The following is a 72,089-nucleotide window of genomic DNA, read 5'->3' as shown; positions in this document are numbered from 1 at the left end:
AAGAACGGCCCCCTCTTCTCCTCCTTAAGCTGTGGGCGCTAGAATTCATTCTCTGGCCTGCTTTGGCCCTTTATGGGATTAACTAGCTTGGCGCAGAATCAATACTAAGCATGGGATCCTCTTGGTGCAGTTGTTTGTCATACCATTGGAGGACTGAGCATTAAACCACTAATCCATTGATCCACAAAGCTGCAAATGAATTCTTAAGTGAAGCCTTTTGAACCTTTAAACCACTCAAGAAATGTTTATAGAGAGGGATACATAATTGAACACGATGAGAAAGGCTTCAGGAAATTGGCCGGGTTTTCCTGGAGTCTTTGAGGTGGACTGATCAAAAGCTTTTTCAAATTATGAAGGAGAATGAATAAAGTGAAGGACTGAGAGCCGAGGAATACGGATTAAAAGCCAATAGATTTTTAAAATCCAGTTAAGGGGAAATGTTATTGATGTCGACAACATGAGTCAACTCAAGAGGCAGATATATGGTTTAGCTGTTAGGGTATATGGGCCCGGGAAGAAGTAATTGTTTGCACAGGCTACAGCGTCAATAACCAGTTAAGGCAGATTTCAAGCAAAAAAAATCAGGAGGTAGGCCAGCAAAATCATTTCCTCTCCTTGAGTTGTACTGGTCCATGAGACACCACCTAAAAGTGCAGGGGACATGGTTACTATAGCAACTGTCAAAATGGAATCGACAAACGGACAAAAGTAAAACCTGACAGTGTGATGAAAAAAAAACAGAAAGGGAGAAGGGCTAAATTCAATAGAACTACAAAAGAACTAGAATAGACTTGATGGGCCAAATGTCCTCATTCCCTGCTGCGTGACTAGATGCTTTGATGACGCTTCTAGTGCAAGAATGGGTTGAGAATGTATGTGCTGTGATTTTCTGTGGTTGCTATGTGGTTGCTATGTGGTACCAATGCATTTATAAAAGATTCATTTAGAACTAATCTATAATTATACTGGAAATTCCTAAGACATTTTTTAATGTATTTATGATTATCATAATCATTAAGTTGAACATGCAACTCCCACTTCTATCTACCATCACTTCCCTCGGGGTAAATATTTCAGAAAGGCAAGAGTTAATAGGGTTAACATTTGGAAAATAAGTCTCGAGAATTAATAATAAAAAATAAAGAGTTGGAAGGTAAATTGAACACATATTTTGCCACAGTCTTTGCTCTGGAGGATAATAGTAAAATCTCAGAAATATCTGTAAAAAAGAAAATGAAAGACAAGTAGGAATCCAAGAAAATTAGAAATAGTAGGGAAATGGGACTGAATATGTTTTTGATGCTCTGGGTTGCCTCATTCTCAGATCCTGTTGCTCTCATCCTAATGCTTCAAATGAATTTGATGCGTTGCTTTTAATTTACCAAAATTCCTTAGATTTGAGGAAAGTTGCATTTGTTTAAAAAATAGTCCATGCTCAAAATGGGAGGAACAAGACAAGAGGAAACTATAGGCCAGTAGCTTAATGTATGTCAAAGGGAAGATTTTAGAAGCTGTTGTTAAAGATATTAAAACAGGGCAGTTAGAAGATTTGAATGTAATCAGGCAGTGTCAACATGGTTTTGTGAAAGGGAAGTCATGTTTAAACAATTTAGTGCCTCTTCGAGGAAGTAGCAAGTACTATGGTTAAAGGGGAACCAATGGATGCACTGGATTTTCAGAAGGCATTTAATGAGGTGCAACATCATTGTGCTCATTGTGCAGTGAGCCTGAATGGCTAGGTACAGGAAACAGAGAGCAGAAATGGGATAACAAGGTGTAGAGCTGGATGAACACAGCAGGCAAAGCAGCATCAGAGGAGCAGGAAGGCTGACATTTCGGGCCTAAACCCTTCTTCAGAAATTCTTCTTTTCTACTATCTCAGAGAGCAGAAATGGCCATTTTCTGGTTGCTAAGATTTAGTGACAGGTGTGCTAGTGCCTCACAAGTTACCTAACCAATTTGGATGAAGGAACAGAAGACCTGGTTGCTAAATTTGCTGGACGATGGGCATAGTTAAGTGAAAGGGAAATGATCTGGCAAATGGAGTATGTGGTAAATTGTCCACCTCAGAAGGAAGAATGCAGTAAAAGGCATATAACCTGATGATAAGAGTTTGCAGAACTTTGAGATGCAGAGGAATTTGGGGTGTGCTTGTTATTGAATTGCAAAAGGCAGTGACAGGTAGAGCAGGTAATTAGAAAAGCTGATAGAATGTTACCGTTTGTTGTGAGGGGAATTGAGTCCAAAAGTAGGGAGGTTGTGTTTCACTTATATAGGACACTCGTGAAATCACCCTGGAATATTATGTACAGCATTGGCCTCCTTATGTAAGGAAGAACGTTAATGTGTCGCAGGCAGTGTAGTGAAGATTTACTGGACTAGAGCCAGAGTCATAGAGATGTACAGCTTGAAAACAGACCCTTCAGTCCAATTTGTCCATGCCAACCAGATATCCTAAATTAATCTAGTCCATTTGCCACATTTGGCCCACATCCCTCTAAACTCTTCCTAGTCATGTAACTACTCAGATACCTTTAAAAAGCCTCCACCAGCCTCCATGACTTCCTTTGGCAAGTCATTCCATATAAGCATCACCTTCTGTGTGAAATAGTTGCCCCTTTTAAATCTTTCTCCTCCCACCTTAAACCAAAGCATTTAGAATTGGATTCCCCCTACTCTGGGAAAAAAGACATTGGCTATTCACTCTATCGATTCCCCTCATGATTTTATAAACTTCAAAAGGTCAGCCCTCTGTGATACTCCAGGGAAAATAGCCCAGCCTATTCAACATCTCCCTATGGCTTAAAACCTGCAACTCTGGCAACATCCTTGTAAATCTTTTCCGTACCCTTTCACGTTTGACAACAGTTTTCCTATAGCAGTGGACCAGAATTAAACACTGTATTCCCAAAGTGACCTAACTAACTAACAACTAGAATGGGTGATCAACTTCTAAGAAGAGTCATATCCAATGTCAGATATACTAGGGACATTTAAGCGACTCCTGGACAGGCACATGGATGATAGTAAAATGTAAGGTATGCAGGGTAGTTTGATCTTAGAGTGGAATAATTGGTCGGCACAACATTGTGGGTCAAAGGGCCTGTACTGTGCAGTTTTGTTCTACGTCCTACGTTCTGTAAAAGGTTGGGCAAGCTGAGTAGGATGAGCTGAGTTGCTGCTGTAATGAGCTGGCGTGAAGTAAGTGGGCTGAATGGCCTTTTTCTGTCTTGTAACCATTCTATGATTGTCTGATTCAATGACACTGATGAAAGAAATCCCAGAATGGCAAAATGGTACTGGCCAGTGATAATTTCATTCAGATGTGCTGTTCCGCTTCTCCCGTGTGAGATTTTCACTTACAGCCTTCAACCCAATCCTTCCTTCCGTTCACGAATGTTGGAAGCATTGAGAAAAGACAGTCAGTACATTTTGGGAAGGAATTGAGAAAAGGAAGAGGCCATTTAATCCTTTGAGCCTATTCAGCAGTTCATTAAGATCATGGGCGATCTGTACTCCATGTTCATTTAAGCATCACACCCCTCTATTTTTTCATTCCCTACCTCCTTCTCCTGAGACACAATTGAACCATAGGCTGAAATTTTTATTTTGGAGTTCAATAGGTTGGAGGTGGACTCTCTTCCAACAGCTTGTGAAGCTACAGGCTAATTTTAAGTCAGCGAACATGACTTTCCCCTCCACTTGGCAGGAGTGCTGCCTCACTCAGAGGCTGGACCATCAGCTATCCGGTTCCAACAGCGCCACTGGGCGTGGTGCCCACCGCAGGAACTGCAGCAGTCTTTTAGGAGCAGCACTGGTGGGGGCTGGATCCTAGAGGGTAATGAATGTCTGCAATTGTCTATCCCAGAGAACTGTAGAGACTCAATCACTGAAAGCATTTAAAGACAAGATTGGAAGACTTTTGCAATATCAGGGACTCTATGGCAATGTTGAGCTGTCAAGAAAGAAGACTCAAGGCCTGGAGCAGATTATCCATTTGCTTGTTGAATGACAGGGCAGGTTTAAGGGGCAGAATGGCCTTTTCCTGCTCCTATTTCTTGCATTCTTCTGTTCGTATGTGGAATGCAAATGGGTTGGGCTAAATGGTTTGATTTAATGTTGAAACGTCTACATCTGCCTGTGCTTTGAGAAAAGGAATGTATTCTTTTGCAAATAATATTGTCAACTACAGCATTTTATAGAATCCTTGCTTTGCTGAACCCCTTCCTTGCTTATTTATGAATATTTTGCTGCTACAGGCAAAACATACTTTCCCGTAATGGCATCAAATCCTCTCTATTTCCTCACAATTTCCAGTATTTTAGGTCAAAGGAAAATATTTCCATGTTGTGTGGTACTTTACATTACAATTTACAAGCTCTACGTAATTCACTTTAATGACAGGTTGGCCAACTGAGCTATGTGGTGCATTAAAATATTACTTAATAAACACATTGGAACCTGCACTGTGGAGATACTGGATGTAAAATAGCCAATGCCTGGCATTAAGGTCCCTGCAAATTGCAACCTTACTGGATTTTCCATCCCTAATGTGCAGAGGGAAACCATCCACCACAACCCAACTCCCCTGTGCTCTCAGCTCTAATAGTTGGCATTGGAGTGAAAGAAGGAAAGCTGAAAAGGGTTAGACTCAAAACCACGAACAACTTCTTCGCTTTCTTGCAATGGATCCAAAAGGTCTGCTTTTAGCAAGTGGTAATGCGTGCACAATTCAAATATTCAATGTTCTGAGGTAATCCCAGAGGGAGGGAACAGTTCAACAACCTGTTAATTCGAATCAGAAAATATTATCCTTTTCCACACTCTAATTAGTAGTTGGATGTTGACAGCATATAATTTGAAGCCCACTAGTAACTTTTGTTTCCAATTATCTTTAATTCTTGCTGAAAGGCAGTGCCTCTTTGGTTAGTGCTGGTGTAAAAGCACTGGATACCATTACTGCCTCATTTGAGAGATGGTTCCCTGAGGCTGAACAGATATTGGCAGTGGGTGTACATCACTGCTAAGCTTTTTACTTTATTCATTTATAGGATATTACTGGCTGGGCCAGTATTCATTGCCAATTTCCCCTGGTTGCCCATTGCAAAGGTGGTGGTGAGCTGCCTTCTTGAGCTGCTGCAGTCCATTTGGATGAGGATGCATTCTTAAAGCTGTTAAGGAAGGAGTTTGAGGATTTTGACCCAAGTCAGGATGGTGAGTAGCTTGGAAGGGTATATGCAGGTGATGGTGTTCCCGTCTATCTGCTGCCCTTGTCCTTCCAGATGGCACAGGTTGTGAGTTTGGAAGGTGCTATCTGAGAAGCCTTGGTAAATTTCTGCAGTGCACCTTGAAATTGCACACACTGCCTCCACTGTGTTTCGATGACAGCAACAGTAGATGTCTGCAGATATGAGGCCAATTAAATAGATTGCTTTGATGTGGATGGTGTGCAGTTTCTTGAGCATTGTTGGAAATGTACCCATCCAGCAGATTATTAGTGTCTTCCATCACTCTTCTGACTTGTATAATCATTGAAACTATCATTGACTTCTCATTATCCTTTTATTAATTTTGGTTTGGAGCTGTGAATTGAAGATAACAATAAAAGCTGAAAGAACTTCAGATGCTGAAAATCAGGAACAAAAAAAGAACAGAAGTTGCTGGAAGCTTGGCAGGTCTGGCAGCATCTGCGAAGAAAAATATCACAGCTAACATTTTGGGTCTGAGGAAGGGTCACTGGACCTGCTGAGCTTTTCCAGCAACTTCTCTGTTTTGAGTTGAAGATGATCTTTGGATTGTGAGCAACTTGTGTTTAAAGAAAATAGAAGGGAGAACAAATGAGAATGCTGCCTTCACCAAGTACAGAGCAGGTATTTTAGAGAAGATCTGAGATAAAAGTGTTTATCACCCAGAGGGTAGCTACATAAATGAAATGTACTGCCTGAGATTGTGGTGGAGACAGGTACTCTCTCAAACTTTAAGAAGCATCTGGATGAACATGTAAAATGCTACGGCCTAGTAGGCTATCGGCAAAATGCAGGTAAATGGGATTAATGCAGTTTAGTGTTTGTTGGTCAGCATAGAAATGGTGGGCCAAAGGTCCTTTTCCCACACTGTATGGCCCTACGACTAAGCTGCTGTTTGTCGGGGAGGCCAAGCCTACAAGTTAATTGTAAGTTAGTTCTTGATCAAAAAGATTCCATTGATTATTTGACGCTGGGGGGAGAGCAAATGTTTAAATAGATAGTAGATGTTTGTCCATTAGCAAAGTCAGCATTTTACTTATCCTGCAACTATGTTTTCTTTTTAACTGTTAGTCTTCATATGAATGGGACTGAAACCAAAGATTAGTTGGTTTAAGTCATAGATGTCAATTAAATTACTTTGTTGGTTAATTTTGCTCTGCCAAAATGAACTGTATTGTTAATAAATTGTTGAGTCTTTTGCTTAAGCTGCAAACCAGTGTCTAGGAATGATTAGATGTGAGCTGGAAATGATTTGTGGACTTTGAGCTAGCTTGTGGTCAAAGGAAATGAAAAGACAAAACAGAGTCTGGGATTGTTTATCCAAAGATAATAAAATGTGAGGCTGGATGAACACAGCAGGCCCAGCAGCATCTCAGGAGCACAAAAGCTGACGTTTCGGGCCTAGACCCTTCATCAGAGAGGGGGATGGGGTGAGGGTTCTGGAATAAATAGGGAGAGAGGGGGAGGCTGACCGAAGATGGAGAGAAAAGAAGATAGGTGGGGAGGTAGGGAGGGGATAGGTCAGTCCAGGGAAGACAGACAGGTCAAGGAGGTGGGGTGAGGTTAGTAGGTAGGAGATGGAGGTGCAGCTTGGGGTGGGAGGAAGGGATGGGTGAGAGGAAGAACTGGTTAGGGAGGCAGAGACAGGTTGGACTGGTTTTGGGATGCAGTGGGTGGAGGGGAAGAGCTGGGCTGGTTGTGTGGTGCAGTGGGGGGAGGGGACGAACTGGGCTGGTTTTGGGATGCGGTGGGGGAAGGGGAGATTTTGAAGCTGGTGAAAGTCCACATTGATACCATTGGGCTGCAGGGTTCCCAAGCGGAATACGAGATGCTGTTCCTGCAACCTTCGGGTGGCACCATTGTGGCACTGCAGGAGGCCCATGATGGACATGTCATCTAAAGAAAGGGAGGGGGAGTGGATATGGTTTGCGACTGGGAGGTGCAGTTGTTTATTGCGAACCGAGCGGAGGTGTTCTGCAAAGCGTCCCCAAGCTCCCTCTGGGTTTCCCAATGTAGAGGAAGCCACACCGGGTACAGTGGATGCAGTATACCACATTGGCAGATGTGCAGGTAAACCTCTGCTTAATGTGGAATGTCATCTTGGGGCCTGGGATAGGGGTGAGGGAGGAAGTGTGGGGGCAAGTGTAGCATTTCCTGCGGTTGCAGGGGAAGGTGCCGGGTGTGGTGGGGTTGGAGGGCAGTGTGGAGCGAACAAGGGAGTCATGGAGAGAATGGTCTCTCCGGAGAGCAGACAGGGGTGGGGATGGAAAAATGTCTTGGGTGGTGGGGTCAGATTGTAGATGGCGGAAGTGTCGGAGGATGATGCGTTGTATCCGGAGGTTGGTGGGGTGGTGTGTGAGAGCAAGGGGGATCCTCTTTGGGCGGTTGTGGCGGGGACGGGGTGTGAGGGATGTGTTGCGGGAAATGCGGGAGACACGGTCAAGGGCGTTGTCGACCACTGTGGGGGGAAAGTTGCGGTCCTTGAAGAACTTGGACATCTGGGATGTGCGGGAGTGGAATGCCTCATCATGGGAGCAGATGCGGCGGAGGCGGAGGAATTGGGAATAGGGGATGGAATTTTTGCAGGAGGGTGGGTGGGAGGAGGTTTATTCTAGGTAGCTGTTGGAGTCGGTGGGCTTGAAATGGACATCAGTTACAAGCCGGTTGCCTGAGATGGAGACTGAGAGATCCAAGAAGGTGAGGGATGTGCTGGAGATGGCCCAGGTGAACTGAAGGTTGGGGTGGAAGGTGTTGGTGAAGTGGATGAACTGTTCGAGCTCCTGTGGGGAGCAAGAGGCGGCGCCGATACAGTCATCAATGTAACGGAGGAAGAGGTGGGGTTTGGGACCTGTGTAGGTGCGGAAGAGGGACAGTTCCACGTAACCTACAAAGAGGCAGGCATAGCTCGGACCTATGCGGGTGCCCATGGCCACCCCCTTAGTCTGTAGGAAGTGGTAGGAATCGAAAGAGAAGTTGTTGAGGGTGAGGACGAGCTCTGCTAGGCGGATGAGGGTGTCGGTGGAAGGGGATTGGTCGGGCCTGCGGGACAGGAAGAAGCGGAGGGCCTTGAGGCCATCTGCATGCGGAATGCAGGTGTATAGGGACTGGACGTCCATGGTTCAAAATCTCCCCTTCCCCCACCGCATCCCAAAACCAGCCCAGCTCTTCCCCTCCACCCACTGCATCCCAAAACCAGTCCAACCTGTCTCTGCCTCCCTAACCTGTTCTTCCTCTCACCCATCCCTTCCTCCCACCCCAAGCCGCACCTCCATCTCCTACCTACTAACCTCATCCCACCTCCTTGACCTGTCCGTCTTCCCTGGACTGACCTATCCCCTCCCTACCTCCCCACCTATACTCTTTCCACCTATCTTCTTTTCTCTCCATCTTCGGTCCGCCTCCCCCTCTCTCCCAATTTATTCCAGAACCCTCACCCCATCCCCCTCTCTGATGAAGGGTCTAGGCCCGAAACGTCAGCTTTTGTGCTCCTGAGATACTGCTGGGCCTGCTGTGTTCATCCAGCCTCACATTTTATTATCTTGGATTCTCCAGCATCTGCAGTTCCCAGTATCACTTGTTTATCCAAAGAGTCTGGTTTGGAACCATTGGTGTTGAGTCAGGGTCGTTCATTTGTGATGTCAGGCCTGGAGGCTAATTATTGGCTCTTTCTTAAATAAATGGATTTCAACAGACATGGTGACCCTGGGAAGAGCATTGTTTTTAAACAGATAGCAGATGTTGGCTATTAACAACATAAATGCCTGAAAATTGGTTCTGGCAAGTCTGGAAGAGACCCTATGTTCAAGCAGGTGTCAATTGTTCAATGGTAATTGAGACCTCAGGTAGAGTTGATCAGTTTATCAGGGCAGAACCACTACTGAAATATTTCTTTGAACTATGTTTTCTTAGAGATGGTCCTTAGCTACTGCTATAGAACATTCTTTTTCACCCAGAGGTGGTAGAAATACGGAATGTGCTTTCTGCAGTGGATATTATCAGAACATTTAGGAAGCATCTGGGCAAGCCCTTAAATGCCAGGACTGTGAGCAACTTGTGTTTAAAAAGAATGGAAGAGAGAACAAATGAAAATGCTGCCTTCAGCAGATGTGGAGCAAGTATTTTAGAGAAGGCCTGTTAGAAAAATGCTTATTGCCTAGAAGGTGGCAGGTATGTGGAACGTGCTGCCTGAGATAATGGTAGAGGCAGGTACTCCTACACATTTAAGAAGCTTCTGAACAAGTATATAAAATGCAAGGTAATAAAATGTGAGGCTGGATGAACACAGCAGGCCAAGCAGCATCTCAGGAGCACAAAAGCTGACGTTTCAGGCCTAGACCCTTCATCAGAGAGGGGGATGGGGAGAGGGAGCTGGAATAAATAGGGAGAGAGGGGGAGGCGGACCGAAGATGGTGAGTAAAGAAGATATGTGGAGAGAGTGTAGGTGGGGAGGTAGGGAGGGGATAGGTCGGCCCAGGGAAGACGGACAGGTGGGTTCCCACCTCCTTGACCTGTCCGTCTTCCCTGGACCGACCTATCCCCTCCCTACCTCCCCACCTACACTCTCTCCACCTATCTTCTTTACTCTCCATCTTCGGTCCACCTCCCCCTCTCTCCCTATTTATTCCAGTTCCCTCTCCCCATCCCCCTCTCTGATGAAGGGTCTAGGCCCGACACGTCAGCTTTTGTGCTCCTGAGATGCTGCTTGGCCTGCTGTGTTCATCCAGCCTCACATTTTATTATCTTGGAATTCTCCAGCATCTGCAGTTCCCATTATCTCTATAAAATGCAAGGGCCTAGTATGAAAAATGTGCAGATAAATGCGATTAATGTAGTTGGTATTTGTTAATTAGCATTGACATAGTGGACTGAGGGGCTTGGTTCTATGCCATACGACCCTATGGTTTTATGACTGTCAAGTCAAGGGCTGGTTATTCAGAAGTCTGGTCAGGAACCACTGGAATGATTATCTGAGGGTCTTTGGCAGTTTATTTCTACCATGCTGCGAATACACAGGGCGAAATGCCGAACTGGGTTGGCTTCTGACTCTACCTTGTAAGTAAACTTCTTCTCCAAGAGGAGAGTCCTCCAGACTGATTGAAGGGTCTGGTGCTGTGTTTGGATCTTGTTAAATAAGGCATCACAACCTCTCATTGCCAACTGTTGACCTATCTCCCATATTCCAGTGGGTGGGGAAGGCATCAGCAGCATTTCTTTCTCCTCCCCACTTAAGAGAATCATTGCATATCCAGGCTCAAACATGCAGAAAAATAAAATGAGCCTTCCTTACAACAGCCAGCGTTTTGTGACCGTAAAAACAGCAAGGGGGCTTGCTTAGTGAAAGAGATATGAAGATATGATGGCCTGAACATGTACAGAACCTTCACTTGTGAAGCTAAGATGTTCAAGGTTATGGGCCAAGTGCTGGAAAATGGGACTAGTATAATTTGGTGGTTGTTTTTGACCGGTGAAGATATGACGGGCCAAAGGGACTGTTCCTGTGCTGTAGGCCTCTAAGATTCTATTAGAAAATGGCTACATGTTGCTTTCATATGGTTTTGTGAAAGACTTCACCCTTGTGTCTCAGCAAAGTTTCTCACTTGACCCAAATTCACCATGACACTACGTCACTCTTCCTGACCAATACTAACCCAGTTCTACCACGTTCCACATACAGAAGTCATTGCCACTGCCAGAACAATACAAGATTCATATTTAAAAGGCCCATGGTCAATGCTGGCAGTCCAGAGGTGTTGAACAGTTTACTTACCACCCCATCCACCCCCTTCCCAGCACACACACGTGGCACATTACGGCAAATTGGTGTGCTACTTTGCTGCAGGTCCAACTGGATGGGGTGGTCCACAGGAGTGCCACCCTATTCCTCCAGTGTCAACAGAGTTGGTGTTACATTGAGTCATACAGCACAGAAACAGAACACCACAAACCCAGGTCCAAACTGTCCATACTGAACATAATCCCAAACCAAAAGTAGTCACATCTGTCTGCTCCTGGCCCATATCAATCCAAACCTTTCCTATTCATGTACATATCCAAATGACTTTTAAATGTTGTAATTGTACCCACATCCACCACTTCCTCAGGAAGTTCATTTTACACGCAAACCACCCTTTGTGTAAAAAAAATCTCTCATTTCTTTTTTAAATCTCTCTCCTCTTACTTTAAAATGTGCTCTCTAGTCTTGAAATCCCTCATCTCAGGAAAAAGACAACTACCATTAACTCTATATGTGCCTCTCATTATGTTATAAACTTCCATAGTAAAGGGCTTAAAACTTGAAAGCTTCTCAAGCAATCCTTTCAGCCTTTCGCTGTATGTTCAAATTTCTTTTGAAAGGTTATCTATCTCTTGGGGATTTCAATAACTTGTAGTACATTTATATGGAGCATTTCACAATCTTAGGATGTCCCAACAAGATTAGAAAGTAAACAATCATAAGGTTATGAAACAAAAGCCAAAACAAACATGGTACAACGTAGAAATCGACCAATCAGTCCATTGAACCAGTGCTGGCATTCTAAGAAGCAACTCAGTTTATCCAACTTTTGATTCCAATAGCTCTACAATTATTTCCCTTTTAAGTATTGATGTAGTTCTCTTTTAAATGCCACCATTTAAATTTACTTGCACCAACTGTTTAGACAATGCATTCCACATAATAATTCATTGTGTTTTCTCCTGTCGAGCCTAGTTCTTTCGCCAATTCCTGTAAATCTAGGCACTCCAGCTATTACTTCTGCTGCTGCTGGAAAAAAATTTTGCAATTGTTGTTTTTCATATAATACATGAGGTTCTCTTGACTCTTATAAATGTCCTACAAATGCTTCATTAAATATCGCCATTTGGAGCACAAACAAATAAAAACATCATTGCTCCAGGTCAAAGAAAGATCAGATGTTAGATGAACTATATAGCTGGGATTTCATTACATTACACTTCTGAACCCCTGTGTGAGGAGTTGAACTATTGCCAATTTGACTGCATTTGGATTCCCAGAGATGCGTATCATGCTGAAAGGTTAACATTCCACGAATCTTGCTGTGTATAGTGATAAAGTGGATGTTAGTAAAGTTAGTATGGTCTCAGTGGCAAGGAAGCACTGAAATTCAACTCTTAAATGTCAGTGATGACAAAAAGCTCCAGAGTCAAGTTAGAAATTAAATATGGGCATGTTTAGTGTTCCCATTGTAGAGGTGTAAATGGTCAGAGTGTGCCCCAGGTATTTGAAGAGAAGCCTAATTTGCAACATTCATATTTTCTTGTCTAGATAAATCAATAGAGAGAGGATTGTACAGATGACTGATGATGCGTGTGTGTCCATTCTCAATATTTGTTCCTGTCACACAAAACACTCCACCAAGAACTCTAGCCTTTGATATCCCCTTTGTCTACTTCCAACTCCTGTGATGACTCCTTGGGAATTACACCAAACATTAAGTTGGTAAGTATCAAGTCCCAGGTTGGTAAGCATTAAGTACCAAGCATCAGTAAATTCATGAGAGGCAAAGATAAGTTAGAAAGTCAACAGTTTAAAATGAGAGGGCATAGGTGTAAGTTGACAGGAGACAGATACTAAGGGGTCCAAAGGGGCAATTTTTTTAACAAAGAGTGTAGAGAGTGTCTGGAATGGGCAGCCAGAGGTCATGGTGGAGACAAGTACAATTTTGCCATTTAAGAAACATTTGTACAGGTACATTTCAGGCCAAGCAGCATCAGAGGAACAGGAAAGCTGGTATTTCGGGTCAAGGCTCTTCTCCATTTTTGGAAGAAGGGTCCAGACCCGAAACATCAGCGTTCCTTCTCCCTTGAAGCTGTTGTGTTCCTCTAGCTCCACACTGTGTTATCTCTGTCTCCTGCATCGGCAATTCTTACTATCTCTGTACAGGTACATTGTTGGGATAGGTAAGGAGGAATATGGATCAAATGCAGGCAATGGGAATAGGTTAATTGTGAAAAGTGGGCAGCATGGACAAGTTGGGCCAAATGGCTTGTTTCCACGCTGTAAAACTCAATGACTCTATGACTAATTTGGCCAAGTATGGGATGTGTTTTCCATCATGAATTATTTCACCATCAATTCCATTTGCAAGACTGTTTTTTGTGTTGGAGCCAAGAAATTCTCCAGACTAAAACAACAACAGTTATGTAGTACCTTTTACATAGTATTACATCCTAAATTTGTTTTGAACAGTGTTGAAAGAACATGCCTGATGTTGAAGCCTCATCATTTTCTCAGGCAAGATTCCTTGAACCTGAGGTTGGAGGCAGTTTGTCCTGACCTGGGAAGCTCAGTTACTGAATTCCTCCCTACAATCTGTCTTATGGTGATAGTACCTGCTCATCACCTTGGCACATATTATTCCATGTGCTCCTCTACTCTATTTTCATGGCACCTGTGACTCCCACAGTTCCCTGATGGCAACATGAAAAGCTGCATTCATCACCAAGACCAAGCAACTGTCGAAGTTTTACTTGGAACCCAGCATGACAAGAAGTGTTCTGTTTATAACTGCCCTTTTAGACAATGTAATTATGTGAATCCCCTACCCCTCCCCATCCATCTTTCTAACATACTTCATCAACTCAGTGCATCACATTGACCAGCCCTGCACCATCACGGAGATGAATAAATGCGAGGAGGAAGTTATTTTCCAAATTATTGCTCGGTTTCGTTGTATCTGTTATAGAATGAGAGCAACAGTGTAGGTTGAATTCTCACACCAGCCGATGTTACCATGGAGGCTTCCCAACAAAAGAATAAAAGGAACAAAAAAGAAGTATAGCTTAGGAATAGGCCCTTCAGCCCTCCAAGCCTGTGCCGATCATCGTGCCCTGACTAAACTAAAAAGCAAACCTACTGCTCTTATTCATTCCGTATCCCTCTATTCCCTCCCTATTGATGTAACCATCCAGAGGCCTCACCAATGTGCCCACTTTCACCACCTCCTCTGGCATATTGCTCCAAGCTCCTGCCACCCTCTGTGTGCAAAACTTCCCTTGCACATCTCCCTTAAAATTTCCCCCTTTCACCTTGAACCTGTGCCCACTTGTAGTTAAAACTTCAACCCTGGAAAAAAAACCTCTGACTATCCACCATATTGATGTCTGTCATTATTTTGTAGACCTCTGTCAGGTCTCCTCTCAGCTGCTGTCTTTCCAGTGAAACCAATCCTAGCCTTTTTAACCTTTCCTCATAGTCAATGCCCTCAAAACTGGGCAACCTCCTTCTCTGCACTCTCTCCAAAGCTTCCACATCCTTCTGGTAATGTGGCGACCAAAACTGCACACGAGACTCCAAATGCAGCCTAACAAGGCTTTTATATCGCTGCAGCATGTTTTGTACTCCATGCCCCGGCCAATGAAGGCAGGCATGCATATGCTTTCTTCATCACTTCAGCCCCCTGCATTGCCCACTTTTAGGGAACTGTGGACCTGCACACTCAAATCCATCTCTATGTTAATGTTCCTAAGGTTTCTGTTAATTACAGTATAATTCACACCTAAAGTTGATCCTTCAAATGCATCACCTAGCATTTATCTGGATTAAACTCCATCAACCATTACTGTGCCCAAATCACCAATCAATCTGTATCCTGTGTACCCTTTCATAATCATCAGCACTATCAGCAACTCCACCAACCTTTGTGTCATCTGCAAATTTACTAATCAGACCACCCACATTTTCCTCCAGATCATTTATATATACCACAAACAATAGAGAACCTAAGACTGACCCCTGTGGAGCACCACTAGTTACTTACAGCACTACCTCCTGCCTTATATGGCCAAGCCAGTTTTGTATCCATCTAGCCAGCCCACCCTGAATCCCATGTGATGTTAGTTTTTTTTACTAATCTGCCATGTGGGACTTAATTAAATGCCTTACTAAAAGCCCACTTAAACTACATCCACATCCCTTCCCTCATCAATTATCTTTGTCATCTCTTCAAACAATTCAATCAGGTCAGTGAGAGATAACCTTCCCATAGGAAACCATCTGCCTGTCACTAACTGGTCCATTTTCTTCCAAATGTGTATGTATGTTGTCCCTCAGTATCTTCTCCAAAAGCTTCCCCACCACAGGCGTCAGACTCACCAGGCTATAGTTTCCTGAATTATCCTTCCTTCCTTTCTTAAACAAGGGAATAATATTAGCTAGTATCCAGCTCTTTGGAACCAGACCTGTGGTCAAAGAGAGGAGACAATGGCCTAGTGGTATTATCACTAGACTGTTAATCCAGACACCCAGATAATGTTCTGGGGACCCAGGTTCAAATTCCACCATGGCAGATGGTGGAATTAGAATTCAATAAATATCCAGAACTAAGAGTCTAATGATGACTGAGAATCCATTATTGATTCAGAAAACCCCATCTGGTTCACTCATGTCCTTTAGGGAAGAAAACTGCCATTCTGACCTACATGTGACTCCAGACCCACAGACATATGGTTGACCCTTCACTACCCTCTGGACAATTAGGGATGGGTAATAAATGCTGCCTCATCAGTGATGCCCTCATCCTGTGAATGAATAAAGAAAAAAAATGTGGAAATATCTGCTAATGCCTTAAATATTTATACCCTGCCTCTCACACCAATCTGGGGTAGCTCTCATCTGACCCTAGGGACTTGTCTACCTTAATGCAACTTAGGATAAAAAAAATTCCTCCTTTAATATATTGGCATTCTTTGTAGTATTCACACACTCATCCCTGACCTCAACATCAGTCATGTCCTTCTCCCTGTTGAATACCGACACAAAGCACTCAATAAGGATCTCTCCCACTTCCTGTGGCTCCTTCACAACTTTCCCTTCACCTGAGGTATGGTGACCCTCACATTAAACAACTGGCATTCCACGCAGCCACCACCCTTTGGGGTGAAAATGTTTTCCCTCAAATTCTCTCTTAACCTCCCCTGCTCTCTCATTCAAGCACTGGTTAGCTGTTGATGGTATAACCACATGCCTCAGGAGGAGGGCACGATTAGACAGGTGGAACCTCAGGGAAACCTCAGGTGATTCAGGAATTGAGTTCATGCTGTTGATGTCACCCTACATTACAAACCAGCCATCCAGCTGACTGAGCTAACCAACTCACCCGAGCTGGATGTATGCTGTGATGAAAACAGCTTTTGTCGTAGCCAATTTTTACTATGTATTTTAGCAATCTGTATGTATTATGACATTCATGGAACAGGTAGTTACTATGGCTGACTCTTTCAAACTTTTCCTAAGTCAATACTCAGGAGCTGGGAAAAGAAGCACCATCCCAAAAAAAGGCTGTCTCTGGCTCTCAGCTGTTAGTTTTCATGAGGAGTCCAGGGGAAAAAGAAGTGCAGTTGGTGTTAGGGCTCATGTAGATCACAGTCTGCTCTGGAGGCTTTAACGAAGTTGTACGCTATTGATAGTTCAATGAAGCTGAGAGTGAAGGAAGCCGAAAAGCATATTTTACTTCATGATAATACATTGTGAAGCTGGAGGAGCACAGCAGGCCAGGCAACATCAGGGGAGCAGGAAAGAAGGGGCCCAACCCGAAACATCAGCTTACCTGCTCCTCTGATGCTGCCTGGCCGGCTGTGTTCCTCCTGCTCCACACTGTGTTATCTCTGACTCCAGCATGGGCAATTCTTGCTATCTCTTTTACTTCAAGGAAGATTCAAGTTTGGAAATATCCAGGCAGCAGCAGCCTGCTGAAGCTAGCAGTCCGTGAAAATCTGAAGGTATGGGGATTGAAGGATGGGTCAGCAAGTTTGCAGACGACACAAAGGTCGGAGGTGTCGTTGACAGTGTAGAGGGCTGTTGTAGGCTGCAGCGGGACATTGACAGGATGCAGAGATGGGCTGAGAGGTGGCAGATGGAGTTCAACCTGGATAAATGCGAGGTGATGCATTTTGGAAGGTCGAATTTGAAAGCTGAGTACAGGATTAAGGATAGGATTCTTGGCAGCGTGGAGGAACAGAGGGACCTTGGTGTGCAGATACATAGATCCCTTAAAATGGCCACCCAAGTGGACAGGGTTGTTAAGAAAGCATATGGTGTTTTGGCTTTCATTAACAGGGGGATTGAGTTTAAGAGTCGTGAGATCTTGTTGCAGCTCTATAAAACTTTGGTTAGACCGCACTTGGAATACTGCGTCCAGTTCTGGGCACCCTATTATAGGAAAGATGTGGATGCTTTGGAGAGGGTTCAGAGGAGGTTTACCAGGATGCTGCCTGGACTGGAGGGCTTATCTTATGAAGAGAGGTTGACTGAGCTCGGTCTCTTTTCATTGGAGAAAAGGAGGAGGAGAGGGGACCTAATTGAGGTATACAAGATAATGAGAGGCATAGATAGAGTTGATAGCCAGAGACTATTTCCCAGGGCAGAAATGGCTAGCACGAGGGGTCATAGTTTTAAGCTGTTTGGAGGAAAGTATAGAGGGGATGTCAGAGGCAGGTTCTTTACGCAGAGAGTTGTGGGAGCATGGAATGCGTTGCCAGCAGCAGTTGTGGAAGCAAGGTCATTGGGGTCATTTAAGAGACTGCTGGACATGTATATGGTCACAGAAATTTGAGGGTGCATACATGAGGATCAATGGTCGGCACAACATTGTGGGCTGAAGGGCCTGTTCTGTGCTGTACTGTTCTATGTTCTATGTTCAACTGCAGGTGCAAATTTTCGAGAATCAAGCAAGGGAGCTCCAGAGTTTTTCCAGGTGCTCAGTAGCCTTTTACAAGTGGTCCTGACATCAGGAATACAAACCCATCCCTGGATATCTTGGCAAGTTATTCTGAGTACAGTCAGTGGTACAATGGGGCCAGACCCAGGTGAGATGAATGCCACAGGTGTACAGTGGGTAGTCAATATTGTGAATCGCTACAATATAGCATGAGTTCTCATTAAGCCTTGTGGAGCTAAATCCTTCATGAAACTCAACAAAACTGACACAGGCAGAAAAAACTTTCAACTCAGCCAAGTGCCAGTGTTTATCTCAGTTGATTCTGGAATTTTGAATGTCAGTTTTGTATATTATAAAAGTGTAGGTTGTATTACTGTGCTAACTTGGTATAGTAAACTTTATTGTTATTTGTTCAAAGCTGAGGAATCTTGTGGCTTTATTATCCTCATACCTGGATCTCACAATTTGTCTACTTTTAAAAAAGGTTACTGTTCTCAATCCAGACTGTAACATAAATGTGGTTTGGTTTGAGATCATAATAACCCACTATCACTGCCATCAGTGGACTAGTACAGTGCTAAAATGACATGCTGCTTCTCTGCTGCTACAGTGTGACAATCCTACATTTCACATGTCATGCAACACCCTGCACCCTGTCTGAGCATGACTGCCAACTCATATTAGTTTGTCCTGTGCACTGACCCAGTTGGACACTTTCCAATTCAAATTATATGTCATCCTCGCAGTGAAAATTTCTGTCCTATCTCTCTGACATGGATTTATAATCCACCTCCCAAAGGTGATAGACTAACATCCTTTTAATAGATTCTGCAGACTTGCAAACTGGTTTAATCCTTTGCAATTCTAGCTCAGCTCTATGTCATTATTGACAATCACTCGTAACAAATGCGATTGTCCATCTTGGAGATTCCTTGTCACTGATCATGAGTTCTTTGTGTTCTTGCATGTCTGAAGACTGCAAACTAGCACTACCCATCTACCTACTGTTGTGAAAAAATCAGAAGCTAACAGTAATGAGCTGCTCTGTCACTTACCTGTGTGTTCATGCCTGCATATTACGTTTTTGTTTCCTTCATTTTTTCCTGTCCCCACTTTCTACCCAGCATCATTTACAGGCATTCTCCAGGTAGCGAACAGGCTCTTTCCTGGAGTCAATTCACTGTTGAATTTTATACGTCAGAAAACAATACAGGACAACAGCACATAGCTGTTCAGTAAGTACAGAAGATCACATGTTAGGATTTTAAAATTATAACCATGTACGGGATAGCGCCCAGAAGTGGGCACATTCAGAATTTGGCTATTCATAAATCAAGAGCTTTGTATACATTTTGTTTGTAATCCTCACTGAGTTTGTCCTGAACTTAACTTCAAAACTGTAAGGACACATGTGACCAAATTAATGCCCTTGCACGAAGCGTGGAGCTCTTGGACATACATGGCTCTATGTTGTTAAACCCTGCACAACCTGCAGCTCAATTAAAATACTTTTGACCATAGTTCAACTTGCATTATCCTTACTATTGAGCCTACTGACTTACAGTCCGGCAGTCCGGCAATAACTCAAATTTAAAATTCTTTGTTTAAGAATTTAATAGGGGCCTCACCCTCTCTAGTTTTGGACTCACCTCAAGCCCTGAAATTCTGACATTGCTACTACCCTCCAATTCTGTCCAGTTGTGTATCTCAAATTGTCATCAGTACCTTCAGATCTGCAAGGAGAGGTAAGCTGTTGAATTCCCTCTTTAAATTTCTCTGGCTCCCTGCTTTATTCTCCTCTTTTAAGATACTACTTTCAACTTATGCCTTTGCCCAACCTATCAGTGTCAAAAGTTTGTTCAATAACTCTCTATCAAGTGTCTTGGGAGACCATGTCAAAGATGCCATACAAAGAAGTAAGTTGTAATTGTTGAATATCATTGTCTAGTTGAAATACTGAGGTCACACTAACAGCATGCTTGTAATGTTGTGGAAGTGTCAGTGTTGGATTTGGGGTTGATAATGTCAAAAATCACAAGACACCAGGATATAGTCCAACAGGTTTATTTGAAATCACAAGCACTCAGAGCACCTGAAGAAAGGGCAGCACTATGAAAGCTTGTGATTTCAATTAAACTTGTTGGACTATGACCTGGTGTCTTGTGATTTTTGACTTTGCATACATGTACATCATATTCCTCACACTTTCAAATGTATATTGCATTTATTTCATTCATTGACTAGTGTTGCTCAGTGTTGAATCTTTAGCATAGCTTAGGTTGTCAGCATCCACCTCCCCAGTTCAGTTTACTTGACACATTTCCCATGGTATTCATTTTACCCACAGTGATCTCTAATTCAGTGCCAACTATGACAATTATGCTTTCTTTAAACTATCCAGCCTCAGCACAAATGCCAATCAGTTCTATAGCATTAATGTGCTGTAGGTCTGCCTCATCAATGTAGATTTAATTTCCCTTTCATCCCCTGTTTGTTCACCTACAACTTTGACCCTACCTGCTATGCAGCAGAGCCAATTATAGTGCCACTGATCTGGCTGCTGTTGCTTCTGCTTCCCCCCAAGAGGCCATGTCCCCAACAATATCCAACACCATATACCTATTTGAGAGGGGAATAGCCACTGAAGACTCTTGCACTGTCTGCCTGCTCCACCTGGTGATCACCCATCTGTCTCCCTGAATCATTGTTGTGGCCACATCCTGAAAGGTGGAGATTTTCTGTTGATGCCAAGGAGCACTGAGGACTGCCATTCCTCCTTCACACTGAGCTCAGGCAAAATGCAATCATGGATTTAACAATGGTACCAATGCTTACTGTCTCATCGAATAGAGTTGAATTTGTGGCAGTGAGGGGGAGGTCAGCAGCAGTAGTTCCATTGGCTTTCGGCCTGTACCACCCTACTGTTATGGATGGCAGTTGCATCTTCTTCATCCCTCTTCCTGTCTTCATTAGCTCTTGCTACTCTTGAGATAGAGACGGCTTGTAAAACCTCCAGCATATTTCTTACCCATGTAAAATTTTACTGCATCAAAATTTGGCTTTTTAGCCGTTAGGGGCTTCTAGACTTTCTACTATTGAAGCAGAAGGTTAGCATCATAATGCCACAAAAACAAAGGTAAAACAGCACATGATTGACATTTCAACAGTCATACCACACTAGCACTGAATTCAAGGAACATCTGTAGCACCAAGCACAACTAAACACATCAGAAAAGGTTGGATGGAAGACCGAAGAGCAATTCTTTACATGAACAAAACCAGATACAACAGAATTTTCCAGTAAGTGTTTCAGGAATAATTTATCTTACAGGAGACACCTGAGACATTTAACCAACCCAGACCATGGGGGTTGTGCTCCAGACACAGAGTCACAGGCCATAGAGTCATATAGTTTGGAAACAGACCCGTTGGTCCGATAAGCCCACGCCAACCATGATCCCAAACTAAATTAGTTCCACATGCCTGCGCTCAGCCCATTTTTCTTCCAAACCTTTCCTATTCATGAACTTATCCAAAAGTCTTTTAAGTGTTCTTACTGTACCTGTATCTACCAATTCTTCCGGCAGTTCATTCCATACATGAACCACTGTCTGTGTAAAATAGCTATCCCTCATGTCCTTTTTAAATTTTCTGCTTTCAAATATATGTCTCTTCGTCTTGAACTCCCCCACCCCAGTGAAAAGACTCTTGGCACTCATCTTATCTTTGCCCCACATGATTTTAGAAAACTCTATGAGGTCACCCCTCAACCTCCAATGCTTTCGTGAAAAAAAAACAGTCTTTCCAGTCTATTTTTATATCTCAAACCCACCATCCCCAGCAACATACTGGTAAATCTTTTCTGAACCCACTCCAGTTTAATAATATCCTTCCTACTACAGGGCAAACAGAACAGCACACTGTAGTCCAGAAGCGGCCTTATGAATGGCCTGTATACCCACAGCATGGCACGCCAACTCCCTTACACAATGGTCAGTGCAATGAAGGCAAGTGTGCTAAACGCCTTCTTAACCACTCTGTCTACCTATGAAGCAAATTTCAAAGAATTAAGTACCTGAACCCCTAGGTCTTTCTGTTCTACAGCACTATCTAGGGCCTTAACATTAATTATATAAGTCCTGCTCTTGTTTGTATGCAAAATGCAATACCTCACATTTATTCAAATTTAACTCCAGGGGCCAGAATGCAATCTATGGAACAGATGGTAGTCCGCCTCACTGGAGATCTGCCATCACATTAGTTTCAGGAATTTTACGTCTTTGAAGAAGAAAAGATCACTTGCAAATGATCTTTGGGGATTTTACATTCCTATGTAGGTATTCTAGGCATGCAGATCCCAGAGTGGCTGTTCTAATCATTTTGTCAGAAATTAACTCACGTATTCGATGTGAATAGTACGCAAGCTTACAGCTTTCAGGCATTTTCATTGAGATTTACTTCATTGTCTCCCACATCATTGATAGAAATTCACAGAAACAATGGACGAGATTGGTCAAAGTGGATTCAGTAGTAACCTTCAAAAAGGAATAAGATTTGTACTTAAAAAGGAGATATTTTAGGACAATGAGTAAATTGGGGCAGTAGGAATAATTGTTAAAAAGACCAGACGAGACGTGATAGGACAAATGGGCTACTGTTACACTATGGAAAAACATGAGTAATTTTAATATCATTTTGGTGATAATTGTTAAATCAGACTATTAGGATAGTTCATTCAGAAAACCAATACCTAAAACTACTAAAATATTGCCATAGTTGAAGTGCCATCATTCTTTGTTTTGGTCTAATAAATCTCTTTTGTTTCCTTTCATCTCAGAATAATCATAGATAAATAGATAAATTGAGTTTTTGCCCGTTTCTGAGTCTGATGCAATAATTGGGTTGTTGGTATTTAACCTTCATCCTCAGTCAGTAAGAGGGGATGGTGCCAATCCAGAATGGTGCCAGTCCATGCGTGAAATCCCTCGGTGAAATGTGAATTGTTAACACTTTCAGCACACTATTTCAAAGAACAAAGAACAAAGAAACCTACAGCACAGGAACAGGCCCTTCGGCCCTCCAAGCCTGCGCCGATCAAGATCCTCTGTCTAACCTGTCATCTATTTTCTAACGGTCTGTGTCCATTTGCTCCCTGCCCATCCATGTACCCGTCCAAATATATCTTAAAAGACGCTAAAGTGTCTGCGTCTACCACCTCCGCTGGCAACGCGTTCCAGGCACCCACCATCCTCTGTGTAAAGAACTTGCCACGTATATCTCCCTTAAACTTTCCTCCTCTCACTTTGAACTCATGACTCCTAGTAATTGAGTCCCCCACTCTGGGAAAAAGCTTCTTGCTATCCACCCTGTCTATACCCCTCATGATTTTGTTGACCTTTTCCTTCAATGTTAATGATCCAGATGACGTAACTAAATGCATTATCTCAAAGTTTGCAGATGACACAAAGCTGGATAGAAAGGTGAACTGTGAGGAGGATGCAGAGATGTTGCTGTATGATTTACACAGGCTGACTGAGTGGGAAAGCGCATGGCAATGTAGTAAGTGTGGATAAATATGTTGTTATCTACTTTGGTAGCAAAAATAAGAAGGCAGGTTTTTATTTGAATGGCTGTAAATTGAGAAAGATGAATGTTCAACTAGACATGAGTGTCCTCATGCACCAGTCATGGAAAGTAAGCACACAGGTGCAGCAGGTATAAAGGAGGAAAATTATATATTGTTATTCATAGTGAAATGATTCAAATACAGGAACAAGGACGTCTTATTGGAATTGCGCAGGGCATTAGTGAGACTCCACCTGGAATATTGTGTGCGGTTTTGGCCTCCTTTTCTGAAGAAGGACGTTCCTGCTGTAGTGGATATGTAGCAAAGATTTACCAAATTAATTCTTGAGATGGGTGGGCTGATGTATGAGAAGGGATTGAGTTAGTTACAATTTACTGCTATGATCTTTAACTCGTCATTGTCTACAGGAATAGTGCCAGATAACGGGAGGATAGCAAATGTGGTTCCCCTGTTCAAGAAGGGGAGTAGAGACAACCCTGGTAATTATAGACCAGTGAGTCTTATCTCAGTTGTTGGTAAAGTGTTGGAAAAGGTTATGAGGGATAGGATTTATAATCATCTAGAAAAGAATAAATTGATTAGGGATAGTCAGCACGGTTTTGTGAAAGGAAGGTCGTGCCTCACAAACCTTATTGAGTTCTTTGAGAAGGTCACCAAACAGGTAAATGAGAGTGAACTGGTTGATGTGGTGTATATGGATTTCAGCAAGGCATTCAATAAGGTTCCCCACAATAGGCTATTGTACAAAATGTGGAGGAATGGAATTGTGGGAGATATAGCAGTTTGGATCGGAAATTGGCTTGCTGAAAGAAGACAGAGGGTGGTAGTTGATGGGAAATGTTCATCCTGGAGACCAGTTACTAGTGATCTACCGCAAGGGTCGGTGTTGGGTCCACTGCTGTTTGTCATTTTTATTAATGACCTGGATGAGGCGTAGAAGGATGGGTTAGTAAATTTGCAGACGACACTATGGTCGGTGGAGTTGTGGATAGTGACAAAGGATGCTGTAGGTTGCAGAGAGTCATAGATAAGCTGCAGAGCTGGGCTGAGAGGTGGTAAATGAAGTTTAATGCAGACAAGTGTGAGGTGATGCACTTTGGTAGGAGTAACCAGAAGGCAAACTACTGGGCTAATGGTAAGATTCTTGGTAGTGTAGATGAGCAGAGAGATCTCGGTGTCCATGTACACAGATCCTTGAAAGTTGCCACCCAGGTTGACAGGGCTGTTAAGAAGGCATACAGTGTTTTAGCTTTTATTAACAGAGGGATCGAGTTCCGGAACCAAGACGTTATGGTGAAGCTGTACAAAACTCTGGTGCGGCCGCACTTGGAGTATTGTGCACAGTGCTGGTCACTGCATTATAAGAAGGATGTGGAAGCTTTGGATAGGGTGCAGAGGGGATTTACTAGGATGTTGCCTGGTATGGAGGGAAGGTCTTACGAGGAAAGGCTGAGGGACTTGAAGCTGTTTTCATTAGAGAGAAGAAGGTTGAGAGGTGACTTAATTGAAACATATAAAATAATCAGAGGGTTAGATAGGGTGGATAGGGAGAGCCTTTTTCCTCGGATGGTGACGGCGAGCACGAGGGGGCATAGCTTTAAATTGAGGGGTGAAAGATATAGGACAGATGTCTGAGGTAGTTTCTTTACTCAGAGAGTAGTAAGGGAATGGAATGCTTTGCCTGCAACAGTAGTAGATTCGCCAACTTTAGGTACATTTAAGTCGTCATTGGAGAAGCATATGGACGTACATGGAATAGTGTAGGTTAGATGGGCTTGAGATCGGTATGACAGGTCAGCACGACATCGAGGGCCGAAGGGCCTTTACTGTGCTGTAATGTTCTATGATCTATGTTCTATGTTCTATGTACTGGAGTTTAGAAGAAGGGGAATGGGGATCTCATAGAAACGTATAAAATTCGAATAGGACCAGGCAAAACAAGTGCAGGAAGGATGTTCTTTGTGGTGGAGAGAGCACAAAACTAGTGTTTTTACTTTAAAGATAAGGGAGAAATCTTGTAAGATTGAAGTGAGGAGCAATTTCTTCATCCAAAGAGTGGTGAGCCTATGAAATTCACCACCAGAGACTGGTTGAGGCCAGAACATTATGTAGTTTCAAGAAGGATGTAGATATGTTTTTTATGGCTGAAGGGGTCAAGAGGAATGGGGGAGGGTGGAATTAGGATATTGAGTTCAATGATCAGCCATGATCACAATGAATGGCAGAGCAGGCTTAAATGGTTGAATGGCTTTTTTTTGCACCTATCTTATTTATTTCTACGTCACGCACGGAGTGGCAAACCTCAGATTACTGGTGGCCAAGGTCTGACTTATAAGCCGTACAAGGCTTATGAGGAATCACTAGTTAGTCTTTTTGTAAACTTTGTTGAGTCTGATGTCCCTTAGCAACAGGCAGCTGGAGTTCATCATCTGCCGAGCTGGAACTCATCACCTGAGCCTTTTTATAAAGCGGATCCAATGCCATGGTTATGTTCATGCCCGGGTTTGGTTGGACAGGGAGCATGCAGTGTCCCTCAATGCTCTTGATATCTTTACAGAAAGGTGTGCACCATCAGGGATACAGAGCTTCAATTCCTCCTTCAACTCCCTTTCCCACTTTCCCGATCCCTCCCTTAATTTTGATGATTTGCGTTGCCTGCACTGGGCTTTGTATGTAAACATCCAATTGGCTACGCTGGTGTTTTACAGGTGACAGTAAATAATAAAAGAAAAGTCATGGTGGGAATAAAATGTTTGGTTATGTGTGATAGCACTTCTGGATACAAAATAAAGAATAAAAAGAAAAAAAAAGCAAACAATTAAATAAAAAGAAAAAAAAGGAAATTAAAATAAGTATAAATGCAGAGGGATAGGTCTGCGGAACAGTTTTGTAACAGGCCTATGTAAGCCACAAGCTCAACAATAAATGATGTTCCTTTTCAGACAGGCTTCCTGAATGATACAGTCTGCTTTTAATGACTGCCTATTTACTGTGGGCCTGAGAAAGAGTTTTGGAAAATAATACCACTTACTAAATGGGTTAGTGCCAGACTCACCAGTCACCCACTGAGTGGGCTTTCTAAAAATCCATTCATGAGATGCGAGCATTACAGGCTATGTCAGTATTTATTACCAGTCCCCAACTGTTCAGACAGCCATTAAGAGTCAATCACATTGCTGTGAATCATCTGTACACCAGACCAGGTAAGTACAGTCGATTTCCATCTCTGAAGAACATTGGTGAACCAGATATGTGATGTCTGTTTTTAATAACCTCCTAATTGCGTTGACATTATCATTGTGCTCCCCACCACAATACCGTATGAGTATGAGCACTCTCACAGAGGAAAAACGGCTAGTTCTAAAATAAAAGGAAACCCCTCTTTATACTCTTCATCAAATTCTGCTTTGAAAGACTGTGCAGGCAGCTTATTTTACATTTTCACTTTGTTTGCAGGTTTCTTCCAAGCAATGTGCAATCGGCACTTTCCCTCGAACCAAATAGTTTGCTAGACTTTTTCAGAGAGTGATTAAGAATGTAGCACATCACTATCACATCGCTTCCAATGCATTTACACCCTTTCTTAGGTAAAGAAACCATGGCTGCTGACAGTGTTTGAGGTATGATCTCAACAATGCCCTAAATAACTAAAGTCTCTGGATTTCTGGCCTCAGTTCTGAGGAAGGGTCACCGCGCCCAAAACATTAACTGTGATTTTCTCTTCACAGATGCTGCCAGACCTGCTGAGTTTTTCCAGCAACTTGTATTTTTGTTTCTGCTGATTTACTGCATCCGCAGTTCTTTTGGCTTTTCGCTGGATTTCTAGTTCAGCCCCACGATGCCACGATTTCTCCCTAAACTTTTAGATTTAATTGATGCAGTTTTTATTTCCAGGATATACTCTCTTGTTCGTTCACCCACATAATTTAAACCCAGCTTGGAGGAAAGTGCATGTTGTTTGGTTGTTAGTTAAAGGCGATATATCTGAAGCAGCTTAATTTATGCTCTTTTCAGTTATACAAGATCAATACAGCAATGAAGATACTTGTGACAAAGGAGCAATTTTACGAATCTAATCAGAAGTTGAAGAATGCTACTTGGCCTAAATGAGCTCATCATTCTACAATGTCAATAGAAACACACCATCGTGCTGGTTCATAAATGAATTATGTGTTTAAGCCTTAAACAGACTTCATAGAAAACTATTGTGCACGGGGAATGTGATGTGTTTAAGTTGTAGCTTAATATAGATAACAAAATCACAAAGTTCTATATTAATAAAAGGACAAATTGAGATAAAAGAGCAATAACTCTGACTTTGAATCATACAGTACACAGAGGCCTTTCAATCTATTGAAATTGTACCACTAAAACTATGCTAAATCTACACTAGACTGACTTAGAACCATAGAATGCCTACAGTGTGGAAGCAGGCCATTTGGCTCATTAAGTCCATGCCCACCCTCCAAAATGTATCCCACTCAGACCCACTCCTTACTCTATATTTCCCATGGCTGTCCCCCTAAACTGTGCATTCTTAGGCACTATGGGCAACCTAGCGTGGCTAATCCACCCAACCTGCACGCCTTTGGACGGGGGGTCGAAACCAGAGCACCTGGAGGAAACCCACACAGACATGACGAGAATGTACACATGGGTAGTTACCCAAGGATAGAATTGAACCAGGGCCCCTTGCACGGCCAGGCAGCAGAGCTAGTCGCTGTACCACAAATGCATAAAGAACCCATTGCTTTGCATCTTATGGCCTTTCAAGTGCTCATCCAAATACAGTTTAAAAGTTATGAGGTATCCTGGTTCTACGACCCTCCTAGGCAATGTATTCCACACCCCACCACCCTGTTTGTTTAAAAATGTTTTCCTCAAATTCTGTTTCAAATCCCTGCCTTCCACCTAGAAAATGTGCTCCTATTATGGAGCTTCTAACTATGCTTCTTTCTACCCACCCTGCCCATGCCCCTTCTAATCTTATACACTATATGATCAGAGGTATAAATAGAGTGGACAGCCAGAGACTTTTTCTGAGGGTGGAGGTAGCTGTTTATGGAATACAAAGTTGGTGTGTAATAGCAGACTATGTGATAACAAAGTGTGGGGTTGGAGTAAGGACATGCGAGAGCTCAAGCCAGTAAGTTATTGAACACAACATTGTGTCCAGAGGGCTGCAGGGTCCCCAAGCAGAAAATGAGGTGTTGTTCTTCCAGCTTGCATTGAGCTTTGCTGGAACATTGCAGCAAGCCTGAGACTGAGATGTTGGTCAGGAGACAGGGTGGTGCGTTAAAGTGATAGGCAAGTGGAAGATCAGGCTCTTTTTTTGTGGGCATAGTGTAGGTTTTCTGCAAAGCAGTCACCCAATATATGCTACATTCACCCAGTATAGAGGAGACTACATTGTTAAATTCAGATTTATTCAGTTCAGACTTGCCAGCCAGATCGTCCACTATCTCTACCTTCACAGTGAGGATACAGCACAGAGGTGTGGTTTTGAATGGCCTGTTAATCAGTGAACAATTTGAGGCTCTTAATTAGTCAATAACAATTAATTTGCACCTGAGGAACTTGTCCCACCATGAACAAAGATTTACTAAAACTAGGAGAGGCCTATGCCAGGTATCCAGCAGGGCAAATATGCCCTAAAGGCTGATGAGGTGGGGGGGTCACTCTTTAATTGATCTATTGAAGGGTCCCTTTGCGAGGTTTGACCCATGCCTGGTTCTCACCTTTCTCCACTTCCTACCTTGGACTCTCAGACCTCAGCTCTCCTCCATCACGCTCACTGCCTCATCCTCACTACATTCTTCCAATGAGGTCACTATATGTATCCTGATTCAGGCTCAAAGCTGTACACCTCTGTGGTAAAGTCCCAGGTGGCTGCTGTGCCTAAATGGACTTGGCTCTGAGGTAGGATTTCCCATTCCTGAGAGGTGAACATGCCACCTTCAATCACATGGAGTATCGGATGAACACCCCCCCCCCAACCACCATGGCCTCCACAGCAGCAGGCAACACCTCCCCCTGTTGGAGTCTGTCCCGGATCCATGGGGAAGTCAGCATCTCATAACATTGGGCCCATTATTTCTTATGTTGACTAGGACAGAATTTATTATTCACCCATAATTGCCCTGTAGAACGTGGTGGTGAGCCAGCTTCTGAAATCATTGCAGTCCATGTAACTTAGGAACACCTACGATGCTATTGGAAAGGGAATTCCAAGATATTAACTAGCGACAATGAATGAACATCAATACATTTCCAGATCAGGATGATGTGTGGCTTGGTGGGGCACTTTCAGGTAGTGTTCCCATGTGCCCGCAGCTCTTCCCCTTCTAGATGATAGAGGTTGCATGATCAGAAAGAGCAGTTGAAGAAGGCTTGATAAGTTGCTACTTGATAGTCATCCTATGAGCCATGACTCTGAAGCTGAATGACTGAGGGAGCTGGGAAAGAGTGGTGAATAATGAGATTTGGAGGAAACATTAAAATAAATGCTGGAGATTGAAATAACAAAAAAACAGAGAAATTCCTGGAGAAACTCAGCAGTTTTGGAAACATTTGTGGAGAGAGAAACAGAGTGAATGTCTTGAGTCCAACGACACTCTGATTTCTACAAAAATGTCTGCATTTGCTGCAAGGAAACATGAGTGAAAAGGGTGTTGAGAGGAATGAGAAAATAGAGAAGCTTTTCAGTAATTGTCAGAAATAATGATGAAATGAGCAATGGTGAGATTGAAAGAGTGGTCATGAGCACGCTTGCCAAGATTTGTGTGAAGGATGAGATTAAACAAGGGTTGGAAGATGGAGGGAACTGAAATGAGAAGACTATTGAGGGTTTCTGTGTGAAATGAAATTGAGGGTAAGTTGTCCTTTGGTGATCATTTCAAGAATACACAGATTGAGATCTCAATAAGAGTTAGTTGAAAGAGGGTGAGGTGCTCAAATAAAAGATACATGAAAAGTAATAGGATATATCAAATTGTGCTATATATATACAGGCCTAATGTGTACACAATTGCAGCAAGATCCCTTTACTCTTGTATTGAAATTCTCCTGCAATAAGTGCCAACATACCATTTGTAGATATGCCTGGGTGAGGATTTATCCTATAACCCAAACTACCAGAAACAGGGTAACACTTTTAGGAGATAATAGGACCTGCCGATGCTGGAGAATCTGAGATAACACGGTGTGAAGCTGGATGAACACACCAGGCCAAGCAGCTTTAGAGGAGCAAGTAAGTTGACATTTTGGGTCAAGACCCTTCTTCAGAAATGGGGGACGGGAAGGGGATTCTGAAATAAATAGGGAGTGAGGGGGAAGCGGATAAAAGGTGGATAAAGAAGAAGATAGGGTGAGACAAGACAGACAGGTCAAAGAGACAGGGTTAGAACCAGTGAACGTGAATGTAGGTGGGGAAGTAGGGAGGGGATAGGTCGGTCCAGGGAGGACGGACAGGTCAAGGAGGCAGGATGAGGTTAGTGGGTAGGAGATGGGGGTGGGGCTTGAGGTGGGAGGAATGGTTAGGGAGGCGGGGACTGCTTTGTGGAACACCTAAGCTCAGTTCATAACAAACAACTACATCTCCCAGTCACGAACCATTTCAACTGCCCCCCACCCCCAACTCCTCGGATGACATGTCCATCTGGGCCTCCTGCATTGCCACGATGACACCACCCAAAAGATGCAGGAACAGCAACTCATATTTCCCTTGGGAACCCCGCAGCCCAAGGGTATCAATGTGGGCTTCACAAGCTTCAAAATCTCCCCTCCCCCGACCACATCCCAAAACCAGCCCAGCTAGACCATGCCTCCCTAACCATTCCTCCCACCTCAAGCCCCACACCCATCCCCTACCCACTAACCTCATCCCTCCCCCGTGACCTGTCCGTCCTCTCTGGACTGACCTATCCCCTCCCTAACTCCTCACCTTCACTGGCTCTAAAGCCGCTGCTTTGACCTGTCTGCCTCCTCTCACCCTATCTTCTCCTTTATCCAACACTTTTAAGATGGGGGTTTGCACAATACAGCTGCCACATTCCTCTCTCAGCCACAGAGATTTCAATACTAATAGTCTATCAAGTGCTTTGGGCATCTTTAGGATGAGAAAGTTTCTATATGACTGCAAGAGAAGATATAAAATGTGAGAAAATTGAAGCAGAAAGTAATATCAATTGGAGTGTATAAGTGTGTAGTCTATACAAGGCAAGCTTCTGTCAGGATCCTTTTAAATTGGAAGGACCATTGTTGATGACAGAAAGATTTGTGAAAGAGGTAAGGAGAAGGCAGAAGAGTTTAAGTTTTGATTCAACACAATACTTCATGGGCTGAAATTTTTTTTTAAATTCAATGGGCGACCTCGGGGAGCCTATACCTCACTGAGCAGCGCAACTGTTGCAGAGTTGTTATGTATTAAATCATGTCTTTTGAAATATTCATAATCTATATTAAAAACTACAGTATCAGATTTCACCTCAAATATTTCTACCTTTCAACATTGGACTGAGTGAAGTTTCTTCATTTTTAATCAGATGTGGGCGCCAAGGGCAAGGCCTGGATTGGCTGCCCATCCCTGTTGGCCTTGTGGCTCATTCAGGCCAATTCAGCGAGCAGTTAAAAGTTAACTCCACTGCTTTAGGTCTGGTCCCACATGTAGGTCTGACTCATAAAGATGACAGGAAGGACTTAGTGAGCCAGATAGGTTTCTACAGCAACAATCGATGATAGTTTCATCGCACCATTAGAGAGGCAAGGTATGTAGAAGTTTCATCATCTGCCAGAGTGGGATTTGACCCTACTCCCCAGCAGCATTGACCTGACAAAATTGAAGGATGCACTAAAACTTGGGGTAACTGTCACCAAGACACAAAGGGGAAAGACCACTGTCTAAGGTCTTTGCCAAAGTTTAACAAGGTTCTGTTTAGTTATCAGACTGTCTTAATGTATGTAAGCAGTGTCCTGTAGAGTAAGAATTGCTTTTAGCTTTTGCAACTGCAGGGAATGTCAAATTTATTTCTTGGTATGTAAAGAATGTACAGAACTGCTTTTGTGCCTGTGAATATAGATTAATAGTTATTTTTATGAATAAGGTATATGATTACAATAAGAAAAAAACTTAATCTCCTTAGTCCTTGAAGAGGTGCATTTTCTGAACTTATTCTTCGCAAGTGTTAGTACTAGCATTTATAGCATCCTCGTGATATGGGGTTACACCAGCATAAGTTGGTGTACATTTGATCTGTTTGAAAGTCTTTCTTAGGGACTGACCAGCCAGAAAGGATGTGCTATAAATGTAAGTCCAGCCGAGAGACTTGCACCCTCTGAATGATGATGTGAAAAACATTACAAGTTTGAAGATAGGTAGACTAGAATTTTCTAACCACTCTGACCCACCAATTCCCAACGTATGTGGGTTGGTTGGGTTGTCAACTTTAGTTTAGGCATATTGCTGCGAAGGTATAATTGTGTGACCTCTCCCACCCCCAGCTACTGTCACCACATCTCCTCCCCCCATACCCCACCACTGGCTAACTGATTGTCCACAGCAAATTGCAGAACAGACTCTATTACTTAACACCAAAAAAACTTCAGAAGCTCGAAATCAGAAACAAAAACAGAAATTGTTGGAAAAACACAGCAGGTCTGACAGCATCTGTGGAGAGAAATCTGAGTTAAAATTTCAGGTCCAATGATCCTTCTTCAGAAGTCAGAAGTTATTCAGACTTCCTTACCTGACTGGATGATTTATGGCTGATTATTGCAAGCCTTGTTACTTAGGTACATAGGTACCTTCATGATGGGATGCATATATAGCCAGAAGGTCACATAGGGGTCATATATGACAACAAGGCTGTGCACAGACTGTGCCTGGGAAAGGGTTGGCTTTGTTTACTAGTAAGTAGAGTTTGGAGCAGGGACAGGAAAAAATGTTTTTCCAATATTCAATTGGAAGAAATTTCTGCTCAGAGGATCCACTGCATTTTGAAATATTACTCAACTGGTAAACCACTTTGAACTGTGACAAGATGCTACATTAAGAAAATATTGAAAAGCAGTTATCATGACCTATAATGCCCAAAATGGAACGAAAGCTTCTCCTGTAACCTTTAAATGACAATAACTAATATCCACACAAGGTCTCACAGATAGTAATGTGATAATTTGCTCTAGAGTAAATATTGCCAGGACACTGGAGAGAACTGTCATGTTCTTCTTTAAATAATGTCACAGGATCTTCTTTGTATTCACCTGAGGGAACAAATAGATCGTCACTATACTAACCTGCCCAAAAGACAGCGCATTCACCAATGTAGTGCTCCTAATAATACACAGTTAGAGTCACTGATTCATACAGCATAGAGACAGTCCCTTTGGCATACCATGTCTATGCCAACCAACAAACACCAAGACACAGTAGGCCCCTTCACCTGCACTTGGTTCATGGCCTACTGTGCTTTGGCACTTTAAGTGGTCAACCAGATGCTTGTAACATGTTGCGAGAATACTAGCCTGTACCACCCTTTAAAACAGCACATGCTCCCTATTTCTACCACTGTCTGAGTGAAAAACGAATTTCTCAGATGTCTTCTAAATTACTTACTCCTCACCTTAAAATTATTTGCTCTGGCCTTAGATGTATCTGCCATGCGCGTGGGGTCAGTTTCTTCAGTTTTCTGGCTGACTGATTTGCAATGCAGATCAATGCCAACAGCATGGTTTCAATTCCTGCACCAGCTGAAGAACTGACTGTCTGAACCTCTGTCCTCACCAGGGGTGTGGTCTCCCCCAGCTTAAACCTCCACCATTCGCACTCTCTCTCTCTCTCTCTCTCTCTGTCACTCTCCCCCATGCTCTCTCTCCCTCTTCCTCTCTATCTTTCTCTCTCTGTCTAATGAGAGAATAGCCCTATTGTATGGTTGGACTATGGTTCCTTAAATAGGCAAAGGGTGACATTTTGGATATATCATGCAAATATCTCTCTTTACGTCAACTCTCAAGGATGCTGCGGTGATGAAGTTCTGAGTGCTAAAGTGATCATATTTCACCATCAAAACTGCCTCAGGTAGATGTTAGAACATGTCGGTAAACTTTCTCTAGAACATTATACACAATTGCCCTGCTATCAGTTCCAGGTCTATTACTTTCCATTTGATAGTTTTAATGAGTGTAAACAGAAAATCTTTATAACTCAGAGAACAAAGCTTTCATTTTTCTTGTGTTAAATCTGAATCTTATTTTGACATGTTAATGTGATTCTGTGGAATTATCAGAACATTACCCTCAAACAAGAACACAAAACCATGAAGTGTAAGTTATAAAATAGCTTGAATAGTTAGTAATATTTAAAAAAAACTAAACTAAATTTCACACATCCCATTTTAACTTTTGTCGCACGCCGTACCTCCAGTTTGAATTTAGAGAGTAATAGTTTCACGTGGTTCTATTTTAGGACAAGTACAAACCACTATTGCACCAAATGTATTCAGTCAGGCTTTCGTCTAATTCTTAGGCTGTGGGCATTGCTGGTTGGGCCAGGACTATTACACATCACCAATTTTCCAGAGTAGAGTTAAGAGTCAACCACACTGCTGTTAGTCTGGAGTCACATGTAGACCAGACCTTCCCTAAAGGACAAGTTCAGAAGTCACATGAAACCAGATTACAGTCCAACACATCACCTGAAAAAGGAGCAGTGCTGAGAAAGCTTGTGCTTTCAAATAAACCTGTTGGACTATAACCTGGTGCCAGGTGACTGCTGACCGTTTCTGCCCCTGTCCAACACCAGCACCTCCGCATCATGAACTCCCTAAAGTACATCAGTGAACCAGTTTTCTCCCCTGATAATTAATGGACTCTTAATTCTAGACTTTTAAAAATTGAATTCAAATTTCACCATCAGATCAATTCCCATCTGTGCCCCAGATCATTGCCTGGGTCTCTAGACTACTATGCTAGCAAATAATACTAATCTACCATCAACTTCACTTATTTGAATTACTTCAACGCATTCCAACTCTACTGAATGAAAAAAGTGGCATTTGTATCATGACTTCAGAATGACATTACACAAGCTGAAGTTTTATTCTAATTAATTTTGACAGTTTAAGTGATCATTTGATGGAAGTTTTCAAGGCATTATGACAAACTAAGCCAAGACCATTCAGGAGAGAAAGGAAATGTTACTTTATGCAAATGATGCTTGAAGTTTGCAATCCTGTTCTGTGAATGAATGTTGACCTTTGATCGATTGATTCCATAGAATCCAATTGAGAGTCTTAAAAACTGAGATCAATAGAATTTATTTACCTGAAAGTGTTAAGGGATGTGGGGCAATTAGGTTATAGATCAGCTTGATGCCATTACAGAATAGGCTTCAATGGCCAAATTAGCAACTACTAGTCTTATATTTCCTCCAATGGCCCAAAATATGTTATGTTTAGTTTGAGTCATATTTTGGATGTAGTACAGAATTAAACCATTTATCTTGTCATGTACTTGCCAGTTCTTTGCAAGAGAGGTTCACCTATTCCCATTTCACCAAGCTTTCCCTATGTTCTGCAGATTCTTTTCTCTTTCAATGCCTCTCCAATCCCCTTATATTCCTTGTGCAAAATCGTAAGTATTACGTTCCAGATCTGAACTAATTATTTTATAACAAAGCTTTCCTCACATTGACATTGGTTCTGTTGTCAAACAGCATAGATCGGTGTCCTCTGGTCCTCATTTCTCCTTTAGAGTGGTGAGATTTCAACCTCACACCCAAAAGCCCCCTCTTGGCTTTAACTACTTCTGCTAAATCTCACAATCACAAAACAGAACAATCTGAGTTCCTCGAATCTATCCATAGAACTGAAAGCCCTTATCCTTGGAGTCATTTTCACCCATCTTTTCTGAAGCTGTTACATCCTTCCAGAGCCAGTTGCCCAGTTTTTGATACAATACACTAGTTGAGACTGAACCAGCGATTAACAAAAGTTCATCACCAGTGCCACATTCTGAAAACAGCATCTCCTACGGTAAGCACACTGTCAGCCCCTGCACAGGGGTGCCATCCCTCCACAGAGATGAAAAGCTGAGATGTGAGTGTTGTGAAATTCTGAACAGTTGGCATGAATTTTCCCTGAATGCCATGTCCATGGGACACGTGGATCTGCAATTACTTAGTTCATGTGATTAATTTTGAAGAAAAAACCTCTTTTATTGTAGCTGCATGGATTGGAAAGCTTAAAGGGAAGCTTAAAGGCAACTTGTGTCTTAAATGTCGGTTCTGTATCAGTTGCAGGCTTGCTCACTGATTATGTTACATTGTAGGTAACTTCAAAGGGCTGAGGGGAAGGGATAGGAAATCCCAGTTAAACAGTGTGGCAGAGAAAGGGTGAAATTTCCTTTGCAAGATTGTTTGTTCTCTTTGGCACTGGTGTATTGTATAAACTTTACCTTATAACTATACTCTTTGTAGACTGCTTTATTTCTTACACAAGATATTATTGGAATGCTAATATTTCAACAGACCTCAATCTCAAGACTGATGTGAAACTATTCTGAACTGTTACACATTAAAGGCATCAAAAAAATTTCCTTTCCCTTCTTTGCTCCCCCTTTTTTCTGTTTTTTTTTCCTGCTTTGTCTTTCTTAAAGGAAAATTATTCCTGCAGAGAACACAGAACATTGACTTAGCCAGTGAGATTGTCATCTTATGAATGAATAAAAGAAAAGAAACATGATGATCCTATCTAAATCTATTGCCCATAAATAATTGCCCTTAGAAATGTGTACGTGATGTAGGTAGACTCAAAGTACTCCAATCTTTCTGTCACTATGACACAACTGAGTGGCCTGCTGGGCCACTTTAGAGGTCAATTAAGAGATAACCACATCTTTTAAAAAATCATTCACAGCATGAAGGAATCACTGATTGGCCAGCATTTATTTCCCAGAGGGCTGCTAAGAGACAACCACAGAAAGCAGTTTCTTTCCCTAGAGGGTATTAGTGAACCAGATGGATTTTCCCAACAATTGACAATGGATTCAGGGTGAACATTAGACGCATAATGCCAGACTTTTTAAAAAAATGCAAATTCCACCACCTGCCATTGTCGGGATTTGAGCCCAACTTCCCAGAACATTTTCTGGGTCTCTTGCATTAATAGTCCAGCGCTGATACCACTCGGCCATCATCTCCCAATTTCTGTGAGTCTGCTGCAACATCAGTGGGTGAGAACAGCAAATCTCTCTCACTATTTGAGACTGGGGAATGATCCTTTACAAAGATTCTATTGTTTCACAGCAATGACTACTGAAGTTAACTTTTCATCCTATTGTTATTAATCAGATTGAAATATCATCAGCTTCTATGGTGGGACTGAAACTTATGTCTCCAAAGTATTAGTTCAGGTTTCAATAATCCAGTAAGAATGCCATTATGCCACTGCAGCATGCTATTGGATATCCTGAGGTCATGAAAGGTATTATTTAAATATATTATATTATTACTTAACTACAACAGGCTTCATATTCAAACTTGATTCTGTTTTACGTGATAGATACAGGAGGAAACATCTCACTAAATGGAGTTTAGGAACAAGATATTCATGCTATTCCATAAATGCTAGCCTATAGGGTATATAGGCCAACTACAACTTTTCTGCAGTAGTGCAAACATTCCAGGTTTTGGAAATTAGAAACATGATGAAACTTGTCATATATATTGATGCACAAATATCAATTTCACAGTTTGGATTATGAACGGAAATTATTTTTAACAATCTAGGTCAGACTGTCCTTTTAGAACAGTGGCTTAATCCAGTATGCATCAGAAAGGAGCGAACACCTTGACTGTTCATGGAAGATTGATTGCGCTGCACTGGTACAGAACAGGAAATGTGAGCATTGAAGGTCATTCACGTTTTTGTGTTCCACGATAATAAAGGTTTGTTTTTGTTCAAAAAATCCAGAGATTCAAGGTTTGGGGAATCTCAGAGGAGACTGGGGTCAAAACAATGTGTACTTTGTTTCCTAAAAGGGGATGTATTCAGGAAAATCACAATAGTAAAGCTTAGATTGTGCATCTTCTGGACCAGAAGTGTTTGATTAGAAATCTCCAGGTTATTAAAAATCTAACAAAGTCTAAGCTCTTGGATTTGAGAACATTCACCAATGAAGATTTCACAGTTCACAGGAAAGAACTGGGTACAATCAGCTATCTCAGCCTTAAAGATTTGACACAGTGATAAGTTCTCTGGGTGTAAATCACTGTAAAAGAGATCAATAGTGGGAAATTAACATTTATGAATCTTTGACCTTTTGAAGTGACGGGGGTGGAATAGATGGTGAAGTTGTACTGTGAGAAATAATCTAAGCTCATATTATGTAAAGTCCATATAGATGGTGAGAATAAAAGAGCAAGGGAAAGAAGGCAATTCATGGGAGTCACGTATAATATTCAAGCAATCGCCAACCTTTAGGAAAAGCTATAAATCAACAAATAATAGAAGCAGTTAAAAAGAATACAGCAATAATTCTGAGTGGCTTCAATTTTTATGTTGATTGGGTCAATCAAATTGGAAAGGGTATCTACGGCGACAAATTCATGAAATGCATTAGGGATAGTTTTGTAGAGCAAAATGGCATAGAACTAGTGAGGGAACAGGCTATCTTGGATTTGGCAATGGGTAATGAGGCGGGTTTAATAAATCCCCTTAGATTAAAAGGTCACCAAGGAAAAAGTGATCATAACGTGACAAAATTTAATATTCCATTCAAGAAAGGGAAACCTGGGGTCAGAAAAAATTGTGTTTAACTTAAGTAATGGTAATTATGATGAAATGAGAATAAAGTTAGTTCAAATGAACTGGGAAGATAGATTAGCAGGAATGACAGTAAGTAAGTAGTGGCAAACAGTTAAGATGTAATTCATGACTCTCAGCAAAAATACACACCAGTAAGAAGGAAAGATTTTACGAGATGGATAAACCGACCACGTCTAACCAAGAAAGTTAAAGAAGGTATCCTGTTGAAAGGACCCAAAGAAGGAAGCCAAGCCTGTGATTCCCTGAATAAGTGCAAAATCCAGCAAAGGGAGACTAAAAAAGATAACAAAGACAGAGAAAATAAATTACAAGTGCAAATCAGCAAGTAATATCAAAACTGACAGTGAGGGCTTTTTTTTTCCCTTTTATTTAGTAGTGGGATGAGGGCATCATTGACAAGGCAGCATTTATTGCCCATCGCTAATTGACAAAGGGCAGTTAAGAGTCAGCCGCATTGCTGTGGGTCTGGAGTCACATGTAGGCCAGACCAGTTAAGAAATGCAGTTTCCTTCCTAAAAGGATATTAGTGAACCCAGATGGGTTTTTCCTGACAATTGGAAATGGATTCATGGCTATCATTAGATTGTTAATTTCAGATATTTTATATCTGAAACAACCAGGCCAACACCTCCCCTTTCTTTAAATATATGAAAAGGATGCGAGACGTCAAAGTGAGGAAAGGCAGAGAAAGGTCATAGGCGCCTTCCTTCATCACCTCCACACTTCCCACCAACCCCTCCAACACACCCGCTCCCTCTCCCTGCAACTACAGGAGGTGCTACCTATACCTCCCATCTCACCTCCATCCAAAGCACGAAATAACCTTTTCAAATACAGCAGAGATTCACCTGCACTCCATCTAACCTCATCTACAGTATCAGTTGGTCCCAATGTAGTGTACTATATACTGGGGAGACCAAACACAGACTCAGAGACTGGCTTACAGAGTATCTGCACTCTGCATGCATCAACCAACCCGACATTGCATGGCCATCCACCTTAACTCCCCTCCCACTCCCCTGGTTACATGTTCATCCTTGGCCTCCTCCACTATCAGAGTGAGGCCAAACATAAACTGAAAGAACAACACTTGATATTTTGTCTTGCAAGCTTACTGGCCCGAATATTGACTTCACCAGTTTCAAAATCTTTCCTCCCCCAACCTGTCCATTTTCCAACTTGCCTATCCACCCCGCCCTTCCCACTGACCAATCACAATAACTCCTACCTGCAACCACCTATCCCGATCTCATCTACCCTCTGTTTATTTCTGGGCACCCCTCCCATTCCCCATTCCTGATAAAGGCTTTCAGCCCGAAACATTGACTTCCCTGTTCCTCGGATGCTCTCTGACATGCTGTGCTTTTCCAGATCCATATTTATTGCTCCTTAGAAAATTAATCTGGGAGACTTTTATGGGGAACAGGGAAATGGCAGAGGAGTTAAACAGATATTTTACATCAGCCTTTTTAGTGGAAGATGATTCGCACATCCTATTTATACTTAAGAATACAGTGAAGGAATGAAATACCATAACTAAGACTAGAGAAGTGGCATTGGACAAACTAATGGCCTAAACAGAGATAAGTGCCCTGGCCCTGAAAGCTTGCATCCTAGGTTCTTACAAGAGGGTATCTACAGGGACAATGAACACCTTTTCCAAAATCCTTGGATTCTGGAGAAGTTTTAGAGGGTTAGAAAACTGTTAAAGTGACACCTCTAATCAAAAAAGGATGGGCAAAAAAGTTGAAAACTATTGAAAAGTATTGAATCTTAAGACCATAAGATATATGAGCAAAATTCAGCCACGCGGCCCTTACAGAACACCTGGAAAATCATAACCTAATCAAGCAGACTCAGTATGGCTTCATGAAAGGGAAATCATGTCTGACTAATTTAATCCAGTTTTTCAAGGAAGTCTCAACTAGAATGGATAGGAGGGAGCCAGTACATGTGTTGTATTTGGACTTCCTGCAGTTGTTTGATAAGGTGCCTCACAAGAGCTTAAGTCATCAGATAAGAGCCCAAAGTGTTGGAGGTTGTATACTGGTATGGATATTGAATTGGCTAATGGGCAACAAAAAGGGAATGGGGATAAGGGGTTCTTTTTCACGTTAGTCACCCATGGCCATTGGGGTTCCACAGGGTTCAGTGCTGGGATTATGACTTGCTTACCACATATAGTAATGACTCAGAGGAAGGAAGTGAATGTTCTGTGGCTAAATTTGCAGATGACACAAAATTGGTGGAAAGACAGGTTGTTTACAAAGAGATATTAATGGCTTAAAGAAGTGGGAAAACTGCTTGGAAATTACATATAATGTAGGAAAATGTGAAATTGTTCATTTTGGAAGGGAGAACAAAAAATGGAATATCGTTTAAACGGAGAAAAACTGCAGAAAACTGTAATACAGAGGGAACCAAATGAACTGTGGATGCTGTACATCAGGAACAAAAACAAAAATTGCTGGCAAAGCTCAGCATCTCTGGCAGCATCTGTGAAGAAAAAATCTGAATTAACATTCTGAGGAAATTCTGAAGAAGGATCACCAGATTCGAACGTTAACTCTGTTTTTTCTTCACATATGCTGCCAAACCTGCCAAACTTTTTAAGAAACTTCTGTCTTTGTTCCTGTAATATGAAAGGACTTGCAGACTGGTACGTGGAACACAGAAAGCTAGCACACTGATGCAGCAGGTAAACAAGAAGGCTAATGGACTGTTGGCCCTTATTTCAAGAAGAATAACAATAAGGAAGTCTTACTGCAACTGTACAAGGTAGTTGGAGACCACATCAGGAGTACTGTGAGCAGATTTAGTCCCCTTATTCAAGGAAAGATACAGTTTCATTGGAGACAGTTTAGATAAGATTCACTAAGATGATTCCTTATATGGCAACATTGTCTTAGAGTCTTGGGATTCTACTCACTAGTTTTTAGAAGAATGAGAAGTGATCTCATTGAAGTGTATAGTATTCTTAAGACGTTTGACAGAGTAAATGTTGAGAGGATGTTTCCGTTCATGGGACAGCCTCGGACCAGATGGACCCTCAGATTAAAGGTGGGCCAATTTAAGACTGAGGTCAGTAGGAATTTCTTCTCTCAGAGAGCTATAAATCGTTGGAGCTCCTTGCCACAGAGAGCTGTGGGAGCAGAGTCCTTGTACATGTTTAAGGCTGAGACAGATAGATTACTGATCAGTAAGCCAATCAATGGTTATGGGGAAAATGCAGATGTACATATGAGGAATGTCAGATCATTAATGACCCTATTGAATGGCAGAGCGGGCTCAAGGGACCAAATGTTATGGTCTTATAAAAGGTTGTGTTACATCTCCGTAGTTTGCATGTGAAGCTCCCTTATAAAGTAGAGGCAGTGTTTGGGGTGACTGTGAAGTGAGGGTGTAGTTTAAGGAGCAGTCAGCTCATAATGGTGAAATGACAAGATGTAGGCCTGGATGAACACGGTCGGCCAAGCATCATCAGAGGAGCAGGAAAGTTGACATTTTGGGTCAGGACCCTTCTTCAGGAAATACACATCTCTTCCTGAAGAAGGGCCCAGCCCCAAAACATCAGCTTTCCTGCTCTTTTGATGCTGCATTGCTTGCTGTGTTCATCCATCTCTACACCTTGTAATCTCAGATTCTCCAGCATCGGTAGTTCCTACTATCTGAGCTCAGAATGGTGACGTTTTCAGCATGCAACAGACCTTCATGAATGTTGACACTGAGGTACTGCAAAGTGTTGGTGTATTTTAGGGAGCAGTCATCTCATAGTGTTGAGATAACAAGGTGTAGACCTGGATGAACACAGCAGGCCAAGCATCATCAGAGGAGCAGGAAAGTTGACATTTTGGGTCTGGACCCTTCTTCAGAAAATACACATCTCTTTCTGAAGAAGGGCTCAGCCCCAAAACATCAGTTTTCCTGCTCTTTTGATGCTGCATTGCTTGCTGTGTTCATCCATCTCTACACCTTGTAATCTCAGATTCTCCAGCATCAGTAGTTCCTACTATCCCAGCTCATAATGGTGATGTTTTCAGCATGCAGCAGACCTTCATGAATGTTGACACTGAGTTACTGCAGAATTGCAATGAGGAGAAAGAGCCCTGAATGCCCTGGTGGGATTGGTCTCCTCCCTCTTATACTTATATAGCACAGTATGGTTCTCTCTGGAAACGTATCAAAATTTCAATGAATTATCTTTCTTGCAGTGAACGTTGCTTTGCAGGTTTTATAGTCAATTGGGGGTAAATGCAAGTGTGTATCTATTTATTTATATGTGGTTTATTGTGAAGAGGGAATGCTAACCAGAAACTCCTTACAGCTCTTTTTAATACCCACCAGAATGAGTAGGTATTAGCTCAGTTTATAATTTTAAGTCACCTCCAAAAGACAGCACTGGAAAAGAACAGTTGGCGCTGTTGCCTCACAGTGCCAGGGACTAAGGTTCAACTTCACCCTCGGGCGACTATCTGTGTGGAGTTTGTACATTCTCCTTGTGCCTGCATGAATTTTCTACAGGTGCTCCAGTTTCCTCCCACAGTCCAAAGATGTACAAGTTGTGTAGATCGGCCATGCTAAATTACTCGTATTGTCCAGGGATGAGCAGGCTGGGAAATGCTGTGTTAAAACGATAGGGTAGTGGGCATGGATCTGGGTGGATGCTTTTTGAAGAGTCAGTGTGGACACAATGGGCTGAATTGGCCCTTTTCCACACTGCAGGGATGCTATGAAAACAATGGTTGCATCAGCTACTTGGGCTGTGTGTAGCATTTGCAACAAAGAAATGAACACTTTGCACCATTAGTGATTGGTTCAGCAATAGCATTCTTGCACACTTCTTCATCTAACCCAATGAACATATCCTATTTTCCTTGGCTCGCACATGCATTGACCTAGCTTATACCTATGTTAATTGTTGCAGCTCATCCTTACTCCCAAAGGATGTAAACTGTCTGTGCTATGAATACCTGGTGTATTTTCCTTCCCACTGCAGTATTGGTGTTCGAAGCGTTTTATTTTCCTGTATTTGGGGGCCTGCTGATGTGTCCTTCAATCAGAGGATGCTGATATGAGCACTTTAAGTGTTCCACAGGACAGAGGACCATCAGCCAAGCGTCGAAGAAACCTCAAGAGTCTAGACTGAGGAAAAATGGCTCTCGATAGTAATTTATTTTGTATGTTCGGAAAAAATAAAAAGATTAGGAGAAAAGACCACAAGGCTTTCCTGAATTTGTAGAGCAACAATCAAGTTGCCATGTTGCCATGGCAATCTTACCACAAAGGATTAGCCTGAGGCAGCTGCTTTGGGTTACTGTCTCCATCAACTCAAGGCAACTGCCAGTTCACTAACACAGCTTTACTGGGTATAAAATGTTCCAGAAGCATCCACAATATTGTTTTTCATAAATTGTGAAATTTTAATATTTAAGTCTTTGCAAGTTGATGAGCGCCCATGTAATCTTGCATGACGCCATGGAAACATTGTTTATATCTTAAGAACCCTCAAAGGTTATTTCAAATAGTGTCCAATTTAAATAGGATGGCTCTTCCTTCAGTATTTACTGTTGATTCAAATATGCTAAAACTTTTCCTTGGCTGAGGTTTTCAGGAAATTGCACCTGTAAGTCTTTCTTTTCAGATTGAATCTACTCAAATTATTGCCACAACAAAGTAATACCCCATCACTCAAGTATAACATTGATAACAAAGAAAGGTTGAGAGATCTGACAGAGGTATTCAAACTCACAAAAAGTCTGGACAGCATAGATAAGGAGAAACTTCTTCCACTGACAGAAGGATTATGAACCAGAGGAAACTATTTGGAGACAATTAGCAAACAACACAATGGTGACATATGGAATACACTTTACGTAGAGCGTCGTTAGGATCAGGAATGGTTGAGATTCAACCGTGGCTTGCAAAAGAGGATTAGATCATTATCTGAAGGCAAATTGTTTGTGGATGATAGGCAAAGACTAGGGAGTGCCAACAGTTACAACAACTCTCACAATGTACGAGTTCGAACATAAAAGGAGCTGAATGGCCTCAATTCTATGCTCTAATGTTTCTGGTGGATAGATGTGCATATCAGGTCGGCTACATTAGAGATGAGAATGAGAGAGGTTAATAGTTCAGTCAGAACTCTTCACAATTAGCCAGATATCTGCAATGTTTATGGTCAAGTGTTCAATTTGCATTTGATTCACTGTGTTTTGTTTTTGCACTGTTGTCATTATCCCAGCTGTTTTCAAAATGAGAACTGCCCAAGGGTGTTCAAACTTTTGGAAATGCTCAAAGGTTTTCATTGGCATTGACCATTCATCTCCCAGTGGAACCTTGATCTTTAAGCTACCACTTCAATGGTTTGAAAACACAAAAACAACATGCAGAACAAAATCTAAAATAAAATCCACCTTCTGTGGCTGTAATGTATTGGTTTCATACATAAGGGAGTAGCCTATCAGTATTTTCTCTCCAATCTAACATTGGCCACAGTATCATAGGAATTACAGCACAGTAGGAGGACATTTCATTGACTGTCTCTTTGGCTTTGTGTGTACATATTGTTCTAGAGTCAATGTTAACAAACTGTGGATGACAGATTGTTCTTCAACACCACCTCTGCATTTCACGGATCATCCACCATCATTTCCATAATTTGCTGTTTGATGCAACAACCAAATGCATCTTTCAGTTTCCTCCATTTGTTTGCATGCAGGCAATATAAAATCACAAGTGCAAACACATACCTACAACTAGACAGTGATAATGGGAACTGCAGATGCTGGAGAATCCAAGATGACAAAGTGTGGAGCTGGATGAACACAGCAGGCCAAGCAGCATCTCAGGAGCACAAAAGCTGACGTTTCGGGCTTAGATCTTTCATCAGAGAGGGGAATAGGGAGAGGGAACTGGAATAAATAGGGAGAGAGGGGGAGGCGGACCGAAGATGGGAAGAAAAGAAGATAGGTAGAGAGGAGAGTATAGGTGAGGAGGTAGGGAGGGGATAGGTCAGTCCAGGGAAGATGGACAGATCAAGGAGGCGGGATGAGGTTAGTAGGTAGGAAATGGAGGTGCGACTTGAGGTACGAGGAAGGGATGGGTGAGAGGAAGAACAGGTTAGGGAAGCAGAGACAGGCTGGGCTGGTTTTGGGATGCAGTGGGGGGAGGGAATGAGCTGGGCTGGTTGTGTGATACATTGGGGGGAGGGGATGAACTGGGCTGGTTTTGGGATGTGGTTTGGGAAGGGGAGATTTGGAAGCTGGTGAAGTCCACATTGATACCATTGGGCTGCAGGGTTCCCAAGCGGAATATGAGTTGCTGTTCCTGCAACCTTCAGGTGGCATCATTGTGGCACTGCAGGAGGCCCATGATGGACATGTCGTCTGAGGAATGGGAGGGGGAGTTGAAATGGTTCGCGAATGGGAGGTGCAGTTGTTTGTTGCGAAATGAGCGGAGGTGTTCTGCAAAGTGGTCCCCAAGCCTCTGCTTGGTTTCCCCAATGTAAAGGAAGCCACACCGGGTACAATGGATACAATATACCACATTGGCAGATGTGCAGGTTGACATCTGCTTGATATGGAAGGTCATCTTGGGGCCTGGGATGGGGGTGAGGGAGAAGGTGTGGGGGCAAGTGTAGCACTTCCTGTGGTTGCAGGGGAAGGTGTCGGGTGTGGTGGGGTTGGAGGGGAGTGTGGAGCGGACAAGGGAGTCGCGGTGAGAGTAGTCTCTCCGGAAGGCAAACAAGGGTGGGGATGGAAAAATAGCTTGGGTGGTGGGGTCGGATTGTAGATGGCGGAAGTGCCAGAGGATGATACTTTGTATCCAGAGGTTGGTGTGGTGGGGAATGCTGGAGACACGGTCAAGGGTGTTTTCGACCACTGCGGGGGGAAAGTGGTGGTCCTTGAAGAACGTGGACATCTGGGAGGTGCGGGAGTGGAATGCCTCATCCTGGGAGCAGATGCGGCGGAGGCGGAGGAATTGGGAATAGGGGACGGAAGTTTTGCAGGAGGGTGGGTGGGAGGAGGTGTATTCTAGGTAGCTGTGGGAGTCAGTGGGCTTGAAATGGACATCAGTTTCTAGCTGGTTACCTGAGATTGAGACTGCGAGGTATCAATGGTATCAATGTGGACTTCACAAGCTTCAAAATCTCCCCTTCCCCCAGTGCAGCCGAAAACCAGCCCAGTTCTTCCCCTCCCACCACTGCATCACAAAACCAGCCCAGCTCATCTCCTCCCCCCACTGCATCCCAAAACCAGCCCAGCCTGTCTCTGCCTCCCTAACCTGTTCTTCCTCTCACCCATCCCTTCCTCGCACCTCAAGCCGCACCTCCATTTCCTACCTAACACCTCATCCCGCCTCCTTGACCTGTCCATCTTCCCTGGACTGACCTATCCCCTCCCTACCTCTTCACCTGTACTCTCCTCTCTACCTATCTTGTTTTCTCTCCATCTTCGGTCTACCTCCCCCTCTCTGTTCCAGTTCCCTCTCCCCATCCCCCTCTCTGATGAAGGGTCTAGGCCCGAAACGTCAGCTTTTGTGCTCCTGAGATGCTACTTGGCCTGCTGTGTTCATCCAGCTCCACACTTTGTTATCCTACTAGACAAGCTGTTTCTTAGCAGCAGGGGCCTGATCAGAAATGCATAAGCTCACTACTTTTATAGTCTACAAATCAGCCTTCTGTTTCAAAGGTGCACAGTAACTCATCGCAGAAATGGAACAGCAACAGTTATGATAGTGATGATAAATGACATCTTCTGGTGAAGGAAAATCACCAAACTGTGTAGCCAAAGCAACATGTATGTGTGAAATAACTGTATCAAGGTCTGTATCCCATCACCAAGTCAGCCTTTATTTTTATAAGGATTGTACTTGGCCTGTGACAGCTCAGAGGCAGTCCCTACAATGAGGAACCTTTCTAAATCCCCTGTTTATATCTGTCAGCCTAAGCTCCCCGATTGGCCCAGGTTAACAATCCAATTAAGAATCTAATAGTCAATGAAATGCGCCTGGTTCTAATTACTATAGTGTATTTAAGAAACCAGCAATATTTCAAGACAATAACAGCAACTGATAAATATCTCAATCTGCTAATGAGAAGAATCATGGAATCCCTAGAGTGTGGAAGCAGGCCATTCAGCCCATTGAATCCACATTGACCTGTCAAAGATCATCCCACCCAGATCCATGCCGCTGCCCTATTCCCATGAGTCCACTTTTCCCATGGCTAATTCAGCTAGCCTGCACATCATTGGACGCTATGGGCAATTTAGCTTGGCCAACACATCCAATCTACACAGCTTTAGCCTATGGGAGGAAACCAGAGCATCCCAGAAGAAACCCATACAAACACAGGGAGAACGTGCAAAACATACACAGACAGTTGCCTGAGGCTGGAATCAAACCTGGGTCCCTGGTTCTATGTGGCAGCAGTGCTAACCATTGAGCCACCGTACTGCCCATGTACAAAGAGTCATTCGTAAATTGATTTACTTTGGTAATTCAAAATGTGCATGATAATGCATGCAGTTTTTTCATCTAAGAAGGGAGATATTTTGATTGAAATGCAACCATGTAAACATTCCTTTCATGGTCTGCTGTAGTTATGGGACCTCTACCATGTGCCACACATACTCCACAGGCAGTTCTGTTCTACAAACTCATTGAAAGTTCCATTCTGGCCAGCCTGCTGTCTGCATAGTAGGCAAGAGACATCATGCAGATGGACTCTGAAGTTAGTTCTTGCTGCGTCCAATTGTGTGCCATCTTGTACTGTAAGAGATAGTTGAGCCTTTCAATGAGCACCAAGCAATACATTGAATAACTAGCAGAATATAAGAGCTTTGCTCTCATTTTAAAGGGTAGCTGATTTAATTCGTAGAATTTAACAAGCAGATAATGAGTGTTGGAATGTTACTTGTAAGTGCCTTGAGCTACCTTTACACAAAACAGAATGGATCACAGAAATAATTTCTGAAGCTTTTGTGTTGTCAGACAAAGCACAGACAAATTGTTAAATAAATAATATAAATAGAAAGTACTGAATAAACTAAGCAGGTATGGCAACGTCTGTAGACACTCAGAGAGTGAGAGAGAGAGAGTGAGTGAGTGAGTGAGTGTGAGAGAGAGAGAGAGAGAGAGAAGCTGAACATTTTGAGTTGAATTTGATTTTTCCAGTCCTGAAGAAGAGTTTTTGAACTCAAAGTGTTAACTCTGTTTCTCTATCCACAACTGTTGTCATGCCCATTGACTTTCCCCAGCACTTTTTGTTTTATTTCGGATTTCCAGCAACTGCAGTATTTTTCATTAGTAGCTGTTAAACATCGCCTGACTTCTGAACTGGAATGTACTTTCAAAAGGATTTTTTATGAAGAAAAATTACTATATATAGAGCAGTATGTTTTTGTTTGCACCAGATAAGCTCCTGGCAGGTAAAGTGAATGGAAATATGTGTAATTACTAAAAGCAACTCAATTTAAATTGAAACAGCATGTGCTTTAAATATTTTTAGCAACTTGTATCAAATTAGGAATTTATTTTTCCTTGCGATGAGGACTCTGGTCCTGAGAGTTGCTGTATTTTCTTTTTCAGATGAAACCAGGTTCACCAAGGTCTCAGTGTCCTTGTCTTAGTCTCTGGTGTCAAAGCGCTCAGTGGGTTCAAGGTAAAATACTCTCAGGCTGATTGGTGATGGAGGCTCATACCTCCAACTCCTGGCACTATGAATTGAAATTAGGCCTTTGATCTGATCCCTCCAGCTACCTGGGTGTGAGCTTGACCAGATGGGGATCACAAATTTCATTCCCTTTCGGAAATGCCTAAAATGCATGAACGTACTAGATGTGTTTTTTACGGGCATGAACTGTGGTTACATGGTGAACGTTAGACAAGCTTCTTTTTTAATTCCAGACTTTATTTAATTGAATTCAAATTTCACGAGCTGCCATATGGAGATTTGAACACCTGTCCTGAGAATATTGGCCCAGGGTTCTGAATTATTAGCTCAGTGATTTCATCATACACCATTACCTTCCTTCGGAATATGCATTTTCCCTTGTTCGCAGAACCGTTAACTTGTCGACATATGACCATCTTCAGGAAACAGGAAGAGATTCAACCAATTGGTCCATGATTGGTAAGATGAGGGTGATGCCTGGCATTGATGTAGCTGCCATGATACATTGATACTGAGGCAGTGCCACAGATCTATGAGATCCAAAGCGATTGACGTGGCTGACTATCAGATGAGAAGTGATGCCCTCTGATATTATGGCTCATGATCTCATTAGAACCACCCACGTGCAAAGTGAGGGCTTGGATATTAAGAGCCATTCAGTCATGCAGCTGACCACTGACGTTCTGAAGTAGCAATTGAAACTAGTTGACCAGGAAAGACCCTGATCAGATGGTGCCTGGATTTGATGCTTTCTCCACAGTCCGGAAATTCAGTGAGACCAACCTTCACCACCAGCAATGGTGCCAGAGGATCAGGTTGAGAAGCCACAGGGATGAGGGCGTCGCTGGTTCGGCAGCATTTATTGCACATCCCTAATTTTCCAGAGGGCAGTTGAGAGTCAACCACATTTCTATGGGTCTGGAATCACATGTAGGCCACACCAGGAAAGAATGGAAGTTTCCTGTCCGAAAGGACATTGGTGAACCATGTGAGCTTTTCCCAAAAATCAGAAATGGATTGAAGGCCATCATTAGACTCTTAATTTCACATATTTATTGAATTCAAATTCCACCATCTACTGTATCAGAGATAATGGGAACTGCAGATGATGGAGAATCCAAGATGACAAAGTGTGGAGCTGGATGAACACAGCAGGGCAAGCAGCATCTCAGGACCACAAAAGCTGATGTTTCGGGCCTAGACCCTTCATCAGAGAGGGGGATGGGGTGAGGGTTCTGGAATAAATAGGGAGAGAGGGGGAGGCGGACTGAAGATGGAGAGAAAAGAAGATAGGTGGAGAGGAGAGTGTAGGTGGGGAGGTAGGGAGGGGATAGGTCAGTCCAGGGAAGACGGACAGGTCAAGGAGGTGGGATGAGGTTAGTAGGTAGGAGATGGAGGTGCGGCTTGGGGTGGGAGGAAGGGATGGGTGAGAGGAAGAACAGGTTAGGGAGGCAGAGACAGGTTGGACTGGTTTTGGGATGCAGTGGGTGGAGGGGAAGAGCTGGGCTGGTTGTGTGGTGCAGTGCGGGGAGGGGAAGAGCTGGGCTGGTTTTGGGATGCGGTGGGGGAAAGGGAGATTTGGAAGCTGGTGAAGTCCACATTGATACCATTGGACTGCAGGGTTGTCCATCATGGGCCTCCTGCAGTGCCACAATGATGCCACCTGAAGGTTGCAGGAACAGCAACTCATATTCCGCTTGGGAACCCTGCAGCCCAATGGTATCAGTGTGGACTTCACCAGCTTCCAAATCTCCCCTTCCCCCACCGCATCCCAAAACCAGCCCAGTTCATCCCCTCCCCCCACTGCATCACACAACCAGCCCAGCTCTTCCCCTCCGCCCACTGCATCCCAAAACCAGCCCAGCCTGTCTCTGCCTCCCTAACCTGCTCTTCCTCTCACCCATCCCTTCCTCCCACCCCAAGCCGCACCTCCATCTCCTACCTACTAACCTCATCCCACCTCCTTGACCTGTCCGTCTTCCCTAGACTGACGTATCCCCTCTCTACCTCCCCACCTATACTCTCCTCTCCACCTATCTTCTTTTCTCTCCATCTTCAGTCTGCCTCCCCCTCTCTCCCTATTTATTCCAGAACCCTCACCCCATCCTCCTCTCTGTTGAAGGGTCTAAGCCCGAAACGTCAGCTTTTGTGCTCCTGAGATGCTGCTTGGCCTGCTGTGTTTATCCAGCTTCACACTTTATTATCTACCATCTACTGTGACAGAATTCAAACCCAGGTCCCCAGAACATTATTTGTGACTTTGGATTAACCATCCAGTGGTAATAACACTAGGACATCACTTCCCAAATGAGGATGAGGAGGGAGTGGAGAATTAGGGAGCAAGGGATGTGGAAGAAGAGATGGCTAGGAGGAGTGATCAGGAAATGAGCCACTCTTGCCATTTGGCAATGCATTGCAATCTCATTAAAGAATGTTTGCGAGTGTTCCATTCCCCTAAGGCTGTAGAGCGTTGATTTATGGTTATAATTGTTACAAATCTTGGTCTTTTTGGCCAAGCCTGAGTTGCAATGAGTTTTTTGAAGATAGCTTTTGTCTTGAGGTCCAACAAGATTTCTTGCCGTATTTCGCCAAGTTCAGGTTATTAGTTATGTTCCCCACCCCCCCATGACAGTCCTCGCATTTGAGCCTAGCTCCATCTTACTGAGCATTTTCCCAATGACTCACTGGATATCTGCTGTAAGGATGCATCTCTTCTGCCCATGTGACCTTTAAAAGGCCTTGCTGTGCACAATTAGCAATCCAATCTTGCCCCTTAGCGGCAATGTCATGATGCTGCATCCACAAGACCAGCTGCTCACAGCACATAGCCAACATGGCTGACACTCTTTTGCACGTACAATTCTCTCACACTCATCACTGCTCAATCACCAGATCATGAATTTTACTTCCTGTAGCTACATCATCTCTACATCACAGCTGTTCTTTTCTGCAGTGTTTTGAGCCAATGGTCCCGAGGACAGAAGACGATCATCCTCTTGACCAGTCCTCAAGGCCCCTGTATCAGTTAACTAGGGTGCCAACTTCTGTTTCTCAACTATTGCCTTTCAAAATATGGTCAAGCAACACGCTTGAACTGGGAGTGGCTTTTTGTGCTGGAAGTGGTGCACAGCCTGGAATGTAAATATGGCACCCGCGCAGCGAACAGCTAGAGGTTGCAGCCCTCAGAGAGCACTTATGCTTCTGCGGAGAGTTTTATTTCGTGAGAACGCTGCAGTGGAACCTAAATGCATAATTAACATGGAGAACAGTGGAAGACAGTGTGAGGAAAATCACCAGGGTTCCCAGAGGGGAAGCCTTAATGAGAGCCCCAGGCACTGGCACTAAACCAAAATAGGGGAAGATTCAGCCCAATGACATTTCCCACATGCCTGCTGAAGACATACAACACTCTTGATTCTGCCACAGCCCCTGAAGTATTGGGCAACCTGTCTAAAATCCAGCACCAGATGAGCAAAAGTTTCCTCCAATTAACTGCTGAAAATATCCAAGCCATCAGTTTTTGAACACCACCACAATTCCAATCCCTTACCATCAAATCCATCCCCCTCTCCTGCTTCAAGTTGAAATAGACTTGTTCATGAGCTCAGTGTTATCAAGGAAATATTGAGCATTGAGCCATGAAGAAATGGTTTGGTTTTTGAAATGGTGCAACATGACAGCGATTATGTGATGTAGTAAATGCTGTGACTGATGTTAATTCAGAACGATACTTCAGAGTAGGATATAAAAGTGATCAGAGCTCAGAGCAAATAAATGAGACAGATTCAGAGACTGATTTATCAGGAATTATTTCACACGTAGAGTGCCCAACATTTGGAATGAATATTGAGGTAGAAAAAGCCAAAATCCCTGAATCATTTGAGAATCAGTGATGATGTATTGCAAGGGCTGTAGGTTATTTATAAATATCTAATTTTATGAAGAATCGCTTTCAATTTATATCAAACTTGGTAGAACATCTTGGCCAGGGAGATTGCAGAATTAGAGACAAAAAAAGCTATTTTAAAAGAGAAAAATTATGGATGAGAAGCAATCATTTATTGCGAAATTCCACCCTTCGACACCTTAAGTCTCCCTTTATCATATCCAGTTGCATTTTGGACATCACTGCATTTTCTGCCTTCACAAACCTTTCTGGCAAATTAATCTAAGCATTACTGCATAAAAAATGCTCTAACACTGGTACTTAATTTTGTGCTTCTGAGACGTGGTTATCTGCATGGCACAACATGTAATTTGTGGATCCCGGTTCATGTTCACAAAAACAGAAATTGTTGGTGAAGCTCAGCAAGTCTGGTAGCACATGTGGGCAGATATCAAAGTTACTGTTTCAGGACCAGCAACCCTTCCTCAGATCTGAACCCACAACATTAATTCTGATTTCTCTCCACAGATGCTGCCAGACCTGCTGAGCCTTTTCCAGCAATTTCTGTATTTTTTTGTTTCTGATTACCAACGTCCACAGTTCTTTCGGTTTTGATTTAGCAGTGGTTATATATTGTTCCTCAAGCTACTGTTCCATTGGCAACTCCAGTGGAACGTGAGTAGAGATAGCCTCCTTTAGAAGCTGTCTTCCGTAACCTGATCAGTTGCCACTAGATACGTTCAGTGTTAGGATTAGGTTTTCCAACATGCTCTGAGCTCAATGAATGCAGTGATTTACACACACTTAATTATAAACTTGCCTCTGCATTTGCATTGATACCAGCAAAAATACATAGTAAAGATATGGATAGTGATGTTGCTGTTACTTGTGAGTGAGAACTTTTAACCATAATTACATAGCAATATTTAAATTTTGCTGCTCAAGTTGCATTTTTTAAAATTCATTCACAGGATGAGGATGTCGCAGATGAGGCCAAAATCTATTAACCATTCCAGAGGGCACCTACGAGTCACTGTATTGCTGTGGGAGTCACATGTGGGTCGGGCACACCACGTAGGATTGAAGCCATTGCCTTGACTTTCAAGCAGAAGGAGAGCCTCTGTCTTATCAGAAATGGGGCAGATCCAGAAATCCCACATATGAACCCGGCTGCTGGCTTTATGTAGTGAGGCTATGGATAACAGGCCAGAGCAAACCCCAATTTGCACATTTGTAGCTGGTATTGTGCAGCTGCATCAATCAGATCTAATTTTTGTCGAAAGTATCACTTGTGCACTTTAGGCCTGGTAGGAAAGTGTCAAAATATACCCGAGTCATTGGACAGGGAGGATCGCTTTCAGGTATGAGCACTGGACACAATCAGGTAGCCTTTGATATAAAGAGATAATGGGAACTGCAGATGCTGGAGAATTCCAAGATAATAAAATGTGAGGCTGGATGAACACAGCAGGCCAGGCAGCATCTCAGGAGCACAAAAGCTGACGTTTCGGGCCTAGACCCCTGAAGGGTCTAGGCCCGAAACGTCAGCTTTTGTGCTCCTGAGATGCTGCTTGGCCTGCTGTGTTCATCCAGCCTCACATTTTATTATCTTAGCCTTTGATATAAAGCTGTCTTTGGGATTATGAAAAGTAAACATATATCTTTAGAAGTGGACTAACTCATTGGAACGGTCAAGCTTATTGGAACTGTCAGATGAACTTCCAAAGAGAGCTGTCATTCAATTTCAATCTCCTGCCCTTTAAATAAGTTCACTTTGAAGGTGGCATGGGGCTATAAATTGCCATGGAGCTGGGTAGATGGTATAGACTGCTCTTGAGGGAATGAGGGGTCGTGGCAAGATGGGGTTTGGTGAGTGCAAAAGTCATTGGTTGACATGGATGGAGCAAATGGCAATTAGAGTGGATCTTAAGGCCATAAGACCATAAGACATAGGAGTGGAAGAAAGGCCATTCAGCCCATCAAGTCCACTCCGCCATTTAAATCATGGCTGATGGACATTTCAACTCGACTTCCCTGCACTCTCCCCATAGCTCTTGATTCCTTTTGAGATCAAGAATTTGTCGATCTCTGCCTCAAAGGCATCCAACGTCTCGGCCTCCACTGCACTCCGTGGCAATGAATTCCACGAGCCCACCACTCTCTGGCTGAAAAAATGTCATCTCATTTCAGTTTTAAATTTACCCCCTCTAATTCTAGGACCACGGGTCCTAGTCTCCCCGCCTAACGGAAACAACTTCCTAGCGCCCACCCCTTCTAAGCATGCATTATCTTGTAAGTTTCTATTAGATCTCCCCTCAACCTTCTAAACTCTAATGAGTACAATCCCAGGATCCTTAGCCGGTCATCATTCATTAAACCTACCATTCCAGGGATCATCCATATGAATCCTCGCTGGATACGCTCCAGAACTAGTATGTCCTTCCTGAGGTATGGGGCCCATTCCTGGGGGAATGCTACCATTCTTTGGCAATACTGTGATTTGGTTCCCTTTAATTCATTTCAGAGGGCAGTGGAAACTTTGGTTCAATGGATGACACCCCTGTTGGCTCCTCCAGAGCTACACTGGATTATGAGACCGGATTTTGTCCTCGAGTGTCTAGAGTGGGATCTGAAGTCAAAGCTCAGAGATTTGCAGATGTGGATGCCAGCAATGAGATACCTTTTCTTCAACTATTTGCTCATTTTTTTCATTTGTTCATTAAGAAGGCTGATGGAATGCTGGCTTCTACATTGAGTGGATGAGAGTATAAGGACACAGAATTTAATCTGCAGTTATACCAAACCCTGGTTAGACCTCGTGAGCAGATTTGGCACCACACCCTACAAAGAATACATTGACTTTGTAGGGAGGGGCTTTGGAGAGAGTACAATGTATGTTTACAAGAATGATAACAGGACTTTAGGGTTAACCCATGAGGAAGAAATATATAAATTGGGCCTGTTTTCTCTGGAATTTGGAAGATTGAGGGGTGATCTGATCAAAGTCTTCAAAATGCTAACAGGAAAAGACAGGGTAGATAAAGATAAATTATTTCCTCTGGTTGGGCATTCTAGAACTTGAGGCATAGTTTAAAAATTTGGGTCAGACTGTTCAGAAGAGATGTTCGGAAGCACTTCTGCACACAAAGGGTGATAGATGGATGTCAACTGATGCTAAATCAATTGCTGATTTTAAGTCTGAGGTAAGTTTTTGTGAAGCAAAGGCATTAGGGATATGGACCAAAGGCAGCTTTGTGGGATTAGGCAATATATCAGCCACGATCCTATTGAATGGTGGAATATGCTTGAGGGACTGAATGGCCTACTCCTGTTCCTATGTTCCCATGGGCACCACTGGTCGGACCAACATTTATTGACCATTTTTAGTTGCTTTAGAGAAGGTCAGAGAATCATAGAATCATACAGCGCAGAAAAGGCCCCTTCAGCTTGCCTAGTCTGCACCAACAAAACCTACGCTAAATCTACACTAGTCCCACTTTCCAGTACTTGATCCACAGCCTTACAACACTTCAATTAATCATTCAAGTATATTTTGAACGTTGAGGTTTCCTGCCTCAACTACTTTCCCAGACATTACATTCCAGATTGTGACCAACACAGCAGCTCAGTGGTTAGCACTGCTCCCTCATAGCACCAGGGTGCCTGGTTTGATTCCAGCCCTAGGTGACTGTCTGTGTGGAGTTTGCATGTTTGCCCTGACTCTGTGCTGGTTTCTGCCAGATTCTCTGGTTACCTCCCACTGTGCGAAGATCTATAAATTAGGTGGATTGGCCATGCTCAATTGCCCACAGTGTGCATGCTAAGTGGATTAGCTATGGTTAGGGTAGGATCTGCTTCAGAGGGTTGGTGCAGAATACCTTTATCCGTATCGCTTATCTCTAAGAGCTGCTGGGTATTTTTCTTTCCTCAAATCCCCTCTAAATCTCCTGTCTTTCACCATAAAATTATACCCCTTCACTATTGATCCTTCAGTTAAGGGGTCTGGCTGCTTTCTATCCATTCAATCCTTGCTCTTTATAATCTTATTCATGACAGTCAGGCCACCTGATTCTGTGTTGCAAAGGAGACCACACAAGCCTAACCAGCCTCTTGCAGGAGATGGGTGGCAATAAATGCTGGCCCAGCCAGCAACAGCTTGGAGAAGGCAATAGCCTAGTGGTAACCATTGCTGGACTGTTAATCCAGAGATCCAGATAAAGTTCTGGGGACCTGGGTCTGAATCCCATCACGGTAGATGGTGCCATTCAGTAAAATATCTGGAATTAAAGATCTAATGATGACTGAGAAACCAGTGTCAATTGCCAGAAAAACCCATCCAGTTCATCTGTGTCCTTTAGGGAAGGAAATTGCCATCCTTACCTGATCTGGCCTACATGAGACTCCAAACCCACAGCAATGTGGTTGACTCTCAACTGCCCTCTGGGCAATTAAGGATGGGTAATAAAGGCTGAGTAGCCAATGACACCCTCATCCTATGAATGATTAAGAAACTCCCATGTCACTTCCTTGAGACTCACAAACTCATTCCAATTGCTGTCAGATTATTTTAACAGTACTTCACTTTTGACTTTTGCCTCATTGAAATAGGATTTTGATAACATAATATACATGGGATCCTTGTTGCCATATAAAAGACAAAACTTGTATTCCATCCGACTGAGATGGAGACAAACCCAGATCTCAGAGGTAACTCCCTGCCATACTTCCCACTCAAATATGATTCTCATTGCTTAAGCGTGGTTGCACGGACAGGAGCAGATGAGATATTAGATTAGATTAGATTCACTACAGTTGTGACACAGGACCTTCGGCCCAACAAGTCCACACTGCCCCTTGAAGCATCCCACCCAGACCCATCCCCCTATAACCCACACACCCCTGAACACTATGTGCAATTTAGCATGGCCAATCCACCTAATCTGCACATCTTTGGACTGTGGGAGGAAACTGAACACCCAGAGGAAACCCTCGCAGACATGGGGAGGATGTGCAAACTCCACACAGACAGTTGCCCGAGGCGGGAATTGAACCCAGGTCCCTGGTGCTGTGAGGCTGCAGTGCTAACCACTGAGCCACTGTGTTGCCCATGGAGATATGGAGAAGCCAAAGCTTAATTTTAAGTTTAATCCTTACTTACCTATTTCCAAATCACCTTGCCTGATCTAATTTGTTTTGTGAAGTCTTAATGTCAGCTATATGAGCTCCCAAAATCGTGGACTATCTCCAATCCATGCATAAATTACGTCCAAATTTGCTTTAAAACTAGGCAACTGGCTTGCCAACAGAATACAGGCATATCGGCAATAATGTATACTTAAAGGTAACAACTTTTATGCAGTTAGTACATCACAGTGTTTCACAGAACTATCAACATACAAAGCCCAAGGTTTAGAACTGGCAGCAAAAGTTGCATTAATATCACTGAATCAAAGGGAGACCCTGCTTTGGAGACTTTGGGATCTAGGGTTGTATTTTACCAGCAACACTCAATTGGTTTGCTATTACTGAGGCTGCCCTGATAGCTTGTGATATTTACCACCTCCATCAGTAACTGGTACGGGATAAGAGTTGTGTGAGCCACTTCGCTCCTACCACTCCTTCTTTGTCTTTGTCTTGTGACAGAATCCCTACAGTATGACAGCAGCCCATTCGGCTCATTGAGTCCACAGCATCCCACCCAGATACACTTCCCTGCCCTATCCCCATACCTGTGCATTACCCATGGCTAACCCACCTAGCCTGCATATCACTGGACACTACTGGAAATGTCACATGGCCAATCCACCCAACCCGCACATCTTTGGACTGTCGGAGGAAATCTGAACACCAGGAGGAGACCCACGCAGTCACAGGGACAATGTGCAAACTCCACACAGTCAGCTGAGGGTAGAATCGAACCCGGGTCCCTGGCGCTGTGAAGCAGCAGTGCTAACCATTTGTCTTGGGTTTATCTGGTTTTTAGTGGCAGAATAGTAACTATAGAAAATGTACTGTTCCGAGAACAAGAAAATTTATTGCACAATGCAATTACATTTAGTCAGGCTTAATTATTGCAAACTTAAGAAACTGCTCCAGATACATCTGCTCCCTCTGAAAGCCAGAATAGAACTTCCTGTCTCCATCCACTGATTGTGAGATGTAAACATGAACATTAACCCTTTCAGAACCATTTTTATTTACCGTACCATCCTATTGAGGCCATCACGAGCAAGCCTAGCCCAATCAATGAGCTAGAAGCTCAGGTGTGCCTTCATTAACTGTGGTCATTTTTGGAAATACACTTGCAGAATGTGGGCTCATTGATGGTTATATTCCATCAAAATTAATTAGATAGGGTCTGGGAAGAGGTTGCTGACATGCTCGCCAAGATGGATTGTTTCTATTTCACTGTTTCATCGTCATGCTAGGTGACATCATCAGTGGGGCCTCCAATGAAACAATGTTATTCTATACTGCTTGGAATTTATACTGTCCGGTCTATTCTGGTGAGTAGTTTCATTTCCGGCTTTGATCTTTATGGGTTTGTATATGGGGTCCAATTCTATATGCTTGTTGATTGAAGGGTCTGGGAGGCAAGCAGATCCACTGGGCTGTAGTTGCTGCCACTGTGAGGAAACCATTATTTCTGCTGTTTCTCTTCACTGGGACAATGTCTGGTTGATGCAGACTACTGGAGGGTCACCAGAGTTTACCGGATGATCCCCTCACACTGTAATAAGCATGCAAACTTCCTCTGGGACCAAGACAAGGCCATTGATTTTTCACTTATATACCTCCACTGCACAGTGACCAATGGCCAACCTACCTCCTCTTCTACACCAGTCATTCCATCCACAACCCATTCCCCACGTGGCTTCGAAACTTTTGGCTAATATTTGACATACAGTCTCAAAGTGAGTAGCTGAAAAATCAAGCAAAGAGGTAGTTGTTACATAGTCTTAAGTGATCACAGGGATGTAAAGTGGCAGATAGGTTTAGGATGGTAACTAAAGCCGAGGCAAATACAATTGGAGATGCTGAAGAAGCCAGAGTGAAGGAGCTCAGAGATGTCAGGTATGATACAGAAAGAAGGCAGAGTGATATGCAAATACAGGAGTAAATCTCAATCGGTGATGCACCAATACATGCCAAGACAAAAGAAGCCTGACAGCAAAGCAAGAAAGGAAATCTTTAGATATTAAAAGAAGAGTTACTCTAGACTCAGAATACAAATGCTGTTTCTTGCTCCACCAATGTTGCCACACCTGCTGAGTTTCTGTTTTTATTTCAGTTAAATTTGGCATGGAAGCACGAGATTGAATTCTACGTTCATTTCAAGGGACAGAGAATCTAAAAATATATAAAGGCTATTATAAGGACATGAAAGCACAGCTAGTTAAAGTGAACTGGCAAATTAGGTTAAGGGATAAGTGAAATATAGTTACAGATGTTTAAGGGGATGTTTTAGAAGAGATATATTCCAACAAGTAAGAAAAATACTAGTGGAGGGGTCGTGCAATCTTTGGTTAACTAGAAAGCTAAAGTTTGCACTAAACTTAAAGAAAAGGTATTAGTTGTGGAAGGATGTGTGTCAGGTCAGAGTTTCAGACAGAATAGAAAATAAGGCAAAAATTGACTTAAATATTGATACAGAAAGAAATGCTATAGTACGAGAAATGTAGATGAAAATATAAAAAATGATAGTAAGAGTTTCTATAATTGTTAAAATGGAAGAGCGTATGAAATTAATGCCGGCCTTGAAGTAAATCTGGGTAATTCATGATGCAATATAAGGAGATATCAGATGAGCTACATTGGTATTTTGATTGGGTCTTCTCTGCAGACAACGCAAAGAACATCCCAGATATAATTGTCAATCAAGGCATGGAAAACTGGAAGGATATTGAAAAAAATTACAGTCACCAAGGAAGCAATTACTGAGCAAATTGTTGGAGCTGTGGAAGACATGGGACCCTTGCTTGGGTCCTAATCATCATGCGTCTTAAAGGTCAGTGTGATTATTGATGCATTAGTTTTAATTTTTCAGAAAATTCCCTAGATTTGAAGAAGGTTCTGTTAGAATGGACAGTTGTTAGTGTAACTTGTTTATTCAAAAATGGAGGGAGACATTACAGACCAGTCACTTAACATTAATCATAAAGAAGATATTAGAAATTATCCAGGGCACCGAGAAAACTTCAAGATAATCAGCCAGAGTAAATATGGATCTTAAATGGAAATCTTCTTTAACCTATTTCTTGTAGTTCTTTGATGAAATAATATGCTATGAATAAAGGGCAACTGACAGATGTATGCTGTACAGTGTATAGAATTCCAAAGAGCAATCATAAGTTGCCACATCAAAGTTTGATTATAGAAATGTGTAGGGTTACATATTGCCTTGGATGGAATATTAGCTAGCCAGCAGTAATGGTCATTTTCTGGTTGGCAAGATGTAACAATTGGTGTATTAACACAGGGATCAGCGCTGGGGCATTAACTTTGTACAATTTACATAAGCAGCTTGGATGAAGGGACCAAAAGGAATGATTATTAAATTTGCTGATGTCACAAAGGTAGGTAGGAACATAAGTTCTGAAAAGTGCATAAGGAAGATAAAAAGGGTTATACGTACTTATGTAAGCAGGTGACGATCTGGTAAATGTAATAAAATGTGACAACATGTGAAATTGTTCACTTGGCAGGAAAAATAAAAACAATCATATTACCAAAATGCTGAGAGATTACAGAGCTGTGAGGTGCAGAGAAATTTGGCTGCCCCCGTACATGAATCACAACAGGTTTGTTTACAGATACAGTAAGTAATTAGGAAAGCAAATAGAGGGCAATTGAACACAAAAGTCGGGAAGGTATTCTTCACTTATATAGGGCACAGGAGGGTCCACATTCAAAATGCAGTGTGCAGCATTGATCACCTTATTTAAAGAAGCTGGGTTAAAGCTGAATCAGAGATAATGGGAACTGCAGATGCTGGTGAATCCAAAGTGTGGAGGTGGATGAACACAGCAGGCCAGGCAGTATCTCCCACCCCAACCTCAAGTTCACTTGGACCATCTCCAACACATCCCTACCCTTCCTGGACGTCTCTGTCTTAATCTCAGGCAACCACCGAGCAACTGATATCCATTTCAAATCCACTGACTCCCACAGCTACCTGGAATACACCTCCTCCCACCCAGCTTCCTGCAAAAATTCCATCCCCTATTCCCAATCCCTTCGCCTCCGCCACATCTGCTCCAAGGATGAGGCATTCCAGTCCCTTATATCCCAGATGTCCTCGTTCTTCAAGGACCGCAACTTACCACCCCCCCCCCCCCGGCAGCGGTCGAGAATGCCCTCGACCGTGTCTCTTGCATTTCCCGTAACTCATCCCTCACACCCCATCCCTGCAATAACCATTAAAAAAGAATCTCCCCCCTCCTCACATACCACCCCACCAAGCTCCGGATACAACGCATCATCTTCCGACACTTCCGCCCCCACCACCAAAGACATTTTTCCATCCCCAACCTTGTCTGCCTTCCGGAGAGACCACTCTCTCTGGGACTCCCTTGTCCGCTCCACACTCCCGTCCAACCCCACCACACCCGGCACCTTCCCCTCAACCGCAGGAAGTGCTACACTTGCCCCCACACCTCCTCCCTCACCCACATCCCAGACCCCAAGATGACTTTCCATATCAAGCAGAGGTTCACCTGCACATCTGCCAATGTGGTATACTGCATCCACTGTACCCGGTGTGGTTTCCTCTACATTGGGGAAACTAAGCGGAGGCTTGGGGACTGCTTTGCAGAACACCTCTGCTCGGTTCACAACAAACAACTGCACCTCCTAAGCGTGAACCATTTCAACTCCCCCTCGCATTCCTCAGACGACATGTCCATCCTGGGCATCCTGCAGTGCCACAATGATGCCTCCCGAAGGTTGCAGGAACAGCTAACAGTACGTCTTAGGAACCCTGCAGCCCAATAGTATTAATGCGGATTTCACAAGCTTCAAAATCTCCCCTCCCACCACTGCATCCCAACACCAGCCCAGCTCAACCCCGCTTCCCAAACCTGCTCTTCCGCTCACCTATCCCTTCCTCCCAACCTCAAACCGCATCGCCATTCCCTACGTCCTAACCTCACCGCGGCCCCACCCCCGCACAACCTGTACGTCCTCCCACAGCTGACCTATTCTCTCCCTCACCTATACTCACCTCTACAGGCTCCATTCCTGCCCCTTTAACTTGTCTGTGTCCTCTCCACCTATCTTCTCCTCTATTCACCTTTGATCCACCTCCCCCGTCTCCCTATTTATTTCAGAACCCTCGCCCCATCCCCCTCGCTGATGAAGGGTCTAGGCCCGAAACGTCAGCTTTTGTGCTCCTAAGATGCTGCTTGGCCTGCTGTGTTCATCCAGCTCCACAATTTGTTATCAGAGATAATGGGAACTGCAGATGCTGGAGAATTCCAAGATAATAAAATGTGAGGCTGGATGAACACAGCAGGCCAAGCAGCATCTCAGGAGCACAAAAGCTGACGTTTCGGGCCTAGACCCTTCATCAGAGAGGGGGATGGGGAGAGGGAACTGGAATAAATAGGGAGAGCGGGGGAGGCGGACCGAAGATGGAGAGTAAAGAAGATAGGTGGAGAGAGTATAGGTGGGGAGGTAGGGAGGGGATAGGTCAGACCAGGGAAGACGGACAGGTCAAGGAGGTGGGATGAGGTTAGTAGGTAGATGGGGGTGCGGCTTGGGGTGGGAGGAAGGGATGGGTGAGAGGAAGAACCGGTTAGGGAGGCAGAGACAGGTTGGACTGGTTTTGGGATGCAGTGGGTGGGGGGGAAGAGCTGGGCTGGTTGTGTGGTGCAGTGGGGGGAGGGGACGAACTGACCGCTTTGCAGAACACCTCCGCTCAGTTCGCAACAAACAACTGCACCTCCCAGTCGCAAACCATTTCCACTCCCCCTCCCATTCTCTAGATGACATGTCCATCATGGGCCTCCTGCACTGCCACAATGATGCCACCCGAAGGTTGCAGGAACAGCAACTCATATTCCGCCTTGGAACTCTGCAGCCATATGGTATCAATGTGGACTTCACCAGTTTCAAAATCTCCCCTTCCCCTACTGCATCCCTAAACCAGCCCAGTTCGTCCCCTCCCCCCAATGCACCACGCAACCAGCCCAGCTCTTTCCCCCCACCCACTGCATCCCAATACCAGTCCAACCTGTCTCTGCCTCCCTAACCGGTTCTTCCTCTCACCCATCCCTTCCTCCCACCCCAAGCCGCACCCCCATCTACCTACTAACCTCATCCCACCTCCTTGACCTGTCCGTCTTCCCTGGACTGACCTATCCCCTCCCTACCTCCCCACCTATACTCTCTCCACCTATCTTCTTTACTCTCCATCTTCGGTCCGCCTCCCCCTCTCTCCCTATTTATTCCAGTTCCCTCTCCCCATCCCCCTCTCTGATGAAGGGTCTAGGCCCGAAACGTCAGCTTTTGTGCTCCTGAGATGCTGCTTGGCCTGCTGTGTTCATCCAGCCTCACATTTTATTATCCCACAATTTGTAATCTTGGGTTAAAGCTGAACAGGGTTTGCATGTACCCACTGGAACTAAGAGGTCACTTAAAGAAATATCTAAGATCCTGTGGGGGGGTTTTGATGGGGCAGATGTGGAAAGATTGTTTCTATTTGTGTCTCCGAGAATTAGGAGACACTTTTAAATTTAGCTGTGGCCTATTTAATGCAGAGGTTAGGATTTTTTTTTCGTTTCTCACAGAGAATGTTGAGTTTTTGGAACTTTCTTTCTTGATACGACGTAGCTTTTAATATTTTTGGGGTTGAGGCAGACAGATCCTTGTTAAACAAAGGCGAAGCATTAATGGAGTAGGTGGGAGCATGGAATGTCTATAATCAGATCATTCACAATCTTCGCAAAAGGCAGAGCAGATTTGTAGGGCTGCTCCCAAATCTTGAAGACACAAAAATAAACTGATTCATAATCTCAAATAGCCATTGTGGACCATTAAGTGATGGAGTGACTTTTCATAATTACTCATGGATTGTAAGTGTCACTGGCTAGGCCAGCATTTATTAGAGTCAAAGGCTCATAGAGTCATAGAGATACACAGCATGGAAACAGGCCCTTCGGCCCACTTGCCCGTGCTGCCCAGTTTTCACCATTAGATTGGTCCCATTTGCCTGCACTTGGTCCATATCCTTCCATATCTATCCCATCCACATACCAATTTAAATGTTTCTTAAATGATGAAATTGAACTGGTTTCCACTCTTCCCTCCGGCAGCCTGTTCCAGACACTAACCACCCTCTCACCACCCTGGACCCTTCTGTATTTCTCCCTTCACATCTTAAACCTCTGCCCTCTAATTTTAAACTCCCCTACCAAGGGGAGAAGCTGTTGGCTTTCTACCTTATCTATGCCTCTCATGATTTTATAGACCTCTATAAGGTGATCCCTCAGTCCCCTACGCTCCAGGGAATAAAGTCCCAGCCTATCCTGCCTCTTCTTATAATTCAAATCTTTGTCCATTTCTAACCCCAGTGAAAATCAATCGCATAAGCCTGGAGTCACATGTAGGTCAGACCAAATAAGGATGGCTGTTTCCTTCCCTAAAGGATATTAGCAAACCAGATGGATTTTCCAATGATGATTTCATGTTCAATAATTAGCCACTTAATTCCAAATTTTGAAACAATTACTATGGTAGGATTTGAACCGAGGTTACAGAACACAGATGTGCAGATTACTAGTCTAGCAATGACGCTACAAGATCATGGCCTCTCCAAAGCTGATACGGACAGATATCCAGGCGCAAAATCTGCACTTGCTAAAAATTTTTAATCATCTGAAAATCCAGCAATGCTTATAGATGTGTTACCTGACCATCAAACTGAACTGAATAAAGAAACAGTCCACAGTAAGCATTGCAAAAAATATTATTTTTCGGACTCCAACACTTTACTCAATGTACTCACATTGCATACAGACTCAACTTACACAAATGTAGGGTAAATACCTTGAACTAAAATAAATTAAATAAGAGAAAATAAGATGGAGTTTTTGCACTTTGCACCTTTCAAAGTTGAGAAGCTAATATCTCAATGCAGCTCCACAGTCTGTGACATGGAGACTGTTCTCCCACATTTCATTGGTGACTTGCGAAGGCCGCCTCATCTCAGGGCACAGGATTTCAACAGGGATTTATGTCAGTGCAGGATTGAAAAATATACGACATAAAGGATCATATGAGGAGTTATGCTGCTTCATTCACTCATGGGATTTTGGCCTCGCTGGCTTGGCCAACATCTATTGCCCTTCCCTGGACGCCCTTGAGAAGATGGTAGTGAGCTGCCTTCTTGAACCACTGTGGCCCATTTGCTGTACATAGTCTCACAATTCCCTGAAGGAGGGAATTCCAGGATTTTAACCCAATGGCACTAAAGAAATAGTGATATGTTTCCATTTCAGGATGCTGAGTGGCTAGGCGAGGAACTTGCAGGAGGCAGTGTTCCAATGTATCTGGTGCCCTTGCCCTTCTAGATGGTAGTGGACCTGAACTTGGAAGGTAATGTCTAAAAATCTTTGACAAATTTCTGCAATGCATGTTGTAGCTGGTACACAATGTTGTTACTGAGCAATGGTGGTGATAGGAATGGGTGTTTATGTATGTGGCGGCCATCAGTGGGCTGCTTTCTCTTGGATGGTGTCGACCTTCTTGAGTGTTGTTGGGTCTACACCCAACCAGGCAAGTGGGGAGTATTCCATCACACTCCTGACTTGTGCCTTGTAAATGGTGGACAGGCTTTGGGGAGTCAGGAAGTGGACTATTCGTCACAGTATTCCTAGCTTCTGACCTGCCCTTGAAGCTACCGCGTTCATATGAGGAGTTCTGATGAGTTTCTGATCAATGGTAATTTCTCGGATTGAATCATAAAATGCTAGAATCCCTACCATGCGTAAAGAGGCCATTCAGCCCTGTTGGGTCTGACCCTCCAAAGAACATTCTGCTCAGATCTACACCCACAACTGTTATCTCCATAACCCTGCATGTCCCATGTCAGCAGGGAGGAGATGACTTAGTGGTATTATCACTGGACTCTTAATCCAAAGACTGAGGAAATGTTCTGGGGATCCAGACTTGAATCCTGCCACAGCAGATGGTGAAATTTGACTTCAATCTGAAATTAATATTCTAATGATGACCATGAAACCATTGCCAATTGTCAGGGGGGAAACCCCATCTGACTCACTAGCATCCTTTAGGAAAGGAAACTACCATCCTTAGCTGGTCTGGCGTAAATGTGACTCCAGGCCCACAGCAATCACATGAATATATACATATATTTTTTAAATCCATCTAGCCTGCACATCCCTGGACACTATGGGCAATTGAGAGTGGGAAATCCACCTAACCTGCACCCAAAGGAAAACCACACAGACACAGAGAGAATGTGTAAACTCTACACAGTCATTTGAAGCTGGAATCAAACCTGGGTCACTGGGGCTGTGAGGCAGCAGCATTAACCGCTGACCCACCATGCCTCCCTAATGTGATGATAGTTAATAGTGGAGGCTTCAGTGAGTGTCAAATAGCAGTGGTCACTTTGTATCTTATTGGTGATAGTCACTGCCTGATATTTCTGAGGTGAGAATGTTACTTGCCACATGTCAGCCCAAGCCTGGATGTCATCCTGATCTTGAGGACAACATGGATTACTTCAGTACCTGTGTTATGTGATGTTCAACATGAGGTGTTAATTTCTGCAAGGAAGTCCTGAGAATAAATGAATGCTGATTTTAACACAAAGAAGATTGTGCTGAAAGTTTATACCATTATTAATAGGAAATGTAAGTTCTCTAGAAAAGGTAAATTGGATTTTTGTTCTTAATTGTTTGAAGGTGACTTACTTTAAGGGGCAGAATATTTGTTTAGCGTAGCTCAAAAAATTTCCAAGAAATCAGAAAATGCTGGAGAAATTCAACAGGTCTAGCAGAGTCTGTGGAGAGAAAAGAAGAGTTAACATTTCAAGTGCAGTCATCTCTCATCAGAATTGGCAATGAACCCATGACGTCAGACTCTCCTAGCTGACCTATCCTTGAGAATTAAAATGCTGACACTTTCTCCCCTCGTTCCTTGGTGAGCTTATCCAGTGACTAGTTAGTCAGTGGAGACAGAGCAGGTCTCAAATTGAACTCTGATCCCTCCTACCTTAACTATATGGCAGATTGAGCTCAGTCTGTGCCAGGAATGAAAAGTTGTGCCAAGGGTCCTTGTTCTGATTGCTGTCCAGCAACCCACATTGTTAAAAGGGCAAATCACAATGAAGCCTCATAACTGAACAGACTATGTCCATGTGTCTTACAAGGAGATGATTTGGTTGAGCCAGAATGACTCTGGAGTAATTTAAGATGGCAAACATGACCGAATTCTGTAATTCCAACCCTGTTCCTAATGATCCAATTTTCAAAGAAAGACATGACGGTGCTGATAGTAATGCTCCAGCTTTCGGGACCTGTGAGAGGTGAGTTCAAAGTGTCTTACCAATATTCTTCCTAGCTCTTTTTATATTCCACTGCCAATCCATACCTCCACCATTCCCCACTGCCTCTCATAACATCTGTGCTAAATCAAGCTCTCTAAGCAACCTCCATGTTCCTTAAATTATGTACGCAAACTCAATGTCAACACTCAGACCCAGTCCACACTATATTGATGGGACATATATCATCAATAAGGGTGGAACAACCAACATGAAAAAGTGTCATTCATAAATATTCTTGAAAGGAAAAACTGCCCCTCCTACAACCCCTAGTTGAACTGACCATTAAAACAAACTTAAAGCACTGCAATAATAAGGTGCAGAGCTGGATGAACACAGCAGGCCAAGCAGCCTCAGAGGAGCAGGAAAGCTGACGTTTCGGGTCTGGACTATGCTGAAGGAGCCCTTCTGAAAAAGAGTCCAGGCCCGAAACGTCAGCTTTCCTGCTCCTCTGAGGCTGCTTGGCCTGCTGTGTTCTTCCAGCTCTGCACCTTATTATCTCAGGTTCTTCAGCATCGGCAGTTCCTACTATCTCTTAAAGCACTGCACATTTCTCAATTTTATGAAAAGAGATATTGAGACATTGAAAAAAGAGATCACAGAAAAACATCTTTCATAACCACCTGTGATAATGGGAACTGCAGATGCTGGAGAATCCAAGATAATAAAGTGTGAGGCTGGATGAACACAGCAGGCCAAGCAGCATCTCAGGAGCACAAAAGCTGACGTTTCAGGCCTAGACCCTTCATCAGAGAGCCCACCTAATTGCTTCAGCTTTACTTCAGTTGTCAAAACTGTTGAGCTAATGTTTTTTATTGATTTTGACAGAGGACCATGCCTTATTATGTGTGCTGACACGGCTAGGGTAAAATAGCTAAAAACAAGTTGGATATTCTGATCAGCCCTACCATTGTTGTCACTGACTTTCAGCTTCTGAAATTTTCAGACTTGATTTTTCCACCGAGTAACCTGATGCCTTCAAGACCGGAAGTGAGGGGAGAAAACAATTGAGAAAGGAAGGAAATAAAAGGGCGGCAGTTCAGAACTACAAGGGAGATGAGGTAATCCAAGGGTTACAGATAGAGAAACATTAGCGTGTTGGTAGAAAACAGAACAGTTGTGAATTTGGCTTCACTGCCAGCATTTTTGACCACAACTATGCTTGGAATGCCGCAGCAAGAAAGATTGGACAAGTTAGGAAAACAGTCAGGAAAGGAAAAACCTCTTTCTCTAATTACTTTATTTTTTATCTGATAAATCTTGAAGAAGCAGATGGTTTGCGTTTAACAAAAAATAAATCTGGGAGTCTGTCTGTAAACGGCAATGTAAGCATCCAGAACAGCTGAGATTGCGATGTCGTTGTGGTGGATGTAGAGGGGAAATTGGGGGAGGGGTTTCCACAGAGAATTGGTGGGTTAGGCCTAAAATGTGAAAAATTTAGAAAACAAAATCAATCTGACATCCGTTGCTCATCACACTTTTCTTTTGCATGTATCAACATTGCCTCTGTCCTCTTCTGAAGCATATTTTCTCTTGGTATACACCAGTTCCATGGAATTTCAATGCAATGGATTCTTCCATCCAAGTCCAACCAATGAATGACTGACTCTGTGGTCCAGTATTTGTGGAAAGACCTAGCTCAAACTTCAGCCTCATAGGGTTGCAATTTCAAGTGCCCATTGAGAACCTTGAGTCACCAATCTAGGTAGGGAGTCCTAGGGCTGAAGTAATGTTCTGGGTGCCAGGTTCTCAACACTGGGTGCATTTCTGGTCCCACCTGTGCATTGTATCAGTGCCTGACACTCAACGGTAGCTTTATAAGCAGGCCAATCAGTAGCCATGGTGTGTGCTTGTCATCCAATTAAGAATAGCGGGCACGTTCCTGTAAATGGAGTGAGTTCTTTATAACTCGGTTATTGGGACGACATAAATACATTGTGTTGTTACTGAGTGGTGCATGCTAGAGAGAAACCTGGTGTCGATCCTACAGAGAAAGTAGGAGCAGTGGTCAGCTATTCAGCCCTTGAAGCCTGCTCTACCATTCAATATGGTCATGGCTGATCATTGAACTCAGTACCTTGTTCCCACGTTTTCCCCATGTCTTTTATCTATTTAGCAACTAAGACTGGTACCTAATCCCCTCCATGTTTCAGCCTCAACCAATTTCTGTGGCAGAAAATTCCACAGACTCACCACTCTCTGTGTGAAGACATTTTTCTCGCCTAAATCGCAAATGGCCTACCCAGTTTCTTTAAACTGTTACCCATGGTCCTGGGCTCCCAGTCATTGGGAACAGCATTTACGCTGTTAGAAGTACTGTTAGAATTTTACAGGTTTCTATGAAACCCCTGTCATTCTTTTAATTCCCAGGAATATAATCCTAACTGATCCATTCAGTCTTCATATGTCAGTTCTACCATCCTAATGATCCCAAGAACAAGTCTGGGAAACCTACATTGCTATTCTGGCCCCTATGGGTTCAGAGTTTGTGGAGCTTAAAGTATTCTTAGCCTGAGCCAAATTGCATTAGATTACACAGGATTTTCTGCACAGTAATGGGATCTTTGGCCATGCTGGGACTTAACATCTGCCTGTTTGTCTTCACTTAAATCCTGCATCATAA

The sequence above is a fragment of the Stegostoma tigrinum genome, chromosome 12, assembly GCF_030684315.1.
Source record: "Stegostoma tigrinum isolate sSteTig4 chromosome 12, sSteTig4.hap1, whole genome shotgun sequence".
NCBI classification, from domain to species: Eukaryota; Metazoa; Chordata; class Chondrichthyes; order Orectolobiformes; family Stegostomatidae; genus Stegostoma; species Stegostoma tigrinum.
The sequence above is the reverse complement of the archived record's forward strand: the minus strand, read 5'-3'. Positions refer to the sequence as shown.